At 32.6% G+C, this 67,597-nt stretch overlaps 8 protein-coding genes across 8 annotated transcripts in view; 4 read left to right on the top strand and 4 right to left on the bottom strand.

Moving 5' to 3' along the window:
- Positions 1–6,874: 6,874 nt before the first annotated feature.
- Positions 6,875–32,852, bottom strand: tok (tolloid-like protein 1 tolkin). Its single transcript, XM_018546368.1, has 15 exons — positions 32,624–32,852; positions 21,869–22,021; positions 20,323–20,524; positions 18,997–19,275; positions 15,226–15,603; positions 14,672–14,850; positions 13,157–13,387; positions 11,496–11,720; positions 10,775–11,242; positions 10,453–10,575; positions 10,049–10,367; positions 9,244–9,535; positions 8,546–8,759; positions 8,144–8,394; positions 6,875–7,129 (listed from the first exon to the last, which is right to left on the bottom strand). Exons 1-15 carry the CDS (start codon positions 32,811–32,813, stop codon positions 6,965–6,967), a joined length of 3,669 nt encoding a protein of 1,222 aa, XP_018401870.1. The 5' UTR covers positions 32,814–32,852; the 3' UTR covers positions 6,875–6,964.
- Positions 32,853–35,545: 2,693 nt separating this feature from the next.
- Positions 35,546–39,233, top strand: LOC108779067 (methionine aminopeptidase 1). The gene is made up of 6 exons (XM_018546412.1): positions 35,546–35,687; positions 36,302–36,353; positions 36,433–36,671; positions 36,824–37,046; positions 38,304–38,579; positions 38,652–39,233. Exons 1-6 carry the CDS (start codon positions 35,577–35,579, stop codon positions 38,882–38,884), a joined length of 1,134 nt encoding a protein of 377 aa, XP_018401914.1. The 5' UTR covers positions 35,546–35,576; the 3' UTR covers positions 38,885–39,233.
- A 348-nt stretch (positions 39,234–39,581) lies between these two features.
- Positions 39,582–43,161, bottom strand: LOC108779032 (uncharacterized). Its single transcript, XM_018546362.1, has 6 exons — positions 43,003–43,161; positions 42,642–42,856; positions 42,216–42,571; positions 41,615–42,115; positions 40,355–40,579; positions 39,582–40,237 (listed from the first exon to the last, which is right to left on the bottom strand). Exons 1-6 carry the CDS (start codon positions 43,159–43,161, stop codon positions 39,582–39,584), a joined length of 2,112 nt encoding a protein of 703 aa, XP_018401864.1.
- Positions 43,162–48,045: 4,884 nt separating this feature from the next.
- Eaf6 (chromatin modification-related protein EAF6/MEAF6) lies at positions 48,046–50,309 on the top strand. Its single transcript, XM_018546459.1, has 4 exons — positions 48,046–48,285; positions 48,626–48,829; positions 49,036–49,072; positions 49,920–50,309. The coding sequence occupies exons 1-4, from the start codon at positions 48,214–48,216 to the stop codon at positions 50,255–50,257; spliced, it is 651 nt and encodes a 216-aa protein (XP_018401961.1). The 5' UTR covers positions 48,046–48,213; the 3' UTR covers positions 50,258–50,309.
- A 2,357-nt stretch (positions 50,310–52,666) lies between these two features.
- Positions 52,667–53,866, bottom strand: bonsai (28S ribosomal protein S15, mitochondrial). Its single transcript, XM_018546449.1, has 4 exons — positions 53,527–53,866; positions 53,303–53,436; positions 53,035–53,230; positions 52,667–52,938 (listed from the first exon to the last, which is right to left on the bottom strand). Exons 1-4 carry the CDS (start codon positions 53,757–53,759, stop codon positions 52,689–52,691), a joined length of 813 nt encoding a protein of 270 aa, XP_018401951.1. The 5' UTR covers positions 53,760–53,866; the 3' UTR covers positions 52,667–52,688.
- Positions 53,867–55,770: 1,904 nt separating this feature from the next.
- Positions 55,771–58,394, top strand: UQCR-C2 (Ubiquinol-cytochrome c reductase core protein 2). Its single transcript, XM_018546409.1, has 7 exons — positions 55,771–55,919; positions 56,352–56,491; positions 56,594–56,785; positions 56,876–57,092; positions 57,161–57,592; positions 57,657–57,878; positions 58,180–58,394. The coding sequence occupies exons 1-7, from the start codon at positions 55,851–55,853 to the stop codon at positions 58,264–58,266; spliced, it is 1,359 nt and encodes a 452-aa protein (XP_018401911.1). The 5' UTR covers positions 55,771–55,850; the 3' UTR covers positions 58,267–58,394.
- A 347-nt stretch (positions 58,395–58,741) lies between these two features.
- Positions 58,742–60,828, bottom strand: LOC108779084 (nucleolar protein 11). Its single transcript, XM_018546439.1, has 4 exons — positions 60,697–60,828; positions 60,090–60,621; positions 58,980–60,004; positions 58,742–58,900 (listed from the first exon to the last, which is right to left on the bottom strand). The coding sequence occupies exons 1-4, from the start codon at positions 60,826–60,828 to the stop codon at positions 58,772–58,774; spliced, it is 1,818 nt and encodes a 605-aa protein (XP_018401941.1). The 3' UTR covers positions 58,742–58,771.
- A 3,991-nt stretch (positions 60,829–64,819) lies between these two features.
- The window catches only part of LOC108779120 (uncharacterized), a 5,763-nt gene continuing 2,985 nt past the window's right edge, over positions 64,820–67,597 (top strand). Inside the window, exons 1-3 of the mRNA XM_018546478.1 lie at positions 64,820–64,871; positions 66,950–67,100; positions 67,186–67,399. Of these exons, the coding sequence (XP_018401980.1) occupies positions 64,820–64,871; positions 66,950–67,100; positions 67,186–67,399 (417 nt within the window). The remainder of the gene's footprint in view (positions 64,872–66,949; positions 67,101–67,185; positions 67,400–67,597) is intronic.

Raw genomic sequence — 67,597 nt, 5'->3', positions numbered from 1 at the left:
GAGAACGCCGAGATACGCATTTCTGACCTACAAATTTGGAATCGATTTTCGACTTTTCACTTCGAAGTCGGAAATCGGTTTTTTCTCGTTACCACCATTCGATAGAGAATGTCGAGATACGCATTTCTAACCTTCAAATTTGGTACCCATTTTCGACTTTTTTCTAACCTACAAATTTGGTATCGATTTTCTGAAGTCGAAAATCGGTTTTTTCTCGTTACCACCATTCGATAGAGAACGCCGAGATACGCATTTCTAACCTACAAATTTGGAATCGATTTTCGACTTTTCACTTCGAAGTCGAAAATCGGTTTTTTCTCGTTACCACCATTCGATAGAGAACGCCGAGATACGCATTTCTAACCTACAAATTTGGAATCGATTTTCGACTTTTCACTTCGAAGTCGAAAATCGGTTTTTTCTCGATACTACCATTCGCTAGAGAACGCCGAGATGCGCATTTCTAACCTACAAATTTGGTACCGATTTTCGACTTTTCACCGAAATCCAAAATCGGTTTTTTCTCGATACTACCATTTGATAGAGAACGCCGAGATACGCATTTCTAACCTACAAATTTGGAATCGATTTTCGACTTTTCACTTCGAAATCGAAAATCGGGTTTTTTTCGTTACCACCATTCAATAGAGAACGCCGAGATATGCATTTCTAACCTGCAAATTTGGTTCCGATTTTCCACTTTCCCCTTCGAAATCCAACATCGTTGTTTCCTTTTTAATAAACGTTAGTTTCTTTTTACGTTTGTTTCCTTTTAATAAACGTTTGTTTCTTTTTAATAAACGTTTGTTTCTTTTTAATAAACGTTTGTTTCCTTTTAATAAACGTTTGTTTCTTTTTAATAAACGTTTGTTTCTTTATAATAAACGTTTGTTTCTTTTTAATAAACGTTTGTTTCTTTTTAATAAACGTTTGTTTCTTTTAATAAACGTTTGTTTCTTTTAATAAACGTTTGTTTCTTTTTAGTAAACGTTTGTTTCTGTTTAATAAACGTTTGTTTCTTTTTAATAAACGTTTGCTTCTTTTTAATAAACGTTTGTTTCTTTTGATAAACATTTGTTTCTTTTTAATAACCGTTTGTTTCTTTACCGAGGCAGCTGGTTGTCCGGTCACAACCTAACCTAACTTAACGTTGCTACCGGCATAAGCGTATTTCCGTTCGCCCCTTCGGATCCCTTCTCTTGCCCTTGAAAGGCATTAGTATTAAGTGGCGGCTGTATAATGGCACCTTTATTACTATCATTACTATTATTATTATCATTATTAGTTTAGGGTCCCGTTGGCTAAGTACTTATTAATTTCTAGCCGTATAATGGCGAAAGTATATAGGCCTTGTTCACTGCTAATAAAGCAGTTTCTTTATTTATCGGCCGTCGATGAGGAGGGAATTTGTTTATATTTTATTTAGGGTATTGTTTACCCGCTAGAAAAGTTTATATACATTTAGAGAGCTAGAAAAAGCGATTTTTTAAGGATTTTTTTTTAAACAAGATGAAACTGTATACATATGTTTCAGTTTGTACATCCAGTAATGTTATATTTAAAGTATTTCAAAATTTTTTTGTACAAAAATATTTAATAATTTAGAATCTGCGCCGGTTTACAGACGTATTTAAAAAAAAATGGTTTTGCGGTGAGCAACATATCTCGGCAGGAACTCATCTGAAATCAAAAATCCAAATAATTTCATTAGTATATTGTATAAGCTAGTAATTAATCGTTCGGTTTTTGAAAATATTGTTTAGAAACATATTGGCGGCTTATTAAAGAAAAGTTTTCGATTTTTATCTTAAAATTTGTCCTTTTTTCATTAATAAAAAAAAACTACGCATTTAAAATATAAACCCTTCGATTAATTACGAGATATTCATGTCCAAAGTAAGTAAAAAAAAAATTAGGAATATCGATTCATTAGTTTTTGAGATATATTGCTCACCGACTTTAAAAATGTAGTTTTGAGAAAAACGTGTTTAAAGTTTAAAACCAGAGAAAATGTATTTTAAAAAATTTGGGTTTTACTTACATAGTGTCATCTATTCCAGGTCCATATAACGGCTCTTCTGCAGCAGTAGCAGCTTCCAAAGTTTTAATATATCTTTGTTTGCGAGCCGTTTGTTACTCACTTCCGTGTCGCGCGCGAATTACTAAGTAAGAGTTGTGTGTTGGCGATCGTCATAAAATTAGTTGCAAAATCACACGCAACTAATTTCATGACGATCGTCAACACACAACATCTACTTAGCAATTCTTCGCGTGCGACATGGAAGTGAGCACAAACCACGAACGTTCAAACCCTAGTAGTTTCATTGTCGATATGAAAAATTTAGATTTATAATAAAGTGAATTTTTTTTATATTGTAAATATATTTATTTTACTATTTATGTATGAATTTATATTTTTGTCCCAAAAAAGAGCATTAGGCCTGTGGCCTAATCGAGTGTGCGCACAGTGAGACCATGCAACGGTCGAAACGCTGTCGGACGCAAGTACACAACAGCCTGTATCTCTGGAAATATTTGTCGGATCTACTTAAAATTTTCAGGAAATATTCTTCTAAATACCTACTTTTAGAAAATATTATTTTTGAAAAATCGATTTTTTGAAAATTTTAAACGTATATAACCCCTTAATATTCTATACCAAGATCCTGTTGGTATAGACTTGCTTTATGGCAAGGTATAGATATGTGCCATTATGTTAATCACGAAACCCCCGGGAGCGATCGATCTCAAACTTTGTTTATGCTATGGATGTATATTCCTTAAGACGTATGCTAAAGCGCATACACGTGGGGCTACGGGAACCCATATATATTTAACGATTTGCGGAGATCTCGTAAACGCGCGCCATAAGCAAAAAGACCATTTAATCATCACGTAGATTTCACGTAAATAATCCATGTAGACGTAATTTTAAAATCTACGGCACAACCTTTGTACATACACATCTACGTACTTATTCCCGTTGCACAGCTTTTTCGCGCGCATAATACGAAACACGAACTTGTTGGAAAATGCCCTAGTTCACGGCTTTCTCTGACAGACGCGCTCGGATCAATTCTTCTATACAGCGCTTTTAAGACATCATTTTTCGCGCCCATCTTTTTCATAACCGGATTATTCAGTTTGGTCTCCTTCTTTATACTCAACGATCTTTAATAGTATTTAATAGTATTTATCTCGCGAATTAGGGTCCACGCACAATAGGAGAAATATTAGGAACAGATATTAAATATAAGAATTTTAACCTGTCAAAGAGCGGACATTCCACAGTACACAGTTCTGATAGGTTAAAATTCTTATATTTAATATCTGTTCCTAATATTTCTCCTATTGTGCGCAGCCTTAATGCCTGGTTTATGCTTCGGTCTTAAGGACTTAATCCTAAAATTCAGCCAATAGAGTTCAAATTTCGGTTAGAACTGGCAGCTTTATTGGTTGAATTTTAGGATCTTGGGATTAAGACCTGAAGCATAAACCAGGCATAAGAAATCATTGTTAAGGAGGTTCTATCGTTAGGGCAAGGTGACTAGAAAAATATGAAAAAATATAAATATTGTTCTTTAAAAGTAGCTAAAGCCCTAGGTAAAGTTTTTAGGTGGGGTTGCCGACTTCAAACTCAGGAAAAACGCTTTTGAAAAGTCCGATTAATACACATGTCTTATGGGGGATATGAAAAATTTATTAGTTATAAATATATATCTTTTCAGAATGTGTCAAGAAGTAAATAAAAAATTGATATATGAAAGTGTAGGATCTCGTTTATCATTTAAAGCAAAAAAAAATAATACGTTGCCGAAGAAGTGAATGAGATATTTAATAAAGAAGTTGTGAAAAGTGTATAGGTTATAACGCTTCTGCTGTCGCGAGCTCACGCGCATGCGCTTCAGAACCTCAGAGGTTACTACTCTCTTCAACCAAGCCTTGTATTTTTTACTTAATAAATAATATACATTGTGTACACTTCAAATTAATCAATTTAACAGTCATCTTAAATAAAATTATAATTTTAGAAATAAGATTTATGAGTGTTAAAAGCAGTTTTTTCCACACTTTTCCGTAGTCCTCATTTAACGTCGGAACACCGATAGAGCCTCCTTAAAGAAGTCACATTTTTCTTATTATTTAATTTAAAATTCTTTAATGTCGGTAAGTTGGAAAATGATAATTTAATGAGATTTTTATCTAAATTTAAACATTCAGCTTATTAAAATTATATAAGAAGTCAATTGGTTATACTAAATATTCCTTTGTAACTTTCCCTTGTAAAAAACCATCAAGTCTATTCGCGTTGCTTATGCACTTTTTGCATTCAATATCTTTGCTTTCTCTCTTTTCAACTCCTAAATATATATCCGTCTCATCTTAAATTCGAGAATTTCAAACAACGCGAATTGTCCTATTATTATGGACAGATATCGGAAATGAAATTCACAATGTGTCGGGTCAGCTGATTGTTACGAGTTAAACGGTAGAGCCTCGCAGTGTATAAATATACATATAAGAGATACAATATGTACGAAATACAAAGATATATACGAGACAGGAGAAATCAAAATAAATATAATCATGTACAAATAGTGGAGAGACATATATTCGAAAATATTATATCTTTCCGAAAGATTTAATTAACGGATCGCAGATGCATTCACACGCTACAGAAATGCGAAAACTCGCTCTATATATATGCGACACCAGAGTGCAGTAGCGTCATCGCAAATCCCCGAAAGGATCATATTATAAGAGCAGATATGATTTACTCATCGGACCCGACTGATTTGAGATTGGTTGAGTGATGGAACGATGAAGATTAAGTGTTCATAAATAGAAATTATACACGAACTAACGTTTTAATAAATGTATGCTTTTAGGGTGGGTGGGTGTGTGTGTTGTGGGTGTGTGTGTGGGTGTGTGTGTGTGTGTGTGTGTGTGTGTGTGTGTGTGTGTGTGTGTGTGTGTGGCACGTGCTCGCGCACGCCAACGTATGTAATTTATGTGATTAATTTTTATCTATTTACAATAAGCGTAATAAACGATAGAATACCGATTACTTACTCCCTGGTAAATGACGCATGCAGACGCATACACGCAAAAATGCACTCAAATATACAGGATGTTTGAGAAGTAATAAAAAGTTTTGTCGCATAGGGACATTGTCTAGCAATGACTATTGCCGCTTATTATAAACAACGCGTGCCTAGAAACGGCGAACGCGCGCGGCGGTCATATCCAGCCGCGCGCTCGCAATACTCGCTTTTGGTGGTGGGTCGGGCAAATTTGTATATTTTTATAATTTAATATTTCGTTAACTGTTGCGAAAATTGTAAAATGATAGAGGTCTTTTCTTCTCAGTTTAGTCCATTCTACCCCTATATGCGACAAAACTTTTTATTACTTCTCAAACACCCTGTATATAATATGTAATTGTTTAAATATCACATATTTTATATTTATATATGCACGTGGTTAGATTTAACGCGTTACACATTATACCATTCTCTTGACGGTAATCTCTAACTGAGAGAACATAATGAAATATCTACAAAAGACTTTTGCATTTCTTTGGATACGTTGGCTTTTCTCTTCGATAATATATTAATCGCGTGTATCCTTTGTACCTGTGTTTCTAATCACGTGCATTGCGAGATGAGTATATTGCGAGGCTTAAATCGGTAGATCATCGATGCATCGCACTATAATAATATGTAATACCTACATGTATCACCTGATGCGTGATATACGTTCGATCACGTGAATCTAACTTTTTTCTTACAATCTAATCATTTCACGTTGCAATGCGTATCATTTGTAATATCATGATATTACTGTCACTGGGCAGTGTTTATTTCTTATGATAATCGATGATTGTCGAGAAGATCTTCTCTTTTACTAATATATGTGTATCAATTATACGATATGAATAGTGTTCTAACTTGTATATGATTATCGTAAATATGTTGTAAACATGTAGATAATTCTTAAGTGATACCATGTTTTTTTCAGTATTTTGTCTCAAACACTCTTGTTTGAAACGTATACTCTTATTACTTATAATGAAATGTATTCTATTATGGCACGCAAATGACCCGTGTTATAGGCCACATTTAATATTTTGTTACATAATTGTTAAGTATCTATCGACGGAAACTTTGTATGTTTTCTTATCTAATACGCTGTATCGTACAGTTGAAAAGAGTGGCATAAAGAACAAACGCGCTTGCCTTCTATAATCGTAAATCGATTATTCCTATGTATACGTGGATATTTAATTTGTTATTATCGAATATTACATAATGCGTTCAAAAAATTTGTATCTAAATAACCGAACTAAAGTAGTAATACATTATTAGTTTTGTATAAAGAATAAAGATCAAATAATATAATATAGTAAATTATTTCTTAAAACTCTTCACGTTTCTCAATTTATAAATTCCCTCGTGTTCTGAGACACAAACGAAGAAATATCGAGCGATTTATCAAGATAATCATTTTCCAACTGTAATTGCTTAACAATTTCATTGTTATCTATTATTTCAATGTGGTTTGAAAGAACAATGACTACGGTGTTACTCGACATATTCGATCCACGATTCGTAAAAATCTTGTGGACTGTGACATGTGTTCGTCAGCTCGATAAAAAATTATTGATTGCATCTAACGCGATAGAAATATATTTGCGTTTATCAGTGTTTATTGTATCGGAGATTGTATTTTAATTTCAAATGAAAGGGATACTCTATCCTCAATGTAATATACGTATATATCTCTTTTTTTAAGGGATCAACATATTTTCTAACAAGGATGAAAATTTCATCTAACATGTATATAGAAGAATATACGGTAATATATTGTCGCGATATAAGTACTCCTAATTAGTACTTCTTACGGAAGTAGTCAATTTGAAATTTTATCAATTTGATCGTTTGGAGTGTGCTCGAGCTAAAGATTAAATGTTTTCTTGATCTTCGTTGTCTTCACCACCGAGATTTTCCTCGCTGTCCTGCCGATCGATTGCCACGAAAATAGCTACGAAGCCTTTGTTTGAAATTGTATCGTCGGTTCTGAACCTTACTAGCAGTGCCTCGTTCATGGAAATAAAATCAGTAGTATTCTGTAATATAATGATGACAGTGTCTCATACAAATTGAATGTTTTTATCGTACGAGATGTCCGATGAGTTTTAACTTGAAAGCGCTCGTGTGTAGAAATAGCGAACTACACAAGCTGAATCGAAAAATCTACCAATTAGATGACATTTTCATAATTTTTTAGTTACCCAATAAGCAGAATGTCTAAAATAGACGTATAAAAAACTTTAAAATATCTTTAAGGAGATTCTAAAGTCGTCTGTATTACTGACTAAACCATATAATTTTTGTATCGCAAATACTTTTTTGTCATTCACAGAGATTTGAAAATTCTTTTCTAAGATTGAAGTATATGCATTAATACATGCCTGTAAGGAACAATCTATGCTGAAAATGCATCACCTTAAAATTGGATTTAAATATCTAATTAAAACGTAATAGCGATACGAAAATTTATGTATATGGGTGGCGTTTATATGAGTGAGATATTTCTGTAGTGATGTATCAAAATGACACATAATCGTCTATAACCAGCAGCACACGCTACTTGTTTTCTTGCTGGATTGCTAGCTGGATCAGATTTTTGCCATCAGATTGGCTGCGATACTGGTACTGTCAGCACCGCAGCCAATACAGTAGCAAGATTCTAACCCAGCTAGCAATCCAGCAGGAAAGCAAGCACCGTGTGCCGCTGGCTATTTCCAATATGACTAATCGTAGGATCTCCTTAAGAGAATTCTTTAAAAAATATCTTTAATATATTTTATAAAGAAATTTTTAAGTTGTCTTACATCGATTCTGCCCGCTTGTTTGACAAATCTTTAGAAATTGATATATCTCATTTGCTATTGCGAAAATTGCAAAGTGACAATAGAGGACTTTTTGACTCGTGCGTTAGTTTAGTCCGCTCCATCTGCATATCAGCGCTTTGTCAAAACTTACCGAACTCCCTGTATATCTCTTTATATATTTCCATCGTGTTATTTCGATACAGTGCTATTGGAAGCATACGAAAACATTGAAAAAGGCATACTTACGGAATTACCACAGAATCGACCATACGGTGGACTAGACGCGTCTAAACCGGAGAAAACTTCAACAAAGTCATATCCACATTCGGCTTCATATTCCAATTGGAACGAAAGAAAGGATAAATGGACATTTTTACCTAGTGGCGCTTCTATTAACCAGTCACAATCAGTTCTGTGATCATATTGATAATAACCGTATTTGGCGTGAGAATACAAGTGCTTCACTCTGTCGGTTGCCATAAGATGACCACCGCAGGCTGCAACGAAAATTACAATTACTACACGTTGTTGAGAGCTTAAATCAAAAAGTTCTTCATTATATACACTTCGATATTATAGTATTTCGACATGATTTGGGAAATCGGATTCTCGTACTAAAATTAGTTCTCATTACTGCCCATAATTTACCTGTACTATGAGTGGCTAAGAAACCTTTCCTCTGTACGGAAGCATCACTTTTGAAAACCATATACATTTGATTGCTTGTAGCAAGAATCGGATGTGGTTCTTTATTACCGCAAAATCTACCTAAAGTTATACTGTCTGGTGAATCTCCGTCGTAAATAGCGATATGATCATACGCGCATTCTTGATGTGGTTCCATCTCGAAAACTTTGAAGACCTACAACGTTGTCGCGTGAATAACTAATACAACTATTTTTTTCGTTTTCCGTTTCTCATTTCTCTTTTTTTTTTTTCTTAACAATACATACTGTCTTTTATACATCGATACCCATAATCTCGGTTCTTATATATTTAAGATCGTCTTATAAAATATCTTACATGTAAAATAAGGATGCAATATGAATATTCGAATTTTAGAAATGGAACAGTGATGATAAAAGTTTTCAGAATATTTAAAGCATAATGCACATCGTTCCATAATACAAAATTTCGACCGCATATATTGTCGGAAACTTATAGGTACTAACGCGATATATCCGATTGCATTCCTAGTCATAAATCAGTCCAACACGAAGCCGTATATTACCAATTATTAAAATGTGCAGGTTTGTGACGATCTTGAAATAAGAAAAAACTATACATATATGAATACCAATGTACGATAACATTGCGCAAACTTTGCCAAATAATATAGTACGAACCAATTTTATTCGATGACCCGGCTTCGTAGTAAAATGCCAAACGCAATCCTTACGTCCTGGATAATAATCCGGATAATTCGGTGAAGTGATTGTTCCCATGGGCGTAGTAATCTCGTATTTGCAGCCACCCTCTTTGCAATCGTGACCGTTTTCATGAAGTGTGAATCCATTGTGGCAAGAACACTGATAAGAACCTATAGTATTTTTGCACTCATGCTGACATCCACCGTTGTTATTGGCACACTCATCCATATCAGTGAAAAATACGGCAGCAAAGCCTGATTTTTGGACGCTGTTCAATAAAACGTGCAGTGCAAATGACAAGAGTATTGATTGTTCCTGCCGACAATGCAAGTCCCGACTGATTTATGCCGATGTAAAATAATAGAAAATTAATGTGAACGTATTTTATTTAACGTAAAAGAAAATTGAAACTACTGTGCATATTTATATTACAAAAATTTGTAGTTCCTGATATTTCGATTTCTTTGTGTATTATGTTATTGATTTTAACATATGTATAGGTATATTATACATATATAATTAGTAGTGTACATATAATGTATACAGTATAGGTACAAAAACAGAATCAGTTTAATTTTCAATATATGAGAAAAAAAGGGAAAGAAAAAAAACGCGCATTTTCTTGAAACACCACGTTTCTATATGCATGGATTGCTCAGGATTGATAAGCTAGTACATGCATCGACCAAAACATGACGAAAGCTACTATGTTTTTTTATGTAATATGTAAAGATTTTATACATATAAGCTAGATAGAGATACTAAGATCATGAAATAAAACCTGTTATCAGATGTGAAGATAATCCTCATAAAGTTGCCTTCGGATGTGATAAGTGGCGGTAATCGTGCACCACAAAATATTCCATGTTTTCTAAGAACGTCATCGCCAAGCTTACTCGCTACTTCCACAGAGTCGTACTCGCATTCTTCCTGATATACGTTGTTACCTTCGAGATCAAAATGTGTGAAGTTTAAAGTGATACGATATTGAGGCGGAGCGATAATTTCCCATACGCAGTTTTTGTTTCCTGGATAAGTTTCGGGAAATGATGGGCTCGTAATAGTACCATTGCTATCGTCGAAAAATCCACCACAAGCATCTATACGGAAACAGAAAATAGTAATTTACTTATTGTGCTGGTTAGTTAAATTGAACGTTTTCTTTTGAAAACCGTTGCACCTTACCTTCGCAGTGTTTGCCGTCAGAATGTAACTCGAAACCAATTTTACAAGAACATTCGTATCCACCAAGCGTATTGATACAATCGTGTTCGCAACCGTGATCCGTTAACACGCATTCGTCGAATTCTTAAACATTAAAGAAGCATCATATATGTATATATATATATATGTATATATTGTCACGATTATATATACATATATTATATATACATATATTAGATGTATAACAAACCAGCACAAGATTCGCAGTGTGATACTTATAATATACATACGTATATATAGACGCTTGACTTGTTTTCTTTTCTTTTGAGCTGTTTATACCCACCTTTCATAAAAGTTGCCGAAAAACCAGCCTTTTGAACGGAACCGTCGCTGATAAACTTAACGAGTAACTTGTTACCCGTCGACTTAATATCGGGTGGTATCTTATATCCGCAATAAACGCCGATTAAGGGAGAGTCGTTGTTATGTCCGTCACGCACTTCAACATAATCGTACACGCAATTGTCATGATTCTCGATCTCGAAAGACTGGAATTTCAAGGCCACTTGATAATCTTGAGGTACAGACAACTTCCACACGCATTCTTTACTAGATTGATACTCCTCTGGATAATTTGGCGACTCCAGATGTCCTATGCCATCTAATTCAACATCACCACCGCAAACAGCCTCATAACTCGCTGTGAAACCACGATGGCCACTTTGCCTACTGGATGTTACATACGTTACCAGCATACGACTTTTACTCGACACTATTGGTTCGTGCATCTTACCGCTCCCGCAATATCGACCTGAATTAAATGAATGAATTTGAGATCATATGCGTATTATATAGAATTCACGCTACTTCCTAATAGCTCGTTCTTTGCAATTAAAAAGATTGAGACACAAGAAACACACGTAATGCATTCCTTATACACTGTCTGAATATTCTATTACTTTTAAACTACATATGTTTTTCGTATCCGCATTATCGGAATTATTGAAAGCAAATACTTTTTAGTAGACTTCTTTTTTAACGAATCGAAAGATCGAAGTACTCACCTAATACTCGACTCTTATACCAGTACCCGTCTCGAATCTCAAGATAATCGCTACGGCAATAATCGCTTTTGAATATGTCGAGAGACGTGATATTTAGTACAATACGTTCGCCATGCGTCGCCGTAATCCTCCATTCGCACCGTTCTCCATCGCCAGACGGAGAATTATTAGGATGATTTGGTGATCCGAAACTACCACTGTTCTCCTGAAAAGTTCTACCACATTCTACGCAAAAATTCACCAATTAGTTCATGCATTTAATCAGGTTAAACTAGCTGTAAATTAGTTAAACGACATATTGTAAATTAAACAGAATGACAAAATTTCTAAATCTTTCAAATTTTACTATGTTTATGTTTTAAATATTGTTTTCATCAATACATATAATATGTTTTGTACTGTATCGAAGAATTTAATCGTAAAACTTAATGAATGTATGATATTTCAATATCAAGTTTTCTCTTTTTGAAGCATTAATATTGAACCTTCTCATAACTATTCTATTTTTAAAGATTCCAACAAAAGTGCACCAGAACAAATTGGATTCTTACTATGACACTTGTACAAAAGATTCGTTTGTGCGATGTCGCCCTCGCTCAGTCTAATTCTTTGTCCGATCTCGGGTCTTTTTTTTCCATGAATTTCCATAGGTAAGATTGTGTCCAGATAAGTGCCTTTTGAAAAGGTATTCTTTGCATAGTGCATAATAGAATCATAATCATAGGGCAAACCGAGTGAATTCACCTCTTCCTCAGTCAACTTGTTGAAATTATATTCCTGACCTGCAACACGATATTTATATATTTGCCCCGACGTTAGAGTTTGTGTTTGCGTGTGTGTTTTGCCTTGAAATTTTGAATTTTTTTAAACGTGAAATTCATATATATATTGAATGTTTATGTCACGAAGAGTCAACGAGTTTTCCGCTGGCCACTATAGTGGTCCGGTCCGGGATGGCCAATGTGGAAAATTTTCAATTTTTGTTCTTAATATTCCTAAGTATTTTTGATGTCGCAGACTACGTTTCTGAAGTCAGATTATCGAAATTTTATGTAAAGAGAAATAGCGTTATTTACCTAGATAAGTCTAGATAAGTCGAATTAAATGACAGACATTTACGTACATATGAAACTTTCCTTTAGCGTAATCCAGGACTAACGACTCGGCAATAATCGCTTTTGAATATGTCGAGAGACGTGATATTTAGTACAATACGTTCGCCATGCGTCGCCGTAATCCTCCATTCGCACCGTTCTCCATCGCCAGACGGAGAATTATTAGGATGATTTGGTGATCCGAAACTACCACTGTTCTCCTGAAAAGTTCTACCACATTCTACGCAAAAATTCACCAATTAGTTCATGCATTTAATCAGGTTAAACTAGCTGTAAATTAGTTAAACGACATATTGTAAATTAAACAGAATGACAAAATTTCTAAATCTTTCAAATTTTACTATGTTTATGTTTTAAATATTGTTTTCATCAATACATATAATATGTTTTGTACTGTATCGAAGAATTTAATCGTAAAACTTAATGAATGTATGATATTTCAATATCAAGTTTTCTCTTTTTGAAGCATTAATATTGAACCTTCTCATAACTATTCTATTTTTAAAGATTCCAACAAAAGTGCACCAGAACAAATTGGATTCTTACTATGACACTTGTACAAAAGATTCGTTTGTGCGATGTCGCCCTCGCTCAGTCTAATTCTTTGTCCGATCTCGGGTCTTTTTTTTCCATGAATTTCCATAGGTAAGATTGTGTCCAGATAAGTGCCTTTTGAAAAGGTATTCTTTGCATAGTGCATAATAGAATCATAATCATAGGGCAAACCGAGTGAATTCACCTCTTCCTCAGTCAACTTGTTGAAATTATATTCCTGACCTGCAACACGATATTTATATATTTGCCCCGACGTTAGAGTTTGTGTTTGCGTGTGTGTTTTGCCTTGAAATTTTGAATTTTTTTAAACGTGAAATTCATATATATATTGAATGTTTATGTCACGAAGAGTCAACGAGTTTTCCGCTGGCCACTATAGTGGTCCGGTCCGGGATGGCCAATGTGGAAAATTTTCAATTTTTGTTCTTAATATTCCTAAGTATTTTTGATGTCGCAGACTACGTTTCTGAAGTCAGATTATCGAAATTTTATGTAAAGAGAAATAGCGTTATTTACCTAGATAAGTCTAGATAAGTCGAATTAAATAACAGACATTTACGTACATATGAAACTTTCCTTTAGCGTAATCCAGGACTAACGATGTGAACATAAAAAGTTATGTAATCCCTTTTTTTCATTCCTTTACATTTTATATTTTATTTTTTTACATTTTTATTTGTTTATTTATTTTCTTTTTTTTTTTTCAATTTAATTTTTATCTATATTATTTTTTGCTAATTATATATATCTGAAAATATTTGATGAGCTGCGGTGATTCAAATTATAGAACAGACTTCTATAATGGCCAGTCCAGCCTTCTAAAGGTTAAGAACGTTTCTTTAAGCTTTGAAATAAGAGTAGCACATTTTAAAAGCGCCAATCAGTAATGCAATAACTTCCAATAATGAGATACATTGTTTTATTATCCAAATGGTTCTTTTGTCTATCGCATGGCATTGTATAAATATACTGTATACGTTTTACGATATTTATTAATTTAATTACACAGCGTAAGTCACACTTTAATATCTAGTAAAATCTTGTTGTGTAACAATAAATAAAAACCTGCACATCAAATTCTACACATATATGTATGTGGGAGTTGAATATTTGACAGTTCTCCATAACAGATCTACTATACCAAAAAGATTAGTCAGGATTGAGAATGATTTAAAAAGATATATGATGAATGAATGAATAATAAGTATGATTATAACGATGATCTAATTACAATTATAACTTTGTTAATAAAAGAAATCTGTTCAAACATTTATACAAACTCATTCGAGATAACTTGGCCAATAAAATTTAGAAAATGACTTAAAAAGACAAGAATCATTTTTGTAATATCTTTTCACACTGTTATTTCTCTTGTGAAAATGTATTTTCTTTTTGTAAAGCTCGATTATATATATATATGTATATACATATATGTATAATTCACCCATACGCGCGCGCGCGCGCGTCTTATATTCACAATTTCGGAATAAATCAGAAATCACTTACCACTCATAATATTATCACGAATGATTTGTACATGACGATCACGATCCGGTCGAGTATGTTCGTGCCAAAAGCCAACGACATGACCCAACTCATGTACAACTATACCAAACTTATCGCAGTTTTTTCCGATGCTAATAGCCTGCGGTCCATTACCTCTTTTTCCAACGAATGAACAACATCTGTCAAGAAAATTTATTTGATCGTTGAACGTACTACACTTGATTCGGACATAATTCTTTTCTCTCTTTTTTGTTCTTTTAAATTAAATAATAGTATAAAAATGGATAAAAGAAAGAATATTGCAGCATTAGAAATAATATCTTGTATTGCTATGTAATTATAATTATAATTACATATATTATTTTGTGAGGAAAGAGGAGAAATAATGTAAAATGATGTACCGCTTAAAATAATAATAATAATAATAATAATAATAATTCGAAAATAGTGTTATTTATGATATAAAATAATCGAACAGCAAATTATGCGAGTCACGCGCTATATGTATAAGGACCGATGTAGTATTGTATAGTTGTCTATTATGCGCGACTCACCCGCAAGGTCTTTCCGTAAACAAAATATAATTAGGATGTTCTCTAGGCACCCTCTCTACAAATTTCACGCAAGTAAAGTTTTCCCAATGTCTCATCGCCTGTTTGAACAAGGCTTTGTGTGCGCCAGAAAAATTGCCATCGATTTCATAGGGAATTACACCGTGATCCCACACTCGTTCCTTTCTCGCAGTAGCTGCTCGACGTATTCTACTTAAATACGCGCTACTCTTGTTTGCTAAATATTTTGGTTTGTGTTCTATATCGTAGAATTCGATGGAGCGAAGGCGTCGGTCGTGTATGGAGACAATTTCATCCGACGCATCGATAAGGCTATGCATTCGTCGATTACAATGACTGTGAGAACATCTCCGCAAAATTCTAAGGAAATATGTACAATCTTAACAATAATACGTAAGTCTTACACACATGCACGCACACACGTACACTTGTATACAAGGGGATAACCACTATCTGAAATATTGTCCTACATGATTTCATTTGATTTTATATAATTTTTTTTAATGACAAATAATTTTCCTCGCTATATATGCGGTCATTTGGTAAAATAAATGATTTTATCTAATATTACACAAATATTTCTTGTAGTTGCATATGTAATTATCGGAATTTCATATCAATTTTATAATGATTTCAAAGACTCCATCTCCATTATATTAATGCCCACTTCCACCAATGCAGATTAATTTTAATCTTGGTTCAATTTACTCTTCATCTTTTTCTAATTCTAAAAATTAGAAAAAAATTAACAGTAAGTTAAACCGAGATTAAAGTTAATCTGCATTGGTGGAAATAGGCATGAGTGATTACCCCCTCGCTCGCATATACGCACGACATGTATGAATGTATCACCAAATTCCGCCTCCATAGCGCACGTATGTGCATTACATTTTATATTTTTACTTTTGGTGAACAAAACACAATGAAAATAAACATAAAAAATATTAATTGTAAGTAAAGCCGATAAAACCAACGGCAACAATAAAAAAAATATAAAACTTGCACAATTAGAAATATTACACAAATGTCTGACTGTTATTATATGTAACGCAAAACATATCATTTTAAAAATAATATAAAATGTTGTCTTCTTTTTTCCTATAAAATAAGCATTAATTTGAACAGAGAAACAATTCTAAAAGTATATAGCGATAAAAACTAGTTGCTAGGCGTAAATTAAAAGCACTGTAAACGCGTAACTTTTTACGAGAGCGGACAAAATTGGCGTTAGCAATTGCAACAGAACGCAATGTTAGAGATCACGTGTTTGGTTACATCGCGATTGCAGAAAGAATAAAATGTAAATGATATCAAACTAACCGAATCCATGCATGATAATGTTGGTTGAATTATAAGCATCAATCACACACACACACACACACACAATAATATAATAGATATATTTATAAAATCGTTTCGGCACTATAATATATTTTATTTCGTGTTTCCTTTGCGTATAATATCCAACATCCAGCTAATTGTAAATGTAATCAATTAGCGCGTTGTAATGTAAACAATCTAATCCTAGTAAGCTCTAGAATTGGAGGAATGAATGATTAAAAAATCACTCCAAAAGGAAGATCACTGTTGCACTTGTACCTGCTATAGAGCTCTATCAAGATCTCGTAATGTGTATGGAAAATTGCGACGTATCACACCGTACCTGCACCGAGTATATAGTCCGTGCAGGCTCTTGGGCACGGCGTTCCTGAATCGCAGCAAAGCGTTACGATTAATTAGCGTGTTTCGAGTGTAAGCCGCGCTTAAGTATACGGCCGTAAGTACAAGCACTTGGTGAGCGAAACGAGAAGAGTGCAGAAGTATGCGTTAATAAATCCAGTTGAGATGCATTTACCGTGCTTCCTTTATATATACCTACGTAGCTCATTGCGCCTGTAGTAGTGCTGTACGTGTTGCGAAGAAATCAGCGATCTATTCCGCTGCCTCAACGATATATGGTGGTAATATGATTATAGATACAATCTGTATGGGAAGGATTAGAATTTAAGAGAAACACTGGAAAGTGTCTTACGTGCCACAAATGCCGATAATTATATTCATAATCGTCGCTGTTAAAAATGATGGAAAAGTGTTACTTATATACTGTGACACTTTTGTCTACAATATAACACTTTGTATTACAATTAACGTAATAAACCCTTTTTAATTTGAAAAAGTTTATACTGTTTCTTCAATTTTAAAATTATTTTTCAGATAAGTTTTTTTTTTTTTAATGAGAAGTGAACACTTGAGAATCGAAAGGAAAACATTAATAATCATTGTTTGTGTTAAACATGATGGCAGTAGTCTTCGTTTCGTTTTGCAAAGCTTAGTCGTATAACATAATCTGTGCACGTGTACATCAGTGTGCTAATCCTGCCTGCATAGGGGGTGAAAACTCAAAAGGGTCGCGATACATATGTAGAGATTAGGGAGCGCACCGGACGTAGATCGAGCTTTGAAACATGCTTACGAAAGCGCGTGTACGCCCTATATATCCGACACTGTGAAACATGATCTTGTAGTATTCCCGACGAAGCTCTAGAGAATTATTCTCTCTGGCGTAGAATTTTTCTGGACCCGCGAATGTAGCGTATTATACGAAATAATTCGGATCAACTCTAGAAAGGTATGAGAGCGGTGCTCTTTTTAAATGCTATATATACCACGAATTTTTTCAAACTTCAAACCAGCTAAAATAATATATATACGGTGCTTTATCGATCTCATGCCTGTCCCAAAATTTCCATTAGATTATGTTGTTGTATTCCTGATGTACTATATATATTATGTATTTTCAATTTGCATATCTATATGCGTGTATCTCTAATCTGATCGCTAATCCTATACTATATTAAATAATATGTCGACTCTACTAATGTAATCTGAAAAGCTGTCAAAAGATCAAAACAATTCAATACGTCGCGGATAAAAAATAATAATGAATACAAAATAAGAAGCTCTTTTGAGATTCAATTTAAAGAGAGATCTTACACTTTCTCGAGTGTATAAGAGTATAATATTATATACACATAGGTATAATATTATATACACATAGGTATATGTATAATACGATACGTGAGCGACTATCACAGGCATATAAAAAATATGTGGTGTTCGAAATACACTGCCAATGCTGACAAGTTATTGGCAGTTGAAAGGCTGAAAATGCCAGGACAGGTAGTAACGGACCCCATTTTCCAGCTTTATGACGACGCTCATTGTTATTGGCATTGCGAGATTGCTCCCGTTAGCGGACGAAATACCGTTGGCGATACTTAGAAATTGATGCGCTTGCCAAATGAAAGATAATAAAGCCATGCCACAAGTTGCAAATTTCGTATTTAAAATTTACACAATTGGGCGCAATGAATAAATGAGTTGATTATTTTCATTATATCCGAAAACGTTTTATACGCGTGCACGTAATAGATTGGTATATCAATGAAAGATACTATAACCTTTTACAACTATACAGTGACTTGTACAACTACATATTATCAACTTTGATGTTAATGCTCTAACCAGCATAATCAATTTGTGTTAACATTTACTTTTGTTAACAGTATACTATACATTTAAAATTTACTATACATACTGCATATACGTTAGCAATGAAAAGACGAACGGAACGAATCGAAGTATATAATAGAAAGTAAATCGATACATCGTAGCGAATTACTGAACAAGCATGTTAATATGTTAAATAACATCGATCGAATATTTGTATTTGACTAAATTTGATCTTCCTACCTTTTGCGATGATGACGACGACGTCGTCGGTTTGTTATACTTTGCGTACTTGTTTCAGATAGCGAGGTAAATATTTCTTTGACGCTGTCTGTATGTACGTGGCCTACATATTTATTATCCCCGAGAGTTAAAGTTGTAGTGGTTGGAAATTCGAGATGCATGTCGTCATTCGATTGTCTCGCTTTCATTGATTTCGATATCCAAGTACTCCTGGAGAGCTGTCGATGAGCTTGTCGTCCAGAGTGCCTTTTCTTCGAAGCTTGGGTCGAGGATTCCAATCTGATAGACACAATAATAGACGCAACTGTCAATTAATAAATATCATTTTTTTATATTTTCTATTTAACACGCATGTATTAAACTGCCTATAAATTGCGAACACGTACAATAGCGTTAAATACTACCGGAAGTTATATATATGTTTTTATCTTCGAATAGAGAGAATAGATATCGAAAGATGATATTATTTATTATCATGTAGAGCACATTTTTAAGATTTTTATCATACTATTTACAATTCTTTATTAGAATTTATCTTAACACTTAAGATGTTCCTCACATACAATGTTTAAAGAATATTTAGACATACATTACGCAACAAAAAAGAAGTGTTACAAATATCAGATACGTTTTATTAAATATTCTTGTATTACACACGTAGCGTATATATAGTAAAGTACCTTCACAGAAAGGATTTCTAATACTGAGAAAAAAAAAGTTTTTTACGTACTTTATCTTAGTTCAACCCTATACATTATAAAAATTAAGATTATTTTATTTTAAAATAAAATCAATAATTTGTATTCTACACCCTCGAATGAAATAAGATCAACATCTTATCTTGAAACAAGTATAACACACGTATAAATTTATAAATTTTATATATTCTTACATTTAGAATAACTCTATCTAGTTATATATGTATACGCGGACGCGATGCTACAGCATCAAAGCAGCGAAGCTCTCATAGTGTAGCGCATTAGGTCAAAGACAGAGAGTTCGATTCCCGGCTGAGCTCAGTTTTTCGTTGCCGAAAAATATAAATAAAATTCATTCCGCAGGAAATAGAATAAGAATGTTTAAATGAAGAATATTGTATCGAACTTAAACCTTTTTCTATTAATGAGCTAACATCAAGAATACTTTATTCTAAATTTTACAATAGAATTTTTTATTCAAGATTAAAATATTCTACTATGAAAAATAAATCTGATTGGCTTTATGTCGATCTTATTTTATTCTAGATATTGGAGTAATAGCATTGAATATAGAAATCTTTTCTGTGAGTGTACTTACAATACCTGAATACATAAATTCGTGTAATACCTGAGTTTAAGACCTTCGTCTTTTACTGCGAGATTAATATCATCTTTTCTAGCACTAAAACTGAAATCATTGAGATTATCACCCGTACTATATTGATTTCGATTTATCATGATAGGCTCTGGCTTCTCTTGAACGACCATTTCATCGTGCTCATGTATTATCTGTTTGTTAGTATCGTGTTCGCTCTTAAACTGGAGAATTTCTGAAATAAGCAATGTCGTTTCTTCAAGTTATAAATACGAAAACTATCCATAAATATATCTCGCTATTATAATACATATAATATATATCTCTTATAATTACACAAATTTGGTGTATATATTTATTAAATAATAAATTTGATGGACACACTCAGTGTGTATTGCATATTAAAGCCATACACAAATTAACGTAAAAATGTGTTTATTAAATATAATTTTATAAAAAGGGTTAAATTATAAAATTCTTAATACATTTTATTGTACTGTTAAGTATTAAATATACGCATTTTATAATTTAAAATATTTACCTTTTACTCTTTTACACTCAGATTAAATCAGTGTACAACAGCTTTAATATGCATCATAGTGCGCACTTAGTGCGTCCAACCAAATTCGCTAAAAGTAAAATCAGGGCCGCCGCTAGCAGGTGTTAACTTACGCACTGCATAAAGACGCATTTACAAAGGAGGCGCTAAACTAAGTTTTAATCCTCCATTTGCAATTATATCTTTACTCTTTCTGTCTGCAATCTGGATTTTTAATTCAGCCTTTTACTCTATTCTGGCTTTCAAAAAAATGTAAAAAATTTCAGGGTTATTTTTTAACACGTCTTCTCTAACAAGATTCCTATATATTAACAAGATATTTTTTAGGAGGAGAAACACCTCCTTTATTTAGAATAAATTTGAGAGTAAAATTTTACTTATATTTACAAAAAGTCAAATTGTTTAAAAAAGGGTTAAAAATCAATTTTACATTTATAACGTCGCAATTGCGTATGCACGCTTCTGTCACATTTAAGATCTTTCAAAACGTGTCCTGTATATTAATTTATAAAGAAACCAAAAAATATAATCACAAAATCTAAAACCACTGGTTGAACAGATATCTAGTTGTTTATTTGCCAATGTTACTAAAGTTTTCCAATACACGCAGTGCCGTATACATACATACAAAACCGTTTAGCATCAAGATATGCTATACACATTAATCTAGAATAGAAATGGGAAAAATGAAAATTTTTAATAATAAAAATTCACATTTTTCACATTTTTGTTCTAGAAAAAAATTAATATGATTAAATTGCGCGCTTTGCTTAAATATATTTCTAAAAAATTATTTAAATACATATTTAAAAAATTGATAAATAAAAATATTAAAAATTGCAGCAAAATTTCCTTTACATAAAGACGCTAGCTTACATGCTAGCGATGGCCCTGAATAAATGATTGAGTGCCGTGACAAAAACAATCGAAAGGGGTCAATATATATTGTATTTCAACGATTCTTACAGAAACTGCGTTTCTTTATATATTTTTTGTCGAGTAATATACTGTAACAATTACCTGTCAAACCTTCCTCTTCTACCTGAAGACCTTCTTTTAATATCTCTTCTCTATATTTTTTCAATTCTTCCAAATAGCTTTTATTTAATCTTTGCTCGCGCCATTCTGTGTCGTATTTGATATTTGGCAGTGCAATGTCACCGAGAAAACCGCCTGAAATTAATCATATAATGCGTGTATTGTTATATAATTCTATTTTATCAATATAAATTGAATACACGCGTTGCGCGCGTAATAAATTAGAATTCTTCCAATCTACGTGTCGCAAGCGTATACGCATCCCTGCGTGCATGGCGTCCGTTTCGGTTAATTAATTAGGCGCTCATGCACACGCGCTCGTACGCACACGATCACACCTCAATAAGTATTAACGAGGTTGAAATCGCTGAGGTTGTATTCGCAGCGACATATCCATAAATACGTAGTTGCTTTATAGCAACAAATTGTACAGCTCTACGATTACAATTTATTCTGTATCACGCATTCATACATGCGCACAACTGCAGGACTTATATATATATATATATATAATAAATATTTAAAGAATTTCTAATGTTCACAAAAGCTTAATACATATATTTTCTACGTAGAATTGCAAGTGCGGCCCTGCACAGCTTCCGTATACGAATGTATGTATATACACGATACAGCCGGTTACAAACCACGTAATGCCAAACCCCTGTCCGTTTCGAATCGGTGATTTCGTGCCATTCAGGCAGGAGCATCGGCCGAATGTTCACGTAAAATAATTTCGTCGATATTTCACGTATTCGATTACAAGTAATAAACGTTCTTTAAAACAACTTTTCTTTTAATTCTTGCTGTGTATATTATATATATATATATATATATGTGTGTGAGTGTGTGTGTGTGTGTGTGTGTGTATATAATAAATTGTTCATTTATTTTACTATCTAAAGTTAAGATAAAAGTAATAGTATTATCTAATAATATACATATTATATTTATATAATATTAATCTTATAACTTTAATGGTCAAAAAATGAGAAAGAATAAATTCATAACAACGACAGAGACTGTTATAAACCTGTCGTTTTTATTAAAAAAGAAATTTTCTCATACAGACTTTTCAAGTAAAAGAAATTAAGAGTAATGATAATACCTAAGATGCTATCGTCTAGTCGCGGAATCGTGGCAAAGAGCCAATCGTGATGTCGGAACTGTTTCAATCTCCGAATCGATTAGAGAAGCCTCCTTTTCCATTTCCAGGACATTTGCAAGAGTATATAAGATGTGAGAGATACGTAAAAGGAAAGCGAAAGAAAGAAATAGATCAAACACTTTATGAAGTAGAATAGACAAAAGCTACTTTTAATTAGATAAAACATGGTTTTGATTTTTATATTCAAGTACTTACATCAACTGAATAATACAATCATTTTTAAATCTATTGTCCCGCAAATAGGCTGATTTTAATTTTTTAAGATATATATATGTATATATATCTCTTGTTCAACATTAGTAGCATCTTGTATGATTACTTCTAATTTTAACAGTCTAATAAATAGAATATATATTAGAATAAAATATTTAATTAATTTATGAAATACAACAATTTCTTCAGATTTAATCTTGTTAAAAAGAAACTTTAATCTTCTAATACATGAATCCTCTCTTTCTATATAATGTTATATATAATAATGTGATTCGCAACTTTCAAACTCATTATATACATACTCGAAACGCGACTGATGCAGCAAGAAGAGATTTTTTTATCTTGAACTGTTTTATATTAATACACAGTAGCAGATTTATCATTCGTAAGGATTTTAAGAGAGGTACATTACAAAGATAATGCATAAACTGTGAAACTGAGAAATGCCTGATACTCTTATTGTCGACATTCCTGCTCTTAACATACAATGTACAACGTCCAGTACGCATGTATTACTACATACATACGTTCATGGATTACGTGAGTATGTGTACGCGAGTATGTGCTGTATTGATTCGAATGGAGAAACCTCTCGCATCGCGCGGCGAGTCTCTATCGCGTCGGATTAAACGCTTGCGTACACTACTGACGTCAATTTTATATCTTCTTTCTCTTTACTTTTTTTCTCTATCTTGTTCTACGCACAACATATAGTATTTCATGATTGTTTTTCTTTTACGATTGCATGGTGATTTTTTATACCCTTTATAATCCTTTCACAATCACAATTCGATTAATCTGCATGATACACTCTAGAATCACGGAACAAAGAAAGTTTGTTCTTGCATACTTCTTGTCAAATAATATCTATGATATTGTAAATTATCTAATAATTTGATATAAATATTTACAGAATTTTTTGCTTTTAATTTAATTATATTATTGTAAATATTGCGATTCAGGTAATGTCAAAAATCGGATTGTTACATAAATTAAATATTCTGAAATGTTATGATATACGCGTATATCTATAGAATATTATTAATATTCTCGACAATACAAAGTATATTTTGCCTCGCCTTATGTTATTTCATTGCTCATTATTGAATATTATTCCTCACAAAAATGAGAGATTGTACGTAACTCCTAAAAACTTCACTGAATTATTAAAATACAACCCTCCTGCTCTCCCTCTCTCCCTCCCTCCCTCACTCGTTCACTTGCTCGCTCGCTCACTCACTCATTCGCTCACTCGCTCACTGGCTCACTCACTCGCTCACCCACTCGCTCATTCACTCACTCACACATGTCTTCTTTCTTCGATGTAAATACTTATCAATAATTAATAAGTTGTGAAAAAAGATTTTTTAAATTGGATGTTCTCAAATTTTGTTAAGGTCTTCAATATATATACATGATGATGTACTTAATTGTAAAAGTTAGATTTGGTGACAGATCATGAAACCGCAAGGCAGGAACTCATAATATGAGATACTCAGGGTACTCCTAATATGAGATAATCTAACCTATGCTTAAGCACGCTATCTGTGAGGAAGATCGAGTACACGCGGAGAAATGATAATTGCGATTTCAAGGTACTTATTTAACATTTTTATATCATAGCTTTATTGTTATTTCAATTTACTTAAATATGCACATGTAGTATAAGTAATTTATCGTGTTATTTTCTAAATTTATTGCATACGTATTTGTTAGTATAACCTTAATTTTGTACAATTTCGAGTAAAGCGAACTGTCACGTTCTTGGAAAAAGCCTGGATATAATCATATTTTCAGATTATTTTATTTTGTGTAATAAAGACGAGTACAGGAAGCTTTTCTTTATTTTTTCCTTCGGTTTTCTATTATGTGATACCATCTCATATAACTCATATAAGGAAATTTTTATGTCTCATATTAGGAACCTTTTTTTGAATGAGCAAAATTGGCACTTTGCATAAAATATTTCACATACAACAAAGTATAATTACTATCGATAGCTAATTTTTGGTGGTAAATCTTGAATATATATAAAATCCTATAAAATTAACATAAAAATAGGAGTTAAGGTTGTAAATTAAATAAATTACAAGTCTTTAAAAAACGGTATCTCATATTAGGCGACTTTACCCTATTTTTTAAATATTTTATAGGATATTTATAATATTTAAAATTACAAAATTATCTTTTTTATTGTAAAAAAACAATTGGGTTTTCAATTTTTCAATTTTTGTATAATTTTCGGATAATTTTATTTTATATTTCCGGTTATCCAACTTTACTGGGTAAAATCCGGTATTTGCGGTTATTCGTCAAATCATTTTCCGTTGCATTCCTAATCATCGGTAAAACTTTTTTATAATTAATGAATATCAAAAAAAATGTCATATACAACATTTGCTTGCAAATATTTGAATTTTTTTCTTATACACTCACTCGCTCTCTCTCTCTCTCTCTCTCTCTGAAATATTTTTGTACTTTATATCTTAAGCTGCATTTCGATAGTTGCTAAACACATACTAAAATCTACAAATATGTATACAAACATGCGCGCACGCATGTGTTTGTGTGTGTGAGTATATATACGTATAGGGTGTCCAGAATTTCAAAGATAATATTAAAGTTTGATTAATCATAAGCGCACGCGTTAGTTAAAAGATCATGTGAAGTGCATGCAATAGTATTGCACAGTATTAGGTACTAAACGAAACGTTACCACTGTACTAAATATTACGCACGTTATTATACGGACAAATGACTCTCTAACTATTGATTGTGATTAATAAACTTTAAACGTTTATACTTAAAAGGTTATACTTCTCGAAAAATAATAGCTTACACTTTTATTTCTTAATTTTTTACGCAGTTTTACGCTGTAACATTGTTATTATTTTCGAATTTTGAAACACCCTGTATATATACTGCTAATTTAAATTTGAAATAATACGCAACGTTAAAATATAATAAAACATGTGTTATTCATTCAGCAATTTAACTTAAATGTAATATGTATTATATATCAGAATATATCTGTAGCATTAAAAATTGCATTCTAGATAGGCGATTGTTCTTGCGCGATAAAGTAATCATTAAAGTACATAATAATATCGGATATACATAGTTTCCATTGCACTAATCATAAAAATAGACTGTTTATTAAGAAATGATTCCCTCTTGAGGTGATTACCACTTTGTTATATGTCGCGAACGATAATAATTAAGTTTGTATTAATCAGGGAATGGAAGTAACTCGTTACTTGTAACGAAGTTACAGTTACAAGTTACTTTTTTGGTAACTTTACTGGTAACTGCGTTACTTTCTTTTTTTGGTAACTGTAACGGTAACGAGTTACATTTTTTGGGTAACGGTAACGAAATTTACAGTTACTTTCGTCGTTACTTTGCACACGATTGAACACGGTTTGATTGGATACATGCTATTTATAGCGCTTATCAATAAGACTTGAAAGCCCTTAGACATTCGGCTGTCATGATTCAGTAATTATTTTACACTTCTATCTTCTATGTAATACATAGGACATACAAATATTTCAGTTTGCTGCATATTTTACAGATTTTAGAATTACAAAATTGTGTTTAAAAGAAATTAAAAGATAAATTAAATAATAGTAAAATGAGAAGGGCTACGAACCCAAAAGCGAAACAGTTTAAAAGACGATGACAATAAGTGTCGAAACGTCGTTTGTTTTTATCTTGTTTTATCCATGTTATTGTTCTAATATATATTTATACATTTAATTACATTGTCATCGTCGTTCTTATCGGAAATAAACTGTTTCATTTTTGGCTCGTAACCTTTCTCATTTTACTTTTATTTAATTTATTATTTGAGCCATTCTACATTGTTTTTTTTTTAAATAAAATTATATATTTGTCAGTATTACAAATAAAAAAAAAATGCAAAAGTACATTTTTAAATTGATTTTAAAAAAGTAACGGAAAAGTAACGAAAAGTTATTTTTCAAGTAACGGTAACTGTAACGAGTTACTTTTAAAAAGCGATAACTGTAACTGTAACTAGTTACATTTTTTACTCGGTAACGAGTAACTGTAATTAGTTACTTTTAAAAAGTATCTTTCCATTCCCTGGTATTAATGGTGATTCATTATATTTATGACATTTCTCAGTAACGCCATTACTAACGTCTGGAAACAATGATTGTTGTAACAATTTAACTGGTGAAATTGCTCTGAATCGTAAAGGGGATGAATGACAAGTCTCTATAGTTGTGTATGTAGCATTTCTGTTTTCTTTCTTTCTATTCTTCCAGCATCATATTCGTCTTTCACACCAGGTGAATATTCGATTTAATCTCAAAGGATAAGTCCCCATCACGTTCAGCTTTTGCATCACTTTCTACTTCCTGAGTTTGATTCGATAGAATGCCATAGTTTCACGTTCATTTAGGAAAAAATATATATATATTGAAAGAAATAATTATTCGGTGTGTATGTGTGTATGCGCGCGCATACGAAATTAATATTGGAACATTGTTACATGTTTTATAAACTATTAACACCTCAAATATAACACAGAGTTAAATGGAGTTAGCAAAAATGTAAATTATAATAATTGTATAATATATGTGTATATATGTACATATAAAATGTATTATTTTATCCAATTGTGAGTACAATATTACTGAAACAATGATCAAATTTCTCCGATTATGAGCTTGCTTATCACATCCAAAGCCTACATGCTTACATTACTGTTATATTTACAATATAATGTCGAATTATAAATTTATTATTGATACTTTTTTTCATTTCCAAAGGTCGCTACTGCTTGCCTGTTCAATATGTCATTAATTTAACTGAAACAATTATTATTATCAATATTCAATACTAAAAACGTTAATATAAGAACATAACTAATACGAATACAAAGCCTATAACAGTCTAGCTTGGATCTTTAATTGCTTTTATATATATATATAATTTCGCGTGAATTTATATACTAATACTATATGACATATGTAGTCCCCTAAAATGCGCGCCGAACAATCGTCGGTCTTGAAATTATTATTATTATATTGAAGTTAAACGATTCAACTCAACAAAATTTATTAATCCCAAATTTATCTTCATTATTATTTACTGCATAATATGTTGTTTGCTTTGAAAGTAATTACAAAAATGGATTAATTTACATTTTGGCACATATAAAAGTTAAAAATAACAAAATGCTATTTAACTGAAGAAATTGGGTTGCCACGCATTGCTCCTTTGATATCTAACAGAGAACATTGTTCTAAATAACTGGTAAAGACACATCAAAATCTTGTTTCCTCGCTGAAATTAAAGAAATAGCTTCACAAACTGCGTGTCAGAGGCATACCAAGGATCAAAAGGTTATCTCTCGATGTGATAATCAAGCAAACAGAAGGAAAGCAAGGCGAATGGCATGCTACATGCCGGATATTTAACCAAGAAGATTGAAGAGAATCGATTTGCATTGATTCAATAAATGACTGTCTTAAATATATTTTATAATATATTTCTCGCTTTTTATATTTCTCGCAGATTTAATTTTGTTATACATACAATATTACGTCTTGCTAAAAAAATTTTAGTTATAAATATAAAAAGTACTTCGATCTTTACTAATATCTTTCCGCGTTTATGTGTAATTTATACGTTTATATTATATTTTCAGTATTAATTATTGCAAACTATATAAACTTCAGTAAACTATAATTAAAAATAAAATTTTATAAGTGTAACTTTAACAAATTGATACTATTCATTATAGTCCAAGTACATATGTTTTTTCTACACTGCAAATACGTCTGTAGTATAGTCTCTTTGTTTATACATTTGTCTTTGTTTCATTACAGTTGATTAATCTACTTGTTTACATATAATATAAGCTTTTTATATGCAATAATATGTTGCATGGATGGACGTTGCGTGTAATGTGATTTATTAACTTGGAACGTTCAAGTATATATGCGTTCATTCGATATTTAGATACTAGTCATTAGATATTATGTACATAATAGATGTAATTTTACACTTTGCGGTATAAACTTACATCGCGTGGTTCGATATGTTTTGACCACTATCCATTACATATTACATTATACAAGCTGCAAAATTAAGTAAAAATATTACATATAATCTTGTTCTATATATCATGAACAATTTACATGGTATTTCAAGCTATCATCTTAAAATTTTTGATATTAATCAAAATAATTATTAGATATATGCGTCACAATAATAATATAATTAAAAAACTTATTTTACATTTCACTACAATTAAATTTTTTCCAGCTATAAATACGTATAGTTTTATACATTTCAAGTTGTGATAGAAGTATAGAATATTTTTTGAAGTATGTACTTGTATTGTATACTTGTCACGTGTAGACTTTAACTTAAAATCTTCTAATTGAAGAAAGAAATAAATTAAGAGGAAAACAAGCATCCAGCAACAAATAGAAAAAAGAAAGAACCAGTAGAAGGGAGGAAGAGGAAAAGAAATAGAAGGAAAGAGAGAGAGAAAGAGAGAGAAAGAGAGAGAGAGAGAGAGAGAGAGAGAGAGAGAGAGAGAACCAAAGAATAAGATAAAAAATGTAGAAGGGCAAAATCATGAGAAAGAACAAATCATGAACGAATGTTTTGTAAATATAAAAATGAGAACCAATGTGAAACTAGCTTTTAAGCGAAAAAGAAACATTTATTTTTATACTAATTAAACATTATTCGTTAAAAATGATCAAACTTCTTTTATGTAAAACGAATATCAATGTTTTTTTTCATTTGCAAGATAGGTATTTTCAAACTTTTAAAGTTGATCAAAACAAATATTGCAAAGAAATTCTCGATCATTCAAAAAATAGTATTTTAAGTAAGACGAGAGAGACTATATGGTAAAATTTATTTTTAAACTTTATTTTTTGATTAAAAATCACAGCGTTTATTATTAAATACTTCCATATTCTCATAATTGAAAGAAGAAAAAAGCGCGTGTTCAACAATATCATGAACTAAGATGCATTAACGTTTCGAAAACACGCGACGATGATGTGGTGGCCAACTTTTTCTTTAACCTTCTAAAGTAATCTAGAGCAATATAGAGAAGTGTGACATGCTTTTTCCTCATTATAATAGACATACATACATGTAGAACATTCTGATCTTTGTGGAAACTTCCTTCAAATCTTTCAACTAATTAGAAACTAAAGTTTTCATAAATCTTAACAGTAGGAAAACAAACTTTTTGAATTGTATAATCTTTTTTGCTTAAAATAATTATGTATGTGCACAATGCATACCTAATGAATATCAATTAGAGATTATTATCTAAAAAATTATAAAGCCACATCTCACACATATACCATACCAAAACTTATCGTTTTCTATCCATGTTTAGACATATACCATGTATGTAATATATAACGTATTATATATATAATATATATTTATTTTTATATTTAATATATATATATTTAATTTTATATATTTAAATTTAAATTTATATACATATATAAATATATATACTTATATATTTTTCGTAATCTCAACTGACTAAATTGATACATTTAATGTAAAAATATATAATTATGTAAAAAAATTTATTAATTTGAAGAATGTGATATTTGAAAATGTAATCCCAATGCAAAATAAATTTCGTTCGTTTCAAGTTATTCTACTGGCCAATCGAAACCTCGCCATCTTTGTTTAAGTCACTAATATTCTTCACAATGAACAAAGAATTTAAAAACTTCCATTAGCGATTTACATTACATCAATTATATTATATTTGCAAAATATTGGATGTAAAAGATTTCTTCTGTGTTTAATTATTTTTTCTGCAATTTACAATAATCGACATTCGACGTCGAATCAATACCAGATAACACAAAATCCAAAAGTGAGACGTAAGTCTTTTTTCGACACAAAAGATATCTCATATTTTCATTTTAGACATTTTGTGTTGTTCACTTTAATTTTTCTCCATTTGTTGTTATTATATTTCTCATTAAATAATATTTCATGTGCGAAAAAAATAATAGTAACAAAAAAGTAAACAAAATAATGCATCTAAAGAAACACAAACATTAATTAATTTATCCGAATTCTTTTTAAATTACATTGTTTAAAACAATTTGTATCATCCATATTCTTATATTATACACACATATATTAAAACTTAATATATATATATATTTTATATATATGATATATTAAAAAATTAAGATAATTCTATTTACAAGAAGAATTATGCTTCTATTATTTTTATTCAAGACAAGCTATATCAACGCCTATAAAATGTGCCTATATCATTCTTTATCCTCTTTTTTTTACTCTATTGTTGATTCATTTACAGTTTGTGAGACACATTCAAGATAATCATTTCGAAAAGATGAAAAGACGTCCCTACCTCTTCGCTCTTGCAATCCTCAAGCCTCAGTCGAATTCATCTTGAATACAACGCGCGAGATAGGTCTCTAAAGCTTCGAAAGAAAAGGAATTACCTAATGGAAAACTGTTACCATTCATTCAAGAATAATCAATGGCCCTTTCAAAAACTAAGAACATATTCATCCTCTCTTAATTAGTTATCTATTTACGTTATTATTTTATTTGTTGCCAATTATATATTATAATTTGATTACCTTTGTTATACATTTAATTGTTTAAACATTGCTTATACATATATATTTTATATGAACATAATAAGCATCGGATAGTTATATCTAAACTAAAACGTTAATTAAGATAGAAAAGGATACACACATTGATGAATTAATGTGTTTTATTATTAATCGTTTCTTCAATTAAACTTTTAATAAAAACTACAATAATATATCTGAAAAGTTAAAGAAAAACTCAACTATATACACATAGATATATAATTTTTAGATTGCCCGCATCTACATTTATAAAAATCTGTTTTTCTTTATTTTTACAACAATTATAATAAACGGCATCGTGTCGTGCTTGAAAAAAATTTTGATATTAAGAAAACCCATAATTACACCTATTCTTCTATAAATATCTGCACTTTTTTGAATTACTTTGACATAGTATAATTACTAGTATTGTATTGTCGCTGATGATGGTCCAGATTAAAGGACTGAAACGTTCGACTCTGATAATTGAATCTAAATGTAAGATTTTTTGTAATTTCCGCGCTCTGCTAACAGCGTATGTTTTTCTTAAACTTTAAAGAGTCTGTAATTCAATTACTTCGTTTCATTTATTTATAATTACTAGTATAAGTAAATTCTTTTTTACTAATATAATGTAGTACAATAACTAGTATAATATAATTACTAGTATAATGAAATTAGTACTAATCTTTCTCTTTACTTTTCTGTACTTACCTGCCTTGCAAATATCAATGTCTAAATCTCCAGTGATAATGTGCGGAAACTTGGTGTTGTATAGTTCCTCAACGGAAAACTTACGTCGTCGTTTGCCGCGCTCATTTTTATCAGTGTCATTTTCAACAGCTCGGCAATCGACGATCTTAGCCAGTAAATAGACGATTGCGAGTACCAAGAATGTCCTCATCTCGAGATTATCGTGTAAAATATTGATATGACGGCAACAGCGACGCCGACGAGGATGATGACGACCACGATGATGACGACGACGTCGACGACGTCGACGACGACGGCGACGACGACGACGACGACGACGACGACGACGACGACGACGACGGCGACGGCGACGGCGACGGCGAAGGCGACGGCGACGACGACGACGACGACGACGACGACGACGACGACGGCGACGACGACGACGACGACGGCGACGACGACGACAAAAATAGTCTCTCAAATACCAGTTGGGTCATAACAAATCAAACGTGCTACTGTCCACGCATATACATTTTATATTAATAAAAGAAATCCAACTATGCAATTAAAACGTTTATATTTTTTGACGTGAGTAAATCATTGATCACATTAGTATTCCGCAGACTTTCATTTGACAATGACACGTGAGAACAATTCGTAGCGCGAACGCGGGAGAATTCTTTTTCACATGAAATGTCTACATACATATATATTCAATTACCACGCGTTATCTCGAACATGAAATTTGACTACTGAACAATTAAAATTTACGTTATGATTTGCCGGACGGAGCGGACGGCAATCGTCCTTGCGTGGAGAACGTGGAGAACAGACTGATCATATCCCTTGCGGCTGGCACGAACGCGTCGTTCGAAAGCGCGCGCTCATACTGACATTAAGTCGTGAGAGGGATGAAGAGGAAGGGAGATATATATATATATATATGTGTATCTAGAGGGGAGGATGCCAACCGGTCCCCTCCTCACAAACTGCACAGCACGAGGGTGGCCGAGACACTGACCGAGCTTCCGCACTTCGAAGAATGTGATGGGAACGGATCCAAAAGAGATTTCCTATAAATAGGATGTACGAATATTTTTCTGCGGGCTGCAGAGAGAGAGAGAGAGAGAGAGAATATTTATAGTTTCATTTAAACATTACTTAATTTAATATATTCTTTGAAAAAAAAAAAATTTTAATCAATGCGAGTGTTTATTATTACAAGAAACAATACGTTTAGCGATTATTCTCTTCGATTTAAACGCCTTCTTTCTAGACTCGTATTGCAGAATATTACAATTAATTTGCAATTACTGTCGAATTAAAAAACAAACAGTTATACTTTGCGCTTGCAATTATGTAATTATTCCTTTGAGCTATATGAGATATTTACTTATATATAAAGTAAAGGACATAATTAATCAAATAATAATTTAATTATATTTATACGCAGATAAAATTAATTATTATATTATATATGCGAGCAAAAATATCATTTAAAGATTAAAAGTATTTTCGTATGCACAAAAAACAATAAATTTCTACATTATACTGTTGATTTGTGGATGTTATAAATATTTCAAGATATAAATTCGGGGTTACGTTTTGCTCTTGGAACATGTGTTTCACATTCCACACACTCCGATTCAACGGTCAAGTATCGAATTACACTGTCATGTGAGATCGTTATGAACACTATTCGTTCGTTTTAAGAATAAATATACAGAATAATATAATAAATACAGAAAAATAATAAATATACGGAATAACAGTAATTTTTGAAAGTAGGATGAAAAGCAAAAAGGGAATTTCGTTCAATATCCTGCACGACTGTACCTCATTTTCTGATTCATCTCTCTCAATGATGTAAACTGCATTTAACACTGGCTGTAATAAAATTGCATTAATTTAAAACTTGACTCGGAAAAGATAATCTAAAAGAAATGAAATAAAATCTTTCCTCGTATTTTTTATTGCATAATTCGACAACTTAATTGTGTTTCTTATAATTAAAATAATTGGGTAATAAATATATACTTATGGAAGTAATAAAAATTTGTTAAGAGTTAAATATAATAAATAAGTTGAAATATGTCAATAACTTTTTTTTAGCTTAGTTGATTTAAATAAGTTAACTTTTAAAAATTTTAACTACAATATATAATTATATTATATGTATACATATATATGTATATATTGTAAAACATTTATAATTTTAATACAGATAACCTGTTCTTTTATAATAATTATTATAATACATCTTCCTGTAATAATTACTATATTTTTATCTATAAAATTATTTGCGTAATTTTTTCTATATAATTCTTTAACTATAAATAACTATAGTTTCATAATTATATTATAATTGTATGATTAAGGAAAAAATACATTTTCATATAAAAGATGTAACAAAAATATTGTATTATATGTATACTTTATGTAAACTTACATTATTATGTGCGTGAAACGATCAAACTCCCGCGATATACATGTAATTGTGCTGTAAAATAAAATCTGTATTTTATAATTCAAAATATTTGTATTTGTCATAGAACTTTTATAAGTTAACTTGTTATAAATTAACTACAATTAGTTTCTATATATATACATATATATTACTGATTACATACATACTAGTGCGCGAACTAGGCCGAATTCGTTATCACAATTTGCAAATGAAAAACTAAAGATTTTCGAAATTTCTGGTGATTAACTTAAAGATTTTTTAAATTCTGTTTTAGAAATTTTTTCTATCGATGGATTGGCAACACTGCTCCGGTCTCGAATTACCTCTGTTCAGAACAGTCTGTTCTTTTCTTTATAATTTTATGCTATGCCACGCTCATGCCACGCTCACGTTGTCGGCTTCGCTACCGCTACTTGCCGCCTACACATGTGACTGTACACGATTATTGACTGTGTATACGCGACGTTATATACGTATATACGACCAGTAGAAAAATTAAATTTAATAATGTCGATAGCATTGGGAATGTGCGAAACACCTGGGTGTAACGCCGTTGCGAGTTTGCAATGTCCAACTTGTTTGAAAATCGGCATTCAGGGTTCATATTTCTGTAGCCAAGTAAGACACGTTAACTCCGTTACACGTTATACCATTTTAGGTTAAATTAGTTATTTTACTTTCTCAATTTAATCTTCTTCCAACGTTACGAATTTGTAGCGTATATGTCAACAGATTAAAATAAGGATCTAATATTTTAAATTTTTATTAGTGAACCCACGCGAAATATTTACTAGAGTAAACTTCCATCAATAGAGTTGATCGCCAAGAGTTACCATTGATCTATCAGTTATATTCTGGAATTCTTGTTGGTTTTAGTTGTTCCTATTGCAATGAAATAATATTTCTCCACTTAACATTCTTCATACGTCTTTAGTGAGAATAGAGAGACATATAATGATTCTGCTTCTCTCATGAAAGAAAATTGTTATTATGCTATTCGTAAATGATTTGAATTGTTATCAAATATCCGAAAAAAACACATGCATCTATGAAAATTTTACTTTTATTTCTGATTTGATTTTACACATAGCCCAATAATTAATGCTTTTGTTATCACTTTATATAAAATCTATTATTTATATTTTTTCTAGTAAAAAATGTTTATTTATTATATTAATCATCCCCAATTAACATAACAATAAATAACACCCAATAAACATTCTAATTTTCAGAATTGTTTCAAAAGTAGTTGGAAAACACATAAAGTTATCCATCAATTGGCACGTAAGTATCTTGTGTAAGAATCATTTATTAAAACTCTATGATTTTGTTATCATTGTGTAATATATCTGTGCGTAATTAGAAGGAGAAAATGGAAATAAAGTTTCTGACACTTATAATCCTTGGCCTACTTACAATTATACTGGAAAATTACGACCATACAAGAAAGAACAACGTAGAGAAGTTCCTGAAAGTATTACTCGCCCAGACTATGCCTTACATCCAGCTGGGATACCACTCAGTGAACAAGCTGTAAAAGGTTCTGGTCAAATAAAAATTCTTGATGATGAAGAAGTCGAAGGCATGAGAGTCGCATGCAAGGTACAGTATGCATTCCTCTGTGCTTGAATAACATGGATGTCATACACAGAGAGAGAGAGAGAGAGAGAGAGAGGAGTAATATTGTTGAAATTTTCATAAACTCTCGATTTTCTTTTTGTGTTTTCAATGTATTAATTCAAAATTTTGTGTAGCTTGGTCGAGAAGTCTTGGATGAAGCTGCAAAGACATGTGGTGTTGGTGTTACAACGTCCGAAATTGATAGAGTGGTGCATGAAGCTTGTATTGAAAGAGATTGTTATCCATCGCCATTAAATTATTATCAGTTTCCTGCTAGCTGTTGTACTTCTGTTAATGAAGTAATTTGCCACGGTATACCTGATACCCGACCTTTGCAAGATGGCGATATTTGTAATGGTAAAAAATTTGTTAATATTAATTATAACAATGCAGGATTGCCACATATCTAGAAAATCTAGGAAAGTCGAATAGAAAAATATAAAAGAGCTTGAAATTTTCAACTTCTTCTCATGCTCTTAAATGCTCTTACTTTATAGAACACTTGTAATTTTTTTGAAGTATATCTAAATTTCTAATCAAAAAAATATTGAAAAATTATACATTTTATAAATTATTTTTTACGTATTTCTTCAATGGGGCACTTTTGAGATGCATTCATTCTTTTATTCGCAATGCTGTTTTTCTATAAGACTTTGAAATTTATTGACTCTGTTGTCCTTTTTTATCTGTTTGCAGGGGCTTCTCTATTTTTTTGTTTTTTTATTACTACTTTTTGCTAGCGTATTTAAATTCTCAACTTATTTGTTAGCATCGGTAACGTTAGGTTGTTTCAACAATGAATTAACTGATGGACTTAAAATTCAAACATTAAGTATACATGTAAGAGCAAGTGAAAATAAATGTGTAGAAATCAATGCATTATAATTATAAAATGTTAAGTATACATATTTGCAATTTTGTTACATTCTATAATTGTATGACGCAATATTTGATCAAATATTTCGGCTAATTTAAATTTTTGTAAATAATCATTACTGTTTTTTATAATAATCTGTGGAATATTCACTTTAAACTATTATCTTTTTTATATTAATTATATATCATGTTGGTTGAAAATTAGTCAAACCATCTGATTGAATGTTACATCTTGTGCATAACGAAATTGTAATTACAAAATATTTTACATTTTATTGATTTTATAATTACCACACAATTGTTTACTTCCACTTGCTCTTACGTATCAGTTTATTGATTAAATTGCTTGTCAATTTAATTTATCATATTACATATTTTACAGCTTCAATTTAAGATTATGCTACAAGACCGACAAATAATCGGTGCGCAGCTTGAATTGGAAATCATAAAAATTCTCACACCAAAATGCAATATTATTAGATACCAAGATCGCCTTGATCGAATAATGTGGCCTTCTTTTTGCGTGCCACTTATTTGTGTTGAACATTTTGCGATCCATTTTCTTAATGTTATTAAAGATCACATATTTTATGGAAAATTTTTCATCATTTTCCATCACCTTTAAATGCCAGAAAATTTCAAAATTAATTTTCAGTGACAGCCCTGATCATAAGAAAAGTTTCTTTCTTTTAAGAAATATCATACCATATATATCACCTAATAATTACTTCTTTCCAGTTGATGTTACCGTATATCACAACGGTTTTCACGGAGATTTGAATGAAACCTTTTTAGTGGGTAATATAAAACCGGAAATAAAAAAGTTGGTAGAAGTGACATATGAATGCTTGTCTAAAGCTATCGACATTGTGAAACCTGGCGAAAAATACAGAGAGATTGGTAATGTCATACAAAAGCATGCACAAGCGCATGGTTTCAGTGTGGTTCGTAGCTATTGTGGTCATGGAATCCATCGTTTATTTCATACCGCGCCAAATGTACCACATTATGCTAGTAAGTAGCTTTTCTAAAGTAATTAAATGTCTTTTCGATCAAAAAGTTATATAAGTAAACTTTATTATCTAGAAAATAAGGCAGTAGGTGTTATGAAACCCGGGCACTGCTTCACAATCGAGCCAATGATATCTCAAGGTACATGGAAGGACGAAACATGGCCTGACAATTGGACTGCTGTTACGCTGGATGGCCAATGGTCAGCGCAATTTGAGCATACGCTTCTAGTAACAGAGACCGGTTGTGATATTCTTACGAAACGGCTTACAAATAACGGTAGCCCATGGTTTATAGATCACTTGTAGTAGCGTTTTCTTCTTTATTTTCTTATAACATTTAAAACAAGACTCGAGCAATCGATACGAATCTAATGTAAGTTGTCTTGTATATTTTACAAAGTACACTAACTTCCTGTTTTTGCAAATGTATAAGTAAAAAAAAAAATAAACAATATATAATTATCCTTCCAATCTTTTGCATAAAAGCATTTGTGGTATACATTGTATTTGTCAGTATACGACAACAGTTTCGAACACTAAATTCTAAATTCATCGAGTTCTCACAGACGAGAGTTAAAGAGATACATCTAATAAACTAACATGTACTCAGAGTGAAGTATATCAATCCTATATACACATATCAAATTGTTATTGATTTACCCGTCATATATTTACTTGTATGATTTACACCACATATATGTTGCACACATATATGTCCTTGCCAAACAATGATGTGAAACACAACACAAGTAAAATTTTACAATCGTTTTCATTGGCTTGTCAACGAGATAATAAACATACACGTCGTAACATGTATATATATATATATATATGATACGTTATGTCTGAATTCTAATACAGGCGCACGAGTATAAATAACTTTAATAAATAAATTATTAATTTACAACTTATACTACTAACTACACTATACTATTTCTTTTTTTCTAGCAATCACGTCGATTATTAATATGTGCGTTCGATAATATTTATGTTTTTCAGTTTTTTAAGAACGCAAACGATTACCAAACTCAATAGGGGAATCATTATCGTGCGATTTTGTATTTGCATCGAGCAAAGTCGCCGATTGTGTATCTTCAATTTCTCCATCTTCATTCTCATACTCGTATTCGATATCTATATCGTCTTTCTTTATATCACTTTGATTATTGTCGCTCGTAGCGTAGTCACTCTCGTCAGGTACTGTAATTTGTAGAGGTAACTTTTCATCGTTTTGCACTTTATAACTTTGTCTGCGGTGATGCTGCTGACTATTCTGGTTTGATTTCAGTTGATTATATTTTTGTTGTTCATCATCATCGATCTGAGACTTTCTATAATTTACTACATCATCATCATCGTTCTTATGATTAAGCGGCACTGATTCATCTTTTTTCATACTTTTTTTCTGTTGTTTTCGGAGCTGGCCGATGAGACGACTGTTGATATTACCAGCAGCGGCCAACGCAGCTAATTTTTCAGCAGCCTCTCTGTTGGGAAGTGTCGTATAGAATCTTGTCGATATAGGACTATCGTTGGCCACTTTATCGAAATACTTGGTCAGATTTCTTTGGGCTATTTCTCCATATTCGATATTGTTTTCAGATTGTTCGGTTGTTCCATCTATAGGATATGTAAGTTCTTCGTTGGAGCGTACATTGTGTATGTCAAAGGAAGATTCTGAATTAAGATTATAATCTGCCGTGACACTTTTATTGTTTTCAGATTGTTCGGTTGTTCCATCTATAGGATATGTAAGTTCTTCGTTGGAGCGTACATTTTGATTGTGTATGTCAAAGGAAGATTCTGAATTAAGATTATAATCTGCCGTGACACTTTTCGAGGCGTAATCTCGATCAGATAAAATTTGCTGCTCTCGCTGCTGTATTAACTGGTCAGTCTGTTCATCATAATTGAAGGAATGCATTTGTGGTTGAGAAAAGCTTGTTACTGCATCTGATTCTGATATTTGGCCAAATTGTTGCTGAAGGATGCGTTGTTGATCTAATAATCATAAAAATTTGAAATAGCTTTTAGTCTAATATTGGCATTTTCTTTTGTAAGATTTATTAAAGAAAAAACTGCGATTCTAATAATTATAATTAGAATAGAATGAGTGAGTGAGTGAGGGAACGTGCGTGCGTGTGAAAAATTTATTTTATGTGCATACTAATAGATAATAAATATATCTCTTTATCTGACTATAATTAAGTGACTATATCAATTCAGGCATACTCAGTTTGAAATATCATCATTGAAAAGCGATAATAAATTCTATCTCTTTTCAATGATGATATTTCAAACCGAGTATACCTGAAAAAATTGATATAGTCGGTTATTGATATAGTTCAGTTAGTTATTACGAGCTTTCAAAAAATTGAGCAGCCCGAAAAGAAATACTATTATGAATAAAATTGGTTTTCACTTCCTACGATGTGAAAAGGATCAGTTCCTATACTATGCAATTGTTTAAAGCGCTTTCCTCGGGCTAAATGTAATCCTATTCTAAATATTAGGCCTACAACTTAATTCTCAGTCTTTTTTTAACCAAATTTCGATGTAAAATTTATAAAAGAACGGATATTAATCTAATCAAAGTAATCTCCTTTATTTTCCACACATTTTCGCCATCTTTCAAGCAACTATGTCGGATTCCGCTTCGGGGAAAAAATTGTTGTTTCCAGTCGATGAATTCTATGATGAAAAAAACTAAAATTGCCATCACGAAATCTTTGGTACCACTTTTTATATGTACACAGAGTTTTCGCCTAAGCAAATCATTTTCTAATGATTCCGCGACATTTTTCTTCAGTTGGAGGCAGTATCTCAAATACTGCTTTTCGAACGACATAGTTTTCACTATTACTTTTTGAAGTTAGATTCGCAGGCACCGACACTTATTATACCTTATTTTGAAACTTAAAAATGACGCTTTAAAACGACAAGAAAAAAATTCAAATTTTAATAAGCCAATTGAAGTAGTCAATTGAATATATAAGAGCCGAGAATGAAATTGTAGACCTAATAAATTAGCATTACCTGTTGTATATTGTTCCGCAAGTTTAGGTGGAAAATCATTTAACAGATCGTAGAGTTGCGAAGCTGATAATGGTGGCCCTGCTGGAGCAGGATGGCCCACGTGAAGATCCGCTGGTATCTGTTGTGCTATAGTGTACGGTGGAATGGCAGTAGAAGGAAATCCGACGTGTAGAGAACTATGAAGATTCGTTTGCATTGGCATGTTTGATTGGCCAAATTGTACATTCGAACCTAGAACACTCGTATCTGAGTTAACTGGGTGATTTGCAAAAAGCTCATTAGATTGCGGCTGAGGATTGTTAATTATAATTGAGTACAGCTTCGTTATATCTAAATCCTGCGGTTGAAAAATAGCCGACTGAATAGTTTGCTGTTCCTTTGGAATTACGTCGTTGCTTTCTGTAACTTCGTACTGATGTTGCGGCGGAATCAAGTTTGTCACTGTTCCTTGTGACGAACTACTACTAATAGTGGCTAATCCAAAATTGGTTCTTCTAGGATCTGTAAAGAAAGTAATATTCATCATCAGTACCTTATTTTACCCAGCTCAAAGTATAATGGCAAAGTGCGTAATGGAATGAAAATTATATATAATACTTACTTTGTACAGAAATATGATAATTGAGGTCGCTTGATGACTGATACGGTCGGCGGTCCATGATATCTTCCAAATTGGTAGCCATATTGTATGGCTTATCTGCTGGGCTTAAATTGGGCGCCGGAATCGTATGAATAGGTCCTTTATCATCATCGACATCCCCTCGATGAGTAGGTGGCAAAACTACTAATTCTGCAGGCTTGTATTCCGGACTGTATTCCGGTACCTTGTTTATAGAATACAATCCTTTAGTGGAAACACGTTGTGACAAAATTGGTCGATTATTCAGGGATATTGCTCGCATTGGAATTTGATTCTTCCAGCTAGTCGACAAAACGTTATAAATTGGCCGACGAATTCTAAAATTGAGAATCAAGTTATCGTGATGTAATAAATAAAAGGAAATATTGCACATTTAAAACTTTTTACCTATAATTGGTGTGCTTGTTGTAAGGTACTCTCTGATGAGATAGACTACTACCAATATGAATGGTGTTTCCCATAGATATTCTCTGATTAATAGGCCGAGGTTTTTTTAATATCAATGTAGAAGCGTACGGTGGAGATAAAGGTCTTCTAATCTTATTCTTTGCTTCGGAAAGGCAGATACACGCGGCGAGGAGCCAGCAAATCCAACTAGTTGTCTACAATTGGTTTATACATACAGCGTATCGAATTGATTCTCTATTTCGCTTTTTCCGAAAAATTTCAACAGGGAAACTAAGAAAGATTGTTCCTATTATATATGTATATTCAATTAAAGCGTAAATAAAAGTGAAACGATTTTTACTTTACACAGCATCACTATACATAGTAGAACCTGCGTATATAGCTCTTTGGGTTGTGTGATCGTATCACGAATAAACGTCGGTACATTATATGCATGCGTATCCGTAAAACCAAAGAGAAAATTGCCGCAAATAGTTATAGTGTACCAAATGTGGGACATTGTGCCACATTGATGTTGGCGAGGAAAGCGAGCGTAGTCAATTCATAAAGCAAGAAGAAAATGTACGTAAAAATGTAAAAATTTACAGAATTTTTAAATACTTATCTAATTAATACTATCTAATTAATTGTAAATGATTTAATATATAATATTTTTCACATCCAATCTATTGCATCGTTGATGAAAATAAGCTTAAATTTTTATCCACTGTCGATTAAAAAAAAAAAAAACAGAAGATTTCTTGTTAAAAAAATATCTGTTACGGCAATGAACGATAAGTGTGTGTGGCATATCATTGATAGCGTGTAAGATAATTATTATAAATAATATAATAGTAACTGAAAAATCGATCAAAAAAAATAAAGACTGCCTTCTCTCTTCGAACAATAATTATTAAAAAATTTCTATATTTTTTAAATATATTCGTAAGCTGATCATATCAGTTACAAACGTGTGTATTAGTGAAAAGTGGAAAGAGATAGAGGGACATATTTATCAATGGTGTGTTAATTAACTTATAATGATTAATCAAATAAGTTAAAGAAGACGTAGTCGATTAAAGTGGATCTTGGTATCTAATAATAATATTTTTGCATAAATCTTACAATTTCCAGTTCAAGCTAACTGCGCGCCGATTATTTATAGAGTTTGAAACACTGCAATCCTAAATTGAAATTGGAATAGGTAATGTGTAAATTGACAAGCAATTTAATAATTATAAATGTTAAGGTAACGCTTGTTATATTTTAAGAACAACAAAAATAAGACATTATAAATTTCGGTGTTATAAACAAGCAAAACGAAGTAAGTAAATCAAGTATTTCTGTATGAGTCGAAACGTTTCGCTTTTTGAAATTATGAGATTATTGTAATAAAGATTGTCATCCGCTACTTACTTTGTTTTACTTGTTTATAATACCGTTTATAATATCTTTTATTTTTGTTGAATTTAATAATTGCGATAAAAATTAATAAGAGACATGTGTTACGGAATAGAATAGCAAAGACTAGGTTGGAGAATCCTGGCTGGAGTAGTATTTTCCACAATAAACTCTTTACGGTGTTTGAAAATGTTCACCCCCGGTAATCAGACAGAGAATGGATTAAAATAAATTGAAATTTGTATATGCACATTGTTAAAACATTTTTTATTCTACAATTGGATTCAATTGAATTCAATTGAACTGAAAAACTGCATTCCCTATGTAAAATTTTGAATTGAACAGTATTCACGACGAACAGAGAAAAATTTTGATTTTTAGATTGAAAGGCATAAGAGTGTGTGCTTCATGCAATTCCTATAAATGAATAAAAATGTATTCTGAAAATTAAAATCCATTTTAAACTATTATATTCTGATCGCTTACTAGTTAAATCACTTGTCAATTAAATTTACACACGTACTCTAGCTTCAATTTAGGATTGTATTTCAAAACTGATAAATAATTTTGCTGGAACTATAAATTATCAAATTCATGCAAAAATATTATTAAGCACCAATAAAGATCCGCTTTGATGTCGGTTATCTTTGCTTATTTGCGCGTTGTCCCAATATAAATAAATATTACCGTAATAATCAAGTTGAATCTTTTGTATAATTAAGACAAATATTGTCCAATAGTATATATACACTCACAGGCAAAAAAAACGGGCCACTAATAATTTTAGCACTTAATATTTTCAAACAGCGCGAACTCAGTGAAAAGTCATCGTAGCGAGATGTTTAGAAAAGTATTTTAAAGTTTGAAATCTTTACTTTTCAGATCGCGGTACTTAAAAATACAGTTAAACTGATATATGAAATTACACAAATATAAATGAAGATGCATAAAATCTCAAAATTTTTTACGAAATTTGCAAAGTTCGCACGGTGTCAATTAAAAATTAAGCACAAATGGGGTTTACAGCTTTCGAAAGAGTAAATCTTTACCTTTAATTTGCTTTTTTACTGAGTTCTGTACGATTTTTTTTTCACTGCGTTATCACTGTAAATCCCATTTGTGTGGAATTTTTAATTGATGGAACTTTGCAATCAGTTCAACCGTTTTCTAAGTACCGATGAAAAAGTAGATTTAAGCTTCAAAATACTTTCTTAAGCATATATATCTCGCTACGATGATTTTTCACTGAGTTCGCGCTGTTTGAAAATATTTAAAAAATTGTGCTAATATTTAGTGGCACGTTTTTTTGCCTGTGAGTGTATATATATCCTAATAAATTAAAACTTTTATAAATATTTTTTTATAATGCGCTAAAGAAATCACGTACTTATTCCAATGAACGTCTAATTTTTGCACAAAATATATAACATACACATACGTGTATCTTACCTTCATAATAATTTATGACTATTCTGATTGACTGTTACATACAAAACTACACCGTTCCCGTTATAAGAAATTGTCCGACTTTTTTTTTATGTATCTCAATAAGAAAATAATTTAGTGGTACACTTATAAATAATGGAGTATGAATTGCACGCACGGTGATTGACCATCAAAGACGCACAACACGTTCTGCACACAATTAGGTCATTGTCCTTCATTTATACTCCGAACCAGCGAACGTATTATCCAAGACTGAAACTGACCTCCTACCTGATCGTCAATCTACAACAGTTTCTTCGGGATATATATATCCGGTAAGATTGGGGAAAAAATTAAATTTATCTACTCGATGGATGATAACAATTTTATTAATATACAATTTTGTACGATAATTGATTTAATATTTTATTTTTTCAATATGTTATAGTACAATCACCAAAAAATTTTTACAATATATATATATATATATATATGCTCAAAAAAGAGAAAGCTGCGTAAGCGTCGTATATTTACACTGGCAATAATCAAAAGAAACTTACAAAATTCTTGGATAAAATGTACAGTTTAAATATAAATTAAATTTAATTAGCAAACATTATGGGAAAAAAACTATTCTCACCATTATATTTGTTATAATACAAAATATTTATTGACTGTGTACACGCGCGCGCAGGAAAAATAAGATATCTTTCTTATCGAACCATATGTTTCTTACACTGCGAATCAGATTTGATTGAACGCGTAATTTGGTCACGCTCTCGCAACATTTCTCTCCATATTCTCATACCGGCAGACTCGCTTAGGAATGCAGTCGTTGATGCGCGTAAATTAAATTACCACACGTGTGTGATCCAGTAACCTATATATATGTGTGTATATCTATGTAATATATATATGTGTGTGTGTGTGTGTGTGTGTGTGTGTGTATAATTCTAAAAAATTTATTGAAGCTCACAAAAAAAGAAATTATTATTAATGTTTGATTATTATTAATGCGCACTGAGTGCGAACTTTTTTGGTGCCACACATTCGGAATGTGCGCACCGTATCAGTGCGCTTGGATTATCGTATTTGGCAAATGAAAACTGACCTTGCTGAATTTGTGTTTGGACGAACCGAATGAACCGAACGAGTGCAAGAAATATTGCACTGACATTTTTGTCAGGGCAGTTTGGTGTAGTACGGACAAGTAAAACTAGTTAGGCAGAAAAAAATTACAAAATGGATAAAGAAAGAATATTATTTATTATAGATAAATTATTATTTAATTAAAAATAAAAAAATTAAATTATTATTATTATTATTATTAATTAAAAATTAAATTATTAATTGAATTATTAATTAGTGTAGTTTTGCATTCGCTCCGTGTCAGGGTAGTACCCTATCAGGGCAGCACCCTATCAGGGCAATACCGTATCAGGGCAACACCGTTTCAGGGCAGCACCGTGTCAGGGCAGCACTAGAACCGTACGTGCATATGTATCGAATGTGCCATAAGATATCAGAGAAGCTTCAGTCAGTATCGCAAAACTACTAAGAAAAGTACTAAAAATGGCGTCGTTTGCAGACGAACTATGAAATCCACCAATCGTCTGTTAGTCAGCCATTTTTAGTACCACTGAATGAATGTCATGATTGGCTGACAGTCAGGTAATCAGAATGCGGCACACCGGTTACGCTTCTCTGATATCTAGGACTCTAGAGTGGGTATAATGGCTCTTGCATACCAGCGCGATGTTCATTCGTCGCGCGCGACACACGATATCCAATAAACGTACAGCTTTACCGATGTTCTCATTCTTAAAGCTAGACGCTCATTGGATATCGCGTGTCGCGCGCGACGAACATCGCGCTGGTGTGCATCTGGTACAAAGGAGCCTACAGACCAGAGCGGCGCAGCGGTGAAGCGGCGAGCGATAGCCAATGAGAGGCCATTCACCGCTGCGTCGCTCTGGTCTGTAGGCTCCTTAATGGCTCCAGCACACCCTGGACGCGGAAACGCTTGCCGCGCGGTAAAACGGGTGCATCCATGACCGCTCACTGAGCTCTCAATGAGCACTGATTGGCATATTCCATTAGATCTTAAAAAATAAACCAAATAGGTTCAAGAGCGCTCAATGAGCTCTTTCATCAGATTGGCATATTCCGTTTAGATTCTAAAATATAGACCAATCAGATGAATCAGCTCAATGAACGGATGTGCTTCTGGATGCACCTAAGTGACGCCAATGGGCGCATTCAGCAGAAAAGAGCGCTACGAGAGCGCTCGCTGTTATTGGTGTATTCTTCTAGATCATCCAATCAGAATTTTAAATCTGGAAGAATATACCAATAACAGCGAGCGCTCTCGTAGCGCTCTTTTCTGCTGAATGCGCCCAATAAACATGTTTGGAGCTGTAACATTTTGGAGCTGTCACATTTTGCTGCGCGGCAAGTGTTTCCGCGTCCAGTGTGCTGGAGCCATTACTTTTGGGCGACACAAGTGCCCCCCATCGGCGACAGGGCCTATGTGTCTGGCAACCCTGGGGCTAGAGGGCCATTCTGTAGTGAAGAAGAAGCTAGACGCTATTGCATGATATCTGTATGAACACACACATACATTGCATACATACAACACCTGGTTATTTGGGGCGTAGTATCGTCGTTTCGGTTCGGTGTCATTTATAAATAATCTTAATTTTGTGAATGTCATAATTATTTAAGCGACTTTCCACGAAATTAAAACATGTCCACGAAATCTCCAGTAGATTTGCGATCGGAGTTGGCGGAATTAGTGAAACGCAAAGCAGAGATTGCTGCAAGTACCCATGTTGAACCAAATTGTTATGCATACAAATATTATTACGTTGAATTTCGTTACATGCTTGCATGCATGTTTGCAAAATGTACATTTTACAACATGTTTCAATTGTCACATTCTATTTTAAATATAAATAATATATAATTGATTACTTGTGATTGAGGTTAGGTTGTAACACTTGAAAAGGTTGAATTTAAAAAATTAATACAATTAAGCTTGTAAAAGTGTTCAATCGATATTTTTATTGTTTTGAAATATAGCAATTGCAATAGTTACTAATGATTTGTATACTAATATATACAATCAGATGAATTTTTACAAAGATTAATTTTTATAGGAGACATTAGCCAACTTGGAACGTCAAATATATGCCTTTGAGGGAAGCTATTTAGAGGATACTCAATTGTATGGAAATATAATAAGAGGTTGGGATAGGTATTTATCAAGCAACAAAAATACTAACAGTAAAGCTGATAAGCGTAACAGAAAATTTAAAGAAGCAGAAAGATTATTTTCTAAATCTTCCATTACTTCCATGGCTGTAAGTAAATACATCTATTTAAGGAAATTTTATTTCTTATGTACATGAATTTTTTATCATACAGATATGTAATACAAATTTGCTATTCATAATACAAAATTAAAATTTTACATACTTTTTTCAATGTTTTTAAGAGACATGTGTAATATTGTATATTAATCTTATCAAAATGTTATTAGATTAATTTATATTATTTTTTATTATAGGCAGTTAGCGGACTCGTTGAGAACACACAAGAAAAAAGTAAGGACCTCAATGGATATTCATGATAATATTTGTTTATAAAGATACTGTTCTTGTATTTTGTACACTTTCTTTATTATTCTCTTTTCTGTAGAAATAATAGCATTTTTAATTTGATAAATATGTTTAGTAGTTGTTTATGTTTGATTGAAATGGTTCCCTGATATTGTGTTATCATGTTACAAATAGATGTATTTGCATACTGATTTTCTTGTTTGGATTGCTTTACATCTGAAAAATTATTAGAATTAGCATCTGATATTCTGATATGATAAAATTAATATTCCCGATGAAATGAAAATTACATTTCATGTAGAAACATGTTGTGTTTAATCATGAATGTCATTATTAATGACTTGCAGATTGATCTTAAACATAATACTAGCTAAAATTTTTTTGTTATCCAGATAGAAGTAGTTGCGACATATCTGTCTGCTTGGTAGTATACAAATGTTTATAAGAAATTACGATAATAGTTGCTTTTTTCTTCTGAAGAAATTAATCTTCATGTAAATAATGCATGTGTATCTTGGATCATACATAAGTAACCACGCTTTAAGGGAATGTCGATTAGTCTCCTTGCAAATGTAATAGCGATAGATAGAACAGTATGATGCAATTAATTGTAATAAAAATGAATATCTAATATTTATCACACAAATATTTAAAATTATACGATACACGAAAAATGATATACCGTGGGGTTTTTTTACATGAAAAATATATTTCCACCACTCGCTTATGCACCTGCATATCTTCATCTGCAAATCGATATCTATCTTCCACTGCTTGCTCTCTCACAATTAGCATGCATTTTATACTGTTAATATGAGATCCCTGCTTCCAGTTGAACGATACAGTGAATCAGAGTCTCAAATTGGAAATAGTGGCAGTGAGGACAATTGCAACTTTGGCAATTCAAATGCAATTCCTTCCAGTAATAACAAAGAAGCTAGTGGGAAAAATCATACTACTATTCAAAGTGGACACGTCCAAAATAGTGGCACTCTTAATAGCTCGGACAATGCTTCGATTCAATTTTCGAACGGATCAATGTCTAATGGAAATTTAGAACATATTACAACACCTGTCAAAGAATGTCATAGTAATAGTAAAGACTCCAATAAAAATAAATCTGGAAATAGTGCGAAAAAGAATAGCAATAAAAGAGCTAGGAATAGGTAGAAAAAGGTAGAAATTTCATTAATGTCATATTTAGTGAGAGATGTATTAGAACTCTTCGTTCCTCCATCATTATTATTAACATTATCATTTTTATTATTAGTATTGTCTTTAGTAGTAGTAATGGTATTATTCTTGAGCGATATGGACATTGTCACCATTTATGACTGAATTCTTCCCCCACTTGTAACTTCATATTCGTCCTGTATCTCATGGTATACTCCAAGTGCGATAATTTAGTTACACCCTGTATATATATATTTAACGTTTGTTGCACAAGGTCTGAAATGTTATCTCATTAGATGTTATAAATAATTATTTTTATACATAACAAACAAAATATTTTTATTTTATCATAAAGTTATATATGATTAAATTAACATATTTTGTCTCCTAAGTTAAACATGTTAGTTTTATTGTATTTTTTTGTATCGTGTGCGTGCATACGTGCGCGTGTACGTTTATATACATATGTTTTCACTTTTAATGAAATGATTCATCTAATCGCGCATGTATATTGTGACTCAAAGTTTCAGTTTATTTTTTATTAACGCAAAGAGATACAGTTATCAAATATATTATAAATTAATATCAGTTAAGTTTGATAAAATTACCAAGTAGATATATTCATTTTATATATAATTAATTTTATATAATTTTATAAGTGCATAACGCGATATGTAAAATAAATAGTTAAACAGATAAAAATGTCTTGTCTCTTTTTGAATTTTAATTCTCACATTTAATTGTCAATTTTGAATTTTCAAATACCCAAAACTTGATATTAAAGAGACAAAAAAAATTATAATATAACAATGTGTTTTATTTTAATCGCCTCAGACTATCTCGTAATCGAATTCAAGTTCTTGGACATCGCGGGCTGAATCCGGCCCGCGGGCCGCCAGGGTTGCGTATCCCTGCTTTAAGCCCATTCTACAATCGCGTAAACGTGGTTGTAAGTGGCTGTAGTTGCATAAAGAATTGACTAATCACAGTTGAACATTTTTGACTGTTTGATTGGTTAATTCGCACTACCATTTACAACTACGTTTATGTAAACTTGGAGAAAAAAGGAGTCTGGTGCAGATAACTTTATACAACATATAACAAACGAAACTTTATTATTATAATAAATATGCTTACATGATTCGGCTCATTTTTTAACCTTCTTCAGAGACAAAGCAATAACATAAATAAAAAAGGATCAGGAGATGTTTAAACACAATGAGCTGTCCCACAATCAAGAAATCAAATGTGAAATTAATTCCATCTAACAATACATATCACATAAAAGGAAAAGAAAAGATAAAAAAAAGAAAGAAAAAGAGAAAAGAAATTAATATGTCGAAATTAAGAAAAACTAGGTTAATATCGAAATTACATATTTTTTAAAAAAGCAAATATTCCACCGAGGGTGAGGAGGCTCACTATTTTCAAAAAGATACCGTATCGCAATCATTACAATAGGGAATTTTTGCGATACCGTTTATTCCAGATACGCTAGTCACGTTATCTTTTTCTTCATATACCTAATTAAGAAAAAGATAACGTACAACTTTAGCGTTCACCGTATCTGAGATAAATGGTATTGCAAAAACTCCCTAATCAATGTTCAAAAACCGGTATTTGAATATTTAGGCCAGTCAGTTTCAGACACAGTGGAGTCACTTTAAATTATTTAATGGTATTAAATTGAAAATATCAAAAAACCAAATCAAAATGAAAAGACTCAGCTACTGTGTACAAGCGACATTGACTTTCTTTTTATGAAAAATGACAAGGTAATAAACCTAAATACCTTATCTATCATTAACAAGATTAGTTGCTTCTTATCGCTGCAAAATTTCTTTATTAATTTTAATTATAACATGTGCGTTTTACGACTTGTGACTTATGATTGGTTTGTGAGACCTCAAGACTGAACTTAAGATGATCTAGAATATAAGAACTGACCATAAATACCGGTCTATAGTTTTACAAGGGATTACATTTATAAGATACAAAAAAATGTTCCATAAAAACACGTATACATACACACATGTGCAAACGCACGCATTTACGAATGCTTATATAACAAAGTATATAGAATAAGGACAAAGAGCCAGTAACATAATTAATTTAAATTTAAATAATAATAACAATCATGTAACAAATAAAGCAATAAAGAAAAGTTTAATATAATAAATAATACATACATACGTTTCGTTTCCGATGGGGTCATTCTCAGTGTTACAGTTAAAAAATAAAAATCGTTAAACCATGATTAAAAATTACAAAAAACATTAATATTGCTTCTACGAAAATTACAAATAATTGTTCCTAAATTTGCATAAACATGTTTATTAGATAAGGATTGGAATATAAAAAGATGCATACACACTGACTAATCTTTGTTTACATTTGTATTGTTTCTAAATTATAATATACCGATTTATTATGTTTGATATTCTTTTGCTTTTTGCTTAGCACATGCGATGTCCTCCTCATTCACTGATGGTTGTAATCCACATGTTATTTCTTCCTCCCTAATAAACGCAAGCTTCTCTGCCTTTTCTATATAAAAATCCTTTTGTAATTCTTTCAATTCTCTTTTGTAAATGTCCAATTTTTCTTGCACAAGTTCGTTACAACGCTTTTCCGTTAAACGTCTTAAAGAATCCTTCCTGGTGATCTGATGTGGTAACCTATTAAATATTTTATAGAATATAATCAGATTTGTAAAATTTCAATAAAATATAGGCTAAATATGTGTTGTGTGTGATATTTGTTAAAGCTCTCACTCAGGTGCTGGTTTATAAACAAGATTAAGTTTTTCCAAGATCCATTCAAAACGTCTGTAATCCCAATGCCGCAAATTCTTAAGCACTTTCCTTCGCTTTGCAATTGTTTCTAACAATTTAACTTTTATTTTCGTGTTCTTAGGACATTCCATTAAAAATTCTTGCAGCTGATGTATGTCATTAGTCATAATGGCAACTAAAAAGTAAAAGCATAATAGTCCATTATTCTATAATCTATCATGTTAATTTATAACAAGACTATACTTGCTTGTAGCTTCTGGCGAATTTTCATCCAATCTGTGTCTTTTAACCAATTCCAACATCTTGTCTCTTCTAACATAAATTGTTTCTTTGCGAGGTAAAAATTGTAACGTAAACATTTTTTTAACAATATCACTGGCACTGATAAAAAAATATTTTATGTAGATAGCATGTTTAATTAGAGTAAAAACTTATCTAGACAGATGTACAGTTACATTATAGTGCATTTACCTTTTCAGTTCAGGTAACTCGTTGAACTTTTCGCCAAAATCAGATGATTTGACATCAATTTTTAACCCTAAATCACCAGATGTTTCAGATGACAAATATGAGATTTTCTCTGGTCGTACCCAAGTAATTTTGTAATCGGCTATAGTAGCGTATCTTCTTAAAAGGTTACTACCGTTTTTCAACAAATTGGCGGCTGTCCTTGTCGTTTGCTTATAATTAATTATCATATTCATAATATTTTGCCCTTCTTTTAATTATACAATGTTCAATAAAGACCTTTTAATTATATACAACGTGGATATTTGAATTGATCTGGATTCTTCAACGACTTCAACTAACAAACTCCTCCCACTCTCTCTCTCTCTCTATAAAGCTGAGTCCACAACCTCGCTTTAAAGAGGCCGTCCGTAAAGCCAAGAAAGTAAGAAATTGACCAATCACAGAGAATTTTTTTTCTCGCATTCAATAATAATTGGTCAATTTCTTACGGTCTCTTAAAGCAAAGTTGTGGACCCAGCCTAATCATTCGTTGCTGGATCGACGGATCCAACAGAACCATCAAGCTGCGTTCACATTCAGCAAAGGGCGCGTTCAGCGGACTCAACTGTTGAGTGAGCGCTCGCTGTTATTAGTGTATTCTTTTAGATCATCCAATCAGAATTTTAGATCTAGAAGAATACACCAATAACAGCGAGCGCTCACTCAACTGTTGAGTCCGCTGAATGTGCCCAAAAAAAAAAGTAGCTTTCCAAATGTGTAAAATTCTTGAATATGATTGGCTGCGATCAGCAGACTCAGGGTGCAAACCCATACAGCGGAATAGCGTAACGCGGAACGAGAGCAATAACGGGCATTCCGTGTTTCTAAAGAAACTCGTGATTGGTTCTGCTCTCGTTCCGCGTTACGCTATTCCGTTGGATGGGTTTGCACCCTCATAGCTCCAACACACTTGACGCGGAAACGCTTGCCGCGCGGCAATATGTGATGCGGTAGCCAATGAGCTTACAGCTCTTGACATATTCATTGGCTACCATGTCACATTTTGCCGCGCGGCAAGCGTTTCAGCGTTCAGTGTGCTTAGAGACCCTCTAATCAGAGTCGCGAAATAACGTTTCCAATATTGATTGGTGCTGACATTTTTCAGCAAAAACCGGAAATAGTCATGGCGTTAAATTTAAATTGACCTACATTCGCTGCCAATTTTGCTCTTTTTTCAAGATTACGAGGAAAGACTTTCGTAATATAACCCTTTTTTGCAGAATTGTTGCAGTCTGGCGCAGAACAACCAGTCATTTTAGAAAATATAATTTTATGAAATACACAGTATTAGTATAAAATATATAATAATGTAATTTCTTTCTGATAACTGTATTTAGATTCACATGTATTAGGTGTTAATGTATCACAATCATAGTCTTTTTATTGCAACTGCGATGGTGTTCGTACGTGCAGTAGTATTATATTTAATCGTTACTTCCGGTTTTTGCTGAAAAATGGTATCGCCGATCTAACCTTATTGACGTTATTTCGCGACTCTGATTAGAGGGTCTCTAATCATATTATTTCTGCCTCTCACTCTACTCGTCCTTCTACCCCCATCACTACCATCAGCGGTCCATTTGCTAAATAGCCGGTATTCACAGTCAGTTCTTATTTGAAGACTGTCTTAAGTAATTTCCTAAGACGCGAATGCAGCCCTTTGATTGGTTCGTAACTCTTCAAGACTGAACTTGAGACGGTCTTGAATATAAGAACTGACTATGGCTGCGTTCCGTTTCGGGCATATGCGCGCATTTTATATAGTGAGCGTCACGTATACTATAGGGGAATATGCGCGTATATGCGGGAAATGGAACGCAGCCTATGAATACCGGCCTATATGTCGATGATGTGCGTCATTCGTCGCTCTGCAACCAATCAGAAAAATCATATCATCGATTTGAAGCAAAGAGAATCCTGTTTTCTGATTGGTTGCAGAGTCGTCGTACGATCAGATGCAGTGTGAATCCAGCATTAGGTTTACGTAGATAAAAGAAACAGGGAATGCGGAAACAAAGAATAAATATTTCAACCTATCAAAAACTGTGTATTCCACAGTACATAATTTCTGATAGGTCACTTTCAATAGACTAATCGTATTTTTCGTATTTTTTAACCAACTCTGATTAAAATCGAAATCTCAAATCGATATCTCAATAAAAATATCGATACGAGAAGTACTGTCATGGCGCTGTGTCTGTCGTCTACTCCTTGATTCGTCGAGCTCAGTGGTCTACCCCTGTCTCACCTGTTCTTCGTTTCACTTTATTTCACTTCGCTTTTATATGCTTTTACAGGAAGCGCGAGAAATGGCCTGTTCCGCTGTACGGTCGCCCGTTCTTCGTAATTCTACGGTATAATGAGTTACCTTATAAAGATAAAAGATAGTGCATGTTTTCCTGTCTCCGAATATTTTATCGTTTACCATTGAGTTTGTGATATACTGTGGTATTATGTAAATCTCATTGGGGAAGAGAGAGAGATCATTGAAGAAAATGACGTGTGTTAATTTTGTAATTTTTTAAATGTTTCGTACAATATTAGGATTACGTGTATCTCTAGAGATGTTCTGTAGATTCACATATAGTAGAATTAAAATTAAAAATATTGACTTTATACATTCTACTGAATATTTACAATTTAATTTTATTTATATCGTGTCATTCTCAATGTTATTTATCTTTTAGAAATAAAACTAGTACAGCGCACGATTACGTTTTTCCTTTATATACATATATATATATTTCATAATTAAATAAATAAATATATGTACTTGTTAATTCAAGATAAGGCATTATGCGGCTGCTGCAGCTGCTCAATGTTCCAGTGTTACGACCCCAGAGCTTCAGGTATTGCCGAGTAATAGGGTGACAGTTGCTGCGCTTGATAACACTAATCCTGTTGCTCAAGTATCAATCATCTTTAGGTATGAAAATGATACTGCGAGTTGACAAATGATGTTACGATATCGACATATATACTTTAATGCTTAGTATAAGATAATCTGTCTTGTTCTTTTGGTGTTTAGAGCTAGCTCGCGCAACGAGACGTATGATACACAAGGTACAGTGCATCATATTCGAATCGCTGCTGGTCTAAGCACTTGTAGATCAAGTTACTTTGGAATAACGAGAAATATCCAACAACTCGGTGGAAACTTAACTGCTACCACTGATCGTGAAAGCATCGCATATACGTTACAAATTACGAGAAATCATTTGTGAGCAATTTCTTTATAACACATATATATATATATATATCTCAAATATACCAAATAATGTTCAATACTTGTATTCTTATATCACAACAGAGACAAAGCTTTGATTTTCCTAGAGGATGTTACCACACAGCAAGTGTTCAAGCCATGGGAAATATCTGATCAACTACCCAGGTTGCGCTATGAATTATCCATGATACCGGAGACAATCCGTATAATGGAATTGTTGCACAAGGCAGCTTATCGTACTGGACTAGGTTATTCTCTATACTCTCCAAAGAGACAACTTGGAAAAATCAATACAGAAACTGTATGTATGTAATGTTGTGTGTTAATAGCATGTAGAACAAGAGAAGAATTTACTCTCTTCCTATACAGCTACAACATTTTGTCAATACTTGGTTTACTGGCTCGAGATGCGCGGTTGTAGCAACGGGCATGTCACTGTCAGATGCGACACAATTTGCTTCGAATCTGAAGGTAGGCTCGGAAGATAATATTACGGAAATTGCCAAATATCATGGAGGAGAACTTCGCAAGGAGCGATCCTCCGAATTGTCCACTGTAGCTGTAGCCGTTGAAGCAGCAGGTTTAAACAAAGAGAAAGATGCTCTTGCTTACTCTGTGTTGCAAAGAGCAATCGGTTCTGGCCCCCGTGTAAAGTGGGGCTCCAGTGTGTCTCCACTAAACAAAGCAATCTCTAGTGGAACGAACACCGACCAATTTGCCCTTTCGGCATTTAATACTTCTTACAGTGATTCTGGATTGTTTGGTTTCGTTCTGTCTTCGGTACCCAACGTCGCTGGTTCCGTAAGTTTTGTCATTTAACATAAATATAAAACTGATACACACAATTATGTCATTTATTTTGCAGATAACAAAAGCTGCTACCGAGTATCTGAGATCACCTAAGCTTTCCGACGCTGATATCGTGCGCGGTAAGACTACGTTGAAAGCGGAAATATTATATACTGTAGATAATGATGCCATGTACTTGGAAAATATGGGGCAGCAAGCAATTATTAAAGGACGCGTGTACAAACCATCCGATCTCGTTGCAGAAGTAGACAAACTGACTACAGCTGAAGTCAAATCGGTATGCATATTTCATTTTTCTAGCAATCGTTTACTTTCCTTTTTGTTTCTTTACAATTTACTCTTTATAGAATGTTTAATCTATACATTACACAAAGGTACTTGTACACAAAAGTTATATGGTAGAAGCCAGATCCTTGCATAACATATAATGCAAAGAAAATCAACCAAAGTTCTTTATTTTCGGCCTTTATAAATAAAAAAATAAAATAAAAGCATTTTTTAAATATTTTATACATTACGCAAAGGCCTCTATTTAAGACTTGATTAAAAGCGGCTATATTTCTTTACGATACTTTTAGGTTGCTGGAAAACTTGCGAGCGGAAAATTATCCATGGCTGCAATCGGCAACTTGTGCACAGTTCCATATGTCGATGAATTGAAGTAGACACATAATAATGAAAATCTAGATAGTATCGTTTTGTGAACCTTCGAATTTTAAATATTTTGTCCAGTTTAGAGATATATATATATATATATATATACACGTTTATCAGAATATAGAATCTACTTTGCGATATTAATAATAAAAGAGAATATCGCTGTAATTTACTTAGTTGAATATTTATTTGAATTTTAGTTGTCGCGTTTAGTGTGACAATGTGGAAAAAAAACAAAGCGAAAACATAAGACGTTATAAAAATTAATAAAAATGTCAAAATTCACGCTAAATATTTTTCTCAATAATATTTATCATTATACCAATAATATAAAATATGATTTTCGTATCAGTAGTTCGTCTTCTGCACAAGATTGATTAATTGAAAATTTATATAAATTTATATAAATTTTCAATTATCGATTAATAAAAAAAACATATGAGAAATATATAGAGTACATGTTCAACACACTATGACGTGTGAAAGTGTGAGTCTTTTCATTTATTTAATAATTTAATAAAGTTTTATTTCTTCTATAGAGTAGAATTTATTGTGTTTTCTCGAAGAAGATCGCAACGGTTTTCCATTGTTAGTCCTGTCTATCATAGGCCTCAAGTTGACAAGGTTTTGCAAAAATTGAAACTGGAAAAAAAAAACGATAATTGATAGATTAGATAAGTAATAAAAGATTGTGCGAGCTACTTTTTACATGTTTACTTACATGTTCTTCCAGGATAGAATCTAGTCGATTGAAAAGCTCCAAAACGTGCGTATCTTGCGACAATAAATAGTGTTGGTAGTGTGAGTCTAGAAGCATACAGAACCATTCGTACAACTGCTGATCATTCGGCTGTGAATTCTCGTCAAGCGAGTCCGTTTTCTCGTTCAATTTACACATTAAATATTCCAATAATTTAAGTACTTGGTCGAAAGTTAAACCAGTTTTCAGGTGAGGTAACAACAAAACACTGGAATAACTGATACTAAGCACTCTGTCGAGAAAATTGTTTCTGGAATAGGGATTACTGGCTTTCAATGTACTATCGGTCGTGCCGTTTTGCAGAGAAACGAATACTTTGTTTGAATTTTTCAAGGTAAATGCCAAAAGGTCCACTAATAACTTCTCTGGCAAATCTTTAAATGTATCGAGGCACCAACAGACTGACGCAACGTCGTCAGATTCCATCAATGTCGGAATCACGATCTCTTGTATCGCGGAATCACTCCATCCCTCGTTCAAATAAGAGCAGATCTTCTTTGAGATATTCACAGGTATACGACCTATCGATGCGTTTTTCGTGCATGTTTGATTCTTGTCCCACTGAGCCACTGTCGCTTCCTGTATCACAATAATATCATCTGCATCATTTCTATCATTCTTGAAGCGCAAAGACGAGCCTAACATAGCAGCTATTCTTTGCGGTGCCAGGTGATAAGGCGCGACGGCCAAATGTCTATTTGCCGCCAACAGTAATTTGTCCTCTACCTTCCAGAGCTTGGCGTCGTTGGTGTAAAGTTTTAGCTTTTGCACTGCTTGAGCTGATTTGAATTGTACATTGTATATCATAAGTATTGCCCCTTCGTCTGTGACATCAGCACCATAAATCGCTATGGTTGTCTCATTAAGATGCGTCATGACAATGGGATATTTTGTATTGATATTAGTAATTACACTAATCAACTTATTAGATTCCACGTCGGAAGACGTCGCTGTCAACAAGTGACTATACAATCTACCGTGTGACCCTGAAACAATCATATAATCATGCTTATTTTATCATCTTAAAAGAAGGAAAAGAGGAGGGATCCGACGCACTATTTTAATACATACATAAAGTCAGCAGATATGCATCATTCTTATGGTGTATCACAACGTGTCCCGTGAGAACCTCTGATTTTCGTTTCAATTCTATCCTCTTGATAGTATCCGCTTTCTCCAAACAGGTATCCTCCTCCAATCCAACTACTATATAGTTATAGACCTCTTCTACTCTCGTCAAGCAGAATAAACTTGTCTTTCCATTTAAATGTATCAGCTGGCAGTTCAATAATTTCTCCTTAGCCCTAATTATACCCTTGCTCATCCATGTCTTCCTGTTGTCGATGGCCCACGCTAGAGAAGCCGTAGCTCCGTTTTGTTGGACAAGAATGGGTGACGAGTCGTCATATGGTAGAATAGCATAAAGCGGGAACGAAAACTTGTGTCCCTTCACGTTGTTCAGGTCAGCCTCCTCTTCCGACCAAACCCGGATCTTCCTCTCGTTAAAGACAGCGACATAACGCTGCTTGAACCTATCATAAATGACTTGCGTCGTCAATCTTTCTTTGCTAGACCAACTGCTAATCTGTTTTAAATCCTGCAGCTGAAAATACATATGGACCTTCAAAATGTTTCAAGTTAAAACGCGCATTTAAAACAAGATGATCAAGTGTCTAACCTTATATCGTATGACTATGTTCCTGCCGAGAGTCACTATCGCGCATCCTGGTTCCTTATCCTTCTCGACGCCGAGTAAACTCTGCTGGTCGATAAGTGGACATAACGTGTAGTACGAACTGAGCTTTGCCATTCTTATACATGTAAAGTCTTTTTCGGAATTTGTCGCTTGTCTAGCAATTTATATCTCTTTCTAAATGCACTCAAATGCAGCCACAATAGAAGGAAAAGAAATAAGGAATTAGGTTAGGAATAAGAAATTTCAGCCTATCGGAAGCTATAATTGGTTATTACTTATAAATCCAACCAATCATATTCGATCACTCGGTAAGCGGGTACTCGCCCGATAGGTTGAGATTCCTTCTATTGTGGCTGCACCCTTATAAGAGTTGATAAGAGAGGGTACCTTCCAACAAGCGACACAGATGACGACCTAGTCATAAGGTGCTTTTTCATGCGCAGCACGCTGCAGCAGCAATTCGTTACTATTGGTTAAGAATTTTATGTAAGCTAGATGAACAGCAAGCAGCAAGCGGCAAAATCGAGAAAGCGTACAATATGTCCGTCGTTTCATTATGAAAATATTATTTATTGCAATAAATATTAGGAAAATAAACGAAAAATGGCTTCGGATAAGGTACGGATACATGTTTGTAAATTAGATCATTTTATACTTTACCACAAATTTGAAAAAGTAAAGTGTAAAGTATAAAATAATCTAATTTACAAACATTCGTACCTTATCCGAAGCCATTCTTCGTTTATTTTCCTAATATTTATTGCAATAAATAATATTGCCTCGATTTTGCCGTTTGCTGCTTGCTGTTCGTTCGGTTCAACGAACTGCGGCAAAATGTATTTTGCGCCGGAAGTGCGTCATCTAGCTTACATAAAATTCTTAACCAATAGTAACGAATTGCTGCTGCAGCGTGCTGCGCATGAAAAAGTACCTTATATAGGCTGCGTTCAGCAGACTCAACACAGTTTTGCAACCGTTTTAGGATTCGTCTCGCTGATTGGATTATAATTTGAGATCTAAAGGAATAGTCCTATCTCAGCAAAGAATCATAAAACCGTTGTAAAACTGTTGAGTCTGCTGAACGCGACTATAGTGTATCAGTACGTCCCCTTATTGTTCGCTAATAAACAAGGATGAAATGATCACTGTGTTGTATTGTGTCGCTTGTTGGAAGATACACACACACACAGAATGAGCAGATCAACACGCATTGTTACCATAAAATCTGATGAAATCAATCCACGCGGTGGAAGGGATATGGTGTGTGCAAAACTCGGAAACATGCGCCTTCCTTTCACGGGCTACCTACGGAGCAAAAAAAAATAAGATCAAAATCTCAAGCGACTGGTCACGAAAAAGCTCGGTTCGATTCGGAAAAGTCCAAACAACAAGCAAGCACGCAGCCCATGTGATACATACTTTTAACTTGCATCATCCTGATTTTCCAAAACACCAATAAAATACGACTATTAAGTAAAGACATTCGGTTCTTATGGAAGTTCGCGCGACTGTTGAATTTTTATTAATTATCGATATAATGTCAACGTTCTTCAATTATATCTGTGGGCCTGCGGAGTCTCATTTGATAGTCACTTATTGTTTTGCAATAAAAAAATAGGAAGTTTAACTGATGACGTTATAGTTGAACTTCGCATTCCTCTAGCAAGGTAATTATATTTTTAATATAATAAACATTTGCTTAGATATGAGCTACGTAATTCATCAAAATGGAAGTTTTTTCCTTTTTCTCAAACTGCAATACAAAAAATCATCGAATTTTTACAAAATAATTTTATGTGTGCGAGGGAGAGAGAGAGAAAGAATATACATGCTTACGCGCGTATGTAGCAATCATTTGATCGCAGCTCGGATCCCCCATACCATTTTTGCATCGTACATTGAGTTACGCCGCTCAACGCCGCTCCTGACTATATATCACATTTTCTCTATACGTCATTCGCTATTATTTCGCCTATCATAATTTGAAAACTAAGCTTCGGATAAAATTGTGGCAAAGAAATAATCGTTTTAGAATTAAATCAGAAATTTTAAGAATATACGTTTATTTTCAATCATCTGTATACACATATATAGATACATATTTATAACATTAAATGAACCTTAAACCTGCAAAATCACATATCATATAGTAACGAATTAAAAAATGTGTTGAAAATTTATATTACCATTTTTGTGTCAATTCAAATTTTTTACTTGAGACAGTATATAATAGTGCCTTATCGCTTTTATATTGTTATACTCCGCTTTTGTCTTTACACTATAGATTACTAGAAGATTTAAGGTGATGCGGGACTCGCCTGTATTAAATTGATAAAACTATAGCGTTTTTGACGTTTTCGTTCCTGTCTTATAATTTCTTCATAATAGTTTCGCGGAATAAAAATTTCTTTATTTCCATAATTAAATATATTCATGCTAATGTATCTTCCCTTGGTCTATATTGTGTTCAAAACTGAAAAAAATATGAAATTACAGATTTCTTTATTCATTTTTATCTTCAGTGTTGGTCGCTATATAAAGGATAATGAAATCTATGATTTTTCCAGCTTGTACACAAAATATACCAGGAGCAGGTATACCTGAGTATTTATTAATTTCTGGAGAAGCAAAATTCTTATTCTGCGAAGAAACGTCAAAAACGCTAGTTTTATCGGTAATACACTGAGGCGGCTCCAGCATCCCTTAAGTGTCAGAAGCGTTAATAATTCATGTCGCAGATGCAAGTTTCACAGAAATCCGACCACCCACGTATCTAACTCACTACCACACCGCATCAACTTTGATGTCTGCTTTTGAAGTACGATGCAACAATCGACGATCGCAAAGATAGCCAAAGCCTGCAGTATACGAAAATTTAAGGGACTCCTTTATCCTCCTCCCTCCTCGTCGAGCCTCATTGTGCAGTGTCCTGTATTGTAGAACGAACGGCTCAATCTATCGAAATGCGAGGTTTCTTTTATAAGCGAGTTCTCACAACAGATAGAAGCACACGCCCATTTTGGCATACACGAGACCAGACACTAATATATGCGGCGTATAATAAATATTCCACTTTTGATTCATATTGCAATTTCAGTTGATTTTGTTTCCATCAGAATCGGTGTGCATATATACATATTATATGTATAGTATAATATCCGTCAGAGTAATCTACATCCGCTGTGTGTGTTGCTCGCTGAGTGTGAATAATCTCCTGATTATCGCAACGATTAATACACGGCTTTGCTAATGCAGTATACATGCACATACATTATGACCAATTCGAACAAATTGAAACAATGTATTTGGTAAATTTCTTATTCGTGTGTAGTAAAGGTAACAAAAAGGAGAGATTATTACAAACTTCTTTGGCATCTTTACATTTTTAATTTCTATTTCACCACAATCTTGTAACATCTGTAGAATCACGAGAATAGCGAAATATTTTCAATTCACTATGTTGTTTTTTTTTTTTTTTCCAATTCTTTTAGTAGAATTTTTAGAAAATTCACACAATATCGAATTCTTACGTCAAGACTCATTCAATTGACTTTATGTATCTAACTTGCAAACTAGTCGGTTCGTCCAGATTTAATTTTACTCACACACGCACGTGCGTGCGTAATACATAAATCTCTCTCGACTATGTAACAAACCAGCGTGGTTTATGCAGATGTTCCCAAAAGTTTGATTCATCCTGGCGCTAGTTTTAGGCGCAGGACTCTGTGTAGGGCACTGTACCACCGGATCAGAGCGCTATATAAATATATAAAGCATGAAACCCTAGCAGCAGGATTCAATTCAATTCAGTTCGATTCACGCAGGAGAAAGAGGAGAATACATTTAGTTTCTCACCCTTGTATCAGTCGTCCCCTATTGGATGTACGATTGAAAGTTGTCAAAGTAGGGATGAGACTATATAGCCTTAGGATGGATCGTCAAGAGACAAATCCTTCGAGGAAGACACGCATGCAATCGAATGCAACGCGAAAACGAATCGTGACAAATCGTACGTTATTTAGTAGCCAAAATTTTCGAAGAAAAATCGCATAATTCGCGTAAATGTGCATGTATTCGTTCATCGTTTATCGCCATGCAAGAAAAAATGGATATTAGAATAACGTTATCTATAGTCATCACTACTATTCTGTTAATGAGTAAGTACTTGTTTTAGTATATGATAAATGTGACATTCATATAAAATGCGATAAGAGGACTTAAGTAGAGAGAGAGAGAGAGAGAGAGAGAACCCTCATGAATACAATATTATAAAAGTTGAATAAAAATTTCTATAGTTCCCCCCCCTTTTGTATTTAAAATATAATAAATGATATAAATGTAACCTCCCTATATATATATATATATACATTATACACTCACCAATAGATTCAGTAATGACTATAACATATTTTTTCCAAAAGCTTCTTTGGAAGTTGAATATGTGTCTAAGACAGAAGTATATACATAATAGTCACACACGTATGCATTATTACTAAGAATATATATGTAGTAGCAACGATATAACAAAACTGTTATTTTCAAATCTTATGATGAATAATATAAAAATGGATAACATAATACAGATATTCAATTTGTAATTTAATTTAAATTGAAATTTAATAGAGAATTAAATGATGAATCTGATACCAAACAAACCATTGGATTTGTGTAATTTCTTGAAATTTTTTAAATGAAAGAATATGAAATCGTGTTGTGTGAAGATATTTGCATTATTGTCGTCACCAACCACAGCTATTGCATTATCAATCGCTATCCAAGTTGGAACGCAGACTTGGAATACCAATTGCAACAATCGTAGAGATAAAAGGGGAATGAAAGTGTGAGAGACACTGCACGTCAATCGAATGTTAAATAGTCGATCGTGAGGGCATACCAAACTCTGTTCTTCCTCGCGTCATTTTTTCTTACAATTCTTACAATCAACAACCTCCTATTGCAAATCACTACGTGTCTTTGATTGGTACTTGATCATCTTGTATATTACGCGTGTGTCGATTATGCAACACAATCGAGATATGACGTAGGTATACATATATTCAAATTTCAATAAAATGGATCTGAAATTAATGAAGCAATTTATTCGTTTTTTCTTTTTATTAATTCAAGAATTGTAATAATATGCAAATCAAATAAAAGGAATTTTTTTTACAAATTCACTATTATATAAAATTATAAAAATATACAATTGTATATATTTATACAATTCTGCTTAAATTTTATATTTGCCTATCCTTTTTTTATAGCGTGATACAACATCTGCGAGTAGATGTTATTCTTATTACAAAATGATATCATATACATGTATTTATATATGTATATATCTAAGATGGCCATCCGGTTTTTCACATTGGTAATTTGTAATCTTTGTAAAAATGGTCTGCTAATCTTTTACAAAAGAAATTTGCAAAATTGTCAAACTTGGAGAGATCCTGTGAGGACAAAAGTCGCAAAGATTGGTTGCGATTGCGATGAAAAGTGTGCTCGGTCGTGTTTTAGATAGAAGATCCGGATCCCTTTTTCATCAATACGTATACATTACCTGAACATAATATGAAATAAAAATGAATGTAATGCAATAGATAAACACTTGGTTCGTCTTCCGTCTAATATACACACTCTCTCTCTCTCTCTCTCTCTCTCTCTCTCTCTCTCTCTCTCTCTCTTTCTTTGAGATCTCTCTCTCTCTCTCTCTCTCTCTCTCTCTCTCTCTCTATATGTGAGAAAAATTTACTAAATTTTAATAAATAACTTTTGTAAAATATAAAATATCTTTGAATAATCCTAGCGGAATATTTAATAAATGTAAACACATATATATTTTTATTAGTCCAAGAACCACGTTAATTTGATTCAACTATCATTTTTTTTCATTTAAGTATCTAAATATTTGTTTACCGCACAAATAAAGAAATATTTATTAAAATTTAATAAATTTTGTTCTCAGTGTATATGCACACACACGCGCGCGCGCACAACAAACAAACAATATATATTATTAATAGCTTCTAAAGTCTTGAGTACGATATATACTCTCAGCGGGTGCAGATCACCTCCTTTTTATCTGATATGGTCCTCCGTCATATGTATTATACATAGATATAACATCAGCGAGCCTCTGATCGAAGTATTCTTCGGTCGTTCATCTTTCTTGTTATGATCATCTTTCATCGCAGTTCATTTTTCATGCGCTGATCGAATTATTTCTGTTTCATAGAGAGAACGAGTTACAGTTTGGCCAGAGATCCAGAATCTGTAAATTCGTGGGCGCAATGTGAAACGGCTATTGAGGAAATAAAGCAAGAAGACCGTGCAACAATCGTGGACGATAATCCCTCCAGATTGTATTCTACGTGGCTGTCTCAAGAGTAATTGTTTCTTTCGCACAAACTGGATTTGGTCTTTATAAATGATTTGAATCTTAAACAGAAATTAATATGTTTTGTTGTGCAGATGTGAAGTGCGAGCTGGCCCTGAGTATATAATCAGAAAATACACATTTTTCGAGAACGGCACGTTTCTTCTGTTACGTTATCATTATGCCGAAGAATCATGTAGCATAGCGACACACACTGTTACAATTCGCGGTTCCATCAAGTTGCTAGGATCGTCTGCAATTGTTTCTGGCGCTACTGAAACGAGATTTCACGTAGATGCCATTAATATTGTACCTTTGAATCGACAGGTATTGCCGAGATATGATTAATTCGCGAGCGTAAAATAAAATTATTCTAAATAAAAGAAGTGATTTTGGTATACTATGCAAACCCTTAAAACAACGAGGAAAAAGAATCTTAATTTAAATAAAGTTACGCAATTGATTAATTTGGAGAAGTCAGGACTTATTGGTAAATTTATATAGTAT

Source organism: Cyphomyrmex costatus, unplaced genomic scaffold, assembly GCF_001594065.2.
Source record: "Cyphomyrmex costatus isolate MS0001 unplaced genomic scaffold, Ccosl1.0 scaffold55, whole genome shotgun sequence".
NCBI classification, from domain to species: domain Eukaryota; kingdom Metazoa; phylum Arthropoda; class Insecta; order Hymenoptera; family Formicidae; genus Cyphomyrmex; species Cyphomyrmex costatus.
This window is presented reverse-complemented; position numbering and strand designations above follow the sequence as displayed.

Excerpts from the sequence above, each read along its gene's own strand:
- tok (XM_018546368.1), bottom strand. The coding sequence starts at position 32,813 with ATGAGGACATTCTTGGTACTCGCAATCGTCTATTTACTGGCTAAGATC. Across the intron at positions 22,022-32,623 it reads CATTGATATTTGCAAGGCAG|GCGGTTTTCTCGGTGACATT; the intron begins GTAAGTACAGAA and ends GATTAATTTCAG. Across the intron at positions 9,536-10,048 it reads ATCTTCACATCTGATAACAG|CGTCCAAAAATCAGGCTTTG; the intron begins GTTTTATTTCAT and ends TTTATTGAACAG.
- LOC108779067 (XM_018546412.1), top strand. The coding sequence starts at position 35,577 with ATGTCGATAGCATTGGGAATGTGCGAAACACCTGGGTGTAACGCCGTT. Across the intron at positions 36,354-36,432 it reads AGTTATCCATCAATTGGCAC|AAGGAGAAAATGGAAATAAA; the intron begins GTAAGTATCTTG and ends GTGCGTAATTAG. Across the intron at positions 37,047-38,303 it reads AGATGGCGATATTTGTAATG|TTGATGTTACCGTATATCAC; the intron begins GTAAAAAATTTG and ends ACTTCTTTCCAG.
- LOC108779032 (XM_018546362.1), bottom strand. The coding sequence starts at position 43,161 with ATGTCCCACATTTGGTACACTATAACTATTTGCGGCAATTTTCTCTTT. Across the intron at positions 42,116-42,215 it reads TTATCATATTTCTGTACAAA|ATCCTAGAAGAACCAATTTT; the intron begins GTAAGTATTATA and ends CTTTCTTTACAG. Across the intron at positions 40,580-41,614 it reads TGCGGAACAATATACAACAG|ATCAACAACGCATCCTTCAG; the intron begins GTAATGCTAATT and ends TATGATTATTAG.
- Eaf6 (XM_018546459.1), top strand. The coding sequence starts at position 48,214 with ATGTCCACGAAATCTCCAGTAGATTTGCGATCGGAGTTGGCGGAATTA. Across the intron at positions 48,286-48,625 it reads AACGCAAAGCAGAGATTGCT|GAGACATTAGCCAACTTGGA; the intron begins GCAAGTACCCAT and ends TAATTTTTATAG. Across the intron at positions 49,073-49,919 it reads TGAGAACACACAAGAAAAAA|TTGAACGATACAGTGAATCA; the intron begins GTAAGGACCTCA and ends CCCTGCTTCCAG.
- bonsai (XM_018546449.1), bottom strand. The coding sequence starts at position 53,759 with ATGAATATGATAATTAATTATAAGCAAACGACAAGGACAGCCGCCAAT. Across the intron at positions 53,231-53,302 it reads AAATTCGCCAGAAGCTACAA|TTGCCATTATGACTAATGAC; the intron begins GCAAGTATAGTC and ends TTTACTTTTTAG. Across the intron at positions 52,939-53,034 it reads GTTTATAAACCAGCACCTGA|GTTACCACATCAGATCACCA; the intron begins GTGAGAGCTTTA and ends AATATTTAATAG.
- UQCR-C2 (XM_018546409.1), top strand. The coding sequence starts at position 55,851 with ATGCTTTTACAGGAAGCGCGAGAAATGGCCTGTTCCGCTGTACGGTCG. Across the intron at positions 55,920-56,351 it reads CCGTTCTTCGTAATTCTACG|ATAAGGCATTATGCGGCTGC; the intron begins GTATAATGAGTT and ends TGTTAATTCAAG. Across the intron at positions 57,093-57,160 it reads GAAAAATCAATACAGAAACT|CTACAACATTTTGTCAATAC; the intron begins GTATGTATGTAA and ends CTTCCTATACAG.
- LOC108779084 (XM_018546439.1), bottom strand. The coding sequence starts at position 60,828 with ATGGCAAAGCTCAGTTCGTACTACACGTTATGTCCACTTATCGACCAG. Across the intron at positions 60,005-60,089 it reads TGCATATCTGCTGACTTTAT|GGTCACACGGTAGATTGTAT; the intron begins GTATGTATTAAA and ends TGATTGTTTCAG. Across the intron at positions 58,901-58,979 it reads ATTCTATCCTGGAAGAACAT|TTTCAATTTTTGCAAAACCT; the intron begins GTAAGTAAACAT and ends TTTTTTTTCCAG.